The following is a 72,089-nucleotide window of genomic DNA, read 5'->3' on the forward strand; positions in this document are numbered from 1 at the left end:
GGGCCGTTTCAAGGTCGTCATGCACATAACTTAAATACACATTATATCTTATCACGTTGCCCGCTTTCATCATTAATTTTGCATTGCAATCGCTTTTTTCACTTTATGTTCATAAGTCCCAAGACAGCTTGACACATTTTACAGTCATGTTAACTTCAGTATCCGTAGGAGAGGAAAGGGAAGCCTCCCACAGCAGCTGAGGTGAGCCACAAAAATGATACGCAATATTTCAAGAAGCCCTGTTTTGGTGAAGTCGGTTAAACTGTATACATATATTTGTGGACTTTAAGGGATGGGGTGGGACAGGAGTGGGGGGGTCTTAAGAAAAATGTGTGCATCTTCCTGCATCTGTTTCCTTTCTACACCCCTCTTGCCATCCTATGCTCTGTCCATTTGTGCTGCATGTTTTGTTTCCGTCGGTTTTCTAGCGCTTTTCAGCCACCATTCACAGCATTTCCAATGCTATTTTGTCAGTTGTGCAACTGTGTGCGCGTGTGGGAAGTGGTTTGACATTTTTTTCACCCAGCTATGGGGAGGGTGATTGGGTTGACAGTGGTTTCGCTGCCATCGTCAGTTGGCTCTTTCTTCACCTCCCTTCTCCCCGTGACTCCGTCCTCCTCCCAGAAGAGCTTTATTTTTATTGCTTCCTCTCCCAGCAGATCTGTGCTTGCCACCCTCTATGTATTACCCTTTGCTTGGACTCAGAGACCAAACTGCTATTTCCCCATACTCGCCTTTTTTTTAAATAACCAAAGCTAACACATTTATAATGTTTACTCTTTAGAATGTCGGCAAATTCCAAATTACACACTGTCTTCTGGTAGAGACTGCTTATAAAGGGTCCTAACTGTTCAGGTTTAGCATTCCCAGTTCAATTTCCTGCTTCAACCATCAACTATAAAACATTTGCTATAAAAATGCTGGTGCCCAGCGGTCTTCTTTCCTGGCCACAGATATTGGGGAGGGGGGGTGAGTTGTTTTAATGTGCATTGTAAACAAGCCTTAAATACCTCTTTTAACTCCCTGCCTTCTAACCAGCTACAAGGTCACCTCTCCACATCACTCTCCCTCTCTCTCTCTCTCACAACACGCACACCCACAGACAGTTTTAAAACAGATGCATTATTTGCTTATATGGTAACCTTGCCTCTGAAGTCTTTTCTGTTATGAGAGATGTGTGTTTTTTACGTACCTCCTCCTCAGGTTTCTCCTGCAAGTTTCCCTATTTTTTTTTCTTGTTCCACCTTTTGTGATTTATTGCTGGTGTAGAGTTTTGTTTTAGCACAGAACTCACATTTATGTTTAAAAAGGCAATAGTTTTAAGTCTCACAAATGCGAGACCTATTGCATTGCAAATGCTTGGTAATGCATGAAAGTAACCTCTAGGGAAGGCCCTAGACAACCCAGACAGCAAGGTGCAATAAATTAAAAAAGTAAGACATGTACTTTTAAGTTTTACAGGTCCTGGTACTGGAAAACTCCTACATTTGTTTGTCACTAGTGCAAAGTCCACCTCTCCCTTAGGATAACATTGGAGTTACCTTGTTATACTTTGTAAGTGTAATTTCCAAGTGGAAACAGGTACCCAGTTCATGTTTGGTGTCTCTGGGATTTAAATGATAAATTCTTACTTATGGTGAAAGTTAGATTTTAAATTACCATTGTTAAAAACTTGCCATTTTCTTGCTTTAGCCATTTGGTGGCTGCAGCCTTGGTATAGCTGACAGTTGGGCATTGTGTATTCCTCCTAGACAGCCACATGCAATGGGGAGCTTAGGCGTGACTGGTTGGGCCCCACTTAAACTTAAATAGACAATGTCCTATCTCCACACAAAGGGCTACGTACCCCTTCTAGTTACTCTGGAGCCAGGGCCAGGAAAGCAAGGCATCTGCCCACTTCAAAGCACACCTCTAGAAACTTCCCACCACTTCAAAGGCACAACTGGGTATAAATACTGACCTGAGACATCAACTCTTTATTACACTTCTGGATCTTTGGATGTCCCGCTAGGATGTATGCTGTGTTACTGAATGGACTGCCTCTCTGCTGGACTGCTTCTCTGAAGGAACTTCTGCCTCACTGTGCTGACCTGCTGTCCTCTTGCCTGGATGAGAAAAGATCTGTAACTGCAACTTCACCACTAAACCCAGGATATCAGAGTGTCTCCAAGGGCTAGTTTGCTGGCCTCCTAATCTTAGCCTCAGGGTCATTAAAGCCTCTCCAACAAGCCCCTGGGCCCAGCAGCAGTGAGTTCCTGACCCCCAAGTGGTACCCCTTAGGTCTTGGACCCATGATGTGGATCAAAGGAGCTAAATTCAAGCATTTTGGGCACTTCACCTCCATTTCACACTGAGACCTTGCCACTCACACCACGATGTAATGCAAAGATCTGGCAGCCACCTCTTTATACTAAAGCATCGACCGCTAGTGGGGGACCAACAACGTGAAACTCCAGCAATGCACACCTACCATGCCGGCCTGCTCTTCGCACTACACCGACAGCCGCCTATGATGCTGTCCCTGCTCCAATGCAAACATGACTATTGGCACAAACTCGAGAAGGTAGACCTCAGTGGTCCTAAGCTGGAGACTGTAGCTCCATCTGAAAGTGTGATTCTGACCGTGTCCGGCGCAACAAGATATCTCTAGTAGGCACTTAGTGAGTTTTGGCATTATTTTCACTAAAACTTTAAAAAATCTATAACTCTGGTTCTACTCATTGGACTATTGTCATCTTGGTTTGTTTTTTATTTTCTAGATTTGGCTCTATGTTTCTAACTTGGTGTGGGATCCATTGGGTGTGGACAAATACTTTATACATTGCCTCTATTTTAAGCCTGACTGCTTTCAGAGAAGCTGCCAGGGGGTGAGTACATGGAACTTTGGGTTTGCCGGTGCCTTACTCTGACAAAGATTGTGGTTAATGCGCGACCAGGGCTCATACCTAGTCAACCAGTAACCTAATTTCCTACAGAATGCATTTTGCAAACCATACATCAGATATTAATTACAATTTCTCATGTTTTTAATGGGGATACCAAATTGGAGGCTCAAAAAGAACTGTTCTTTCTGTGGAATGCAGAGTGAATAAAGTTCTGTTTCTCGCAGATTGTATCACAGCAATCCCTTCACCAGCAAAGCAGAAGAAGATAATTATAGCTTCTTCCTAATTGGATACAGCTTGAAACTTTAGGATTAGGAATTTCTCTTTACGGGGGCGTGGCTTACGCGCCGTCGAGGTCGGACAGCTTTCCCGTGAGCTCCGCTGAGCTACGGGCTTCCATGCTGCAATTTCACCTCTACCTTGCCGACGGCTGCCTGAATTGACAAGGCACCCATGGCGGATTATGCCCTGAGGCTCCTGGGTGCTGTTTCGGCGATTTTGATGCCGTTTTTCGCTTCTACTGCATCACGGACTTTCTCCTCACCGTAGGGTCGTGGGCGGCCGCCATTTTGAGCCGCTGAGCCCGCGACTTTCAGTCTGCTCTCAGGATGCTTCCTGCAGTTTACTAATTCTTCTTCACGTGCCTGCTTTACGATGCTTGCCTCCATGTGTCCTTTACAAGGTATGCTTCAGCATTTCTCCTCATAGCAGTGCTTTCAGTGACTTATCTCCTCTAACTGCTCGTTTTCATGGTTATGGTGGCCATTTTAAGTGCTCGTTTCCACAGGCATTTCTTTCTGCGACATCTATGGCAATGACTGTGTTTTATTCTCCTGACTGCCTTCCACCTCCTTTTTTCTCACATTTCCTTTGGTTTTTGACAAAGTCCATGGTTTTGTGAGTATTTTGGACGTCAGGTGCGGGTATTTTTACCCTTATCGTGAATTTTCAGCTTTTTATGTAATTCTACATTGCAGCTGCCAATCCTTTTCTGCTTGGTGTGTCATTCAATTTTGGCTGCAGAGTCACTTTACCTGTATACCTGGAGAATATACCACCACTCCCGCCAGCAGTCTTACTATTTCTTTGTCTTTTCCACTGCAATTCAACCGTCGCAATGTCTCATGACGCAAATGGCATCAAATCTACTCCTACAGGCACAAAACCTAGGAGACCCAAAAAGGACCCCCCTCTCCTATTCATACATCTCATAACCCCGTATTGGATACCATTCTTGAAGAGGTACGGGGTCTTCATCCTTTCATGTCTACTACCAATGAGAGACTTAAACAAATTGAGGAGAGATGGGTCACTATGGAGGGTAAAGTCCTCAACCTTGAACAACGCGTCAGTGATGTGCAGGATCTCTCCTCTAAGATTCCCCAACTGGAAAAAGAGATTAAAATGCTGCAACTCCATGCAGAGGACCTTGAAAATCACAGTCGAAGAAATAACCTGCGCTTATATGGTGTTCCGGAAAATGTTGAGGGGTCTGATATGGTCTCATTTATTCGCAACTTCCTTCACGAAATTTTGGACCTCCAACCTGCGTCTCACCCCCTTAATAGCCAACGAGCACACCGTCTAGGGCGCCTCACTTCAAATGCCTCTACGCCTTGTGGTATTATTGTTCTATTTCTTGAATTTACTGAACTAATGACTGTGCTGAAATCTGCCAGGCTTAAGCGTCGTCTTGTATGGTCGGGGCATAATATTTTTATTTCACAAGACCTTTCCAATGCAACTAATGCCCGACGAAAAGAGTTTTTGAATCTTCGTCCTCTGATGCGACAGCTGAATATACAGTATGGTATTCTTCATCCCTGCTTCTGCAAGATCACACATAATGGTCACACTTGCTCCTTTGACGACCCCCAGAAGCTACACGCCTACCTACAATCTGCTTCTTCTCCTGACATGGACACTAATGTTTAATATTTTCTCTTGCAGGCCTGAATGTGTTGTATTGGTGATGATTTATTGTTTACTTTAAGTTTGCCATGATTCTTGCCTTGTGTCTTCCTCTCCTTTGAGGTTTCATACTTTTCTTCATTTTATGCCCGTTCTTGCTCTTCTTCTGCTCAATGGGATCCGTCTCCTCTCCGGCGTTTCCTACCCCCAATGTCTCGGCTGTTTCTGTCCTCACAGACCTGGCTTTTAAGCCTTGATCTGTCTTCTTTTCTCTTTCGTGTTCCTCCTTTCTTTTTTTTTTCTTTTCCTTCTTGCTCTCTGAAAAGATGTAAATAAATGTAAAAGAATGATGTAGGTTTAAGCAAGGTTTATTCTTAACACCCTAACCATCAGCTACAAGGCAGCAACTGAATACTGCAGGAATATTCATCATCTTAACATTCTAGATTCCAAGGTACAGACATACAATTGATATAAAGAGAATACTACACATCCTCTTTCTTATAACAAGATAGAACATGCAAATGAATACAAACATAACAGCTTCACGGGGAAAGCATCAGTATAACAGAATAAAACAGAATGCAGTACAAAGAATCATAGCATAAGAAAATAAAGAAACTTTCAAGTAGTGTAATCCTTGAGATAAGTTGGAACCTTCTTAACACGAGTGCTAAATCTAATTGGAGGGACCACAGAGCTATTAGAAGAAACAGAATGATGTACACTAGTATCCATATCAGAATTGCATCTTTTAACAATAGCAACACGATTCAAATTCCATATCTTACCATTTTCCAATTTCACAGAATTACTAAAACATTTGATAACCTTCATGGGAGAAGAGTATTTAGACCAGGTCAAAGAACCAACTGGAGCTCTGACCTTTACTACATCCCCAACCGCAACTTTTCCTTCTTTTACCCTTTTTCTTTCATCAAAACACAACTTATTTTTTAAACGCAGTTTAATCTCCCTTAGTCTCCAATCACCAAACCATTTTCCTTTACCCCTTTGCCCCAGAACATCCATGCCGGACTCAAACTAGTATTAGGTGTTCTACCTTTAAATAATTCAAATGGAGTTTTCATGGTAGACATCTGAGGAGAAAACCTATGTGCCAGAATACACTTTTGTAATTCTTCCTTCCAATCTAACGCATTAACCCTAGAAAGTTGAATATTTTCCTTTATCACCCTATTAAACCTTTCAACGGTTCCATTGGTCTCTGGGTGATAAACAGATGATCTTTTATGTTGAACGCCACATGATAACAAAAAATCTGACATCATACCTGAGCAAAACTGAGGACCATTATCTGTCAACAGCGATTTCGGAAAACCTTCTCTTTTAAAAATGTCCTTAAAAAAATCTATGACACATGAAGATGTTACCTCTGAAACAGAAGAGATCTCCACCCACCTTGAATAAAGATCAATCACAACAATTAAATAAGGAGTTCGATGTTCACCTGAAAGTGGACCCACAATATCCATAGCTATGTCTTCCCAAGGTCCATTAGGAAGATTACGACAAATCATAGGAGCAGTACGAGAAACTAAGATTTTATCACTTACTTTACATTGCAAACATTCCCTCACCTCCCTTTCAATTTCCAAATCAATCCCTGGCCACCAAAAAGAACAACAAATCCTTTCCTTAGTTTTTACAATTCCCATATGACCTTGATGTGCCTCTTCAATCAGTCTTTTCCTCAAAGAGCTTGGTGGACCCAACTTAGAACCCCTTAAAAGGATACCATTCTCCACAGACAACTCATTTTTAATCAAATGCCACACCTTAGATAAGACTTTGTCAAAATCAGAATTGCTTGTAACTGAAGAAATTACACATTTAATCTCACAATCTTTGCTACACTCCTCCAACCATTCCTCTTCAAGTATTGTTGTATAGCTCCTATATATCCTTATATCGTGTTAAGTTAGCATAGGTACATTTGAGATTTAAACGCCATTTTTCCTTTCTTGCAACTTCTGCACACGACCCTCATTTGTTGACTTAGCTTTCAACCTAGTAGTTTGCCGTGGTGAATGTGAGAATAATATGTTATTGCTCTGATATCTGCTTTGTTTAATAAAACATGTCTGCACAGAGAGTGCTGAAGTTTCAGGAGCAACACGATATGGAATTGTTATGAGGTCTGATCTTCACGCCTTCATAGTCATAACACAAGTGCAGCCTTTGCCAACTTGGGCTTGAGGCGGGATTGATATTGCTTTGCACGAGAATTGTTAACACACTTGATGCGGTGCACATGCAGAGAGAGCTGGTGTATGCTGATGTGATTCCTTCATGCTAGGACACTAAGGTATGGGCCCGCCCTAAAACAACCCAAAGAGACCTTCTTAGATAATAATATAATATATGTGTTAGGGAGGGTGAGATATAAGTGTTGTTAACTCTTATTCATTACAGCATGTTAACATGCTGTCACCATTCGCTTTTTATGTCTTAGTAACTATGCTGATAATTTTGCTACTGATAATAAGTATACTTGTATTATCAAAGATACTGCGCCTGAGAAGACGGCATTAGTAAATAAACATTTCAAATGCACATGTGTCTTCTTTACTCCATGTTCTGGTTTGTAATGATAATATAACGAAAGAGTGTTCATGAGTCCCACGTACCCTGAGGTACTGTAAGTTCATGTTCTGGTTTGTCTAAACATTGGGTGTTTGATATGTCCAATGAGACACTGTAGCTAGCTAGGTAAGGGGTGAGTTGGTTGCTAAGGTAAGTTTTGGGACATCCTAATTTGCCGAGGTTCCACTCCTCTGTGCACAGTTCTGTGTGAGTACAGAAACCCTGCAACATGGCGCCCAACGGTTTCGGTGGTCTTATATCATGACACTCGAGTAGTTTATCATTCATGCCTTAACCCCTTCACATCCGTTTCCGGAAAACGGGGTGTTGGTGAAACCTACCTATTTTTTGAAATAGGTCTTTATTCAAGCTTGATTCTTACTTAAACGGTTTCTTTGAATTACTACCCAGTTGTGCTACAAAGTATTCTTTGTGTTTTCTTGTTTCCAATTCTGTGATGGCGGCTGCGGTGGCTATTGCACAGCATAGTCGCGTAGCGATACGCAACCATCTTCAGACGTACCAAGTCCCAGTAGATGGGATGGCTGTGATTTTCGTGGTAAGTGCAGATCCGGCGTTTCCTTACGAGTTGTTTTACTCTTGGGTTACGTTTCCGGCTGTGGACGCTAATTCTGGTTTGTACCACTCCTACACCGCCTCGGATGTCCCGGCTGAATATACGCCATACAGGGCATTGGAAATACCTATTGATCATTGGCAGCATCGAGTTTGGTTTGATGGCGCCCTCCCCCACTCTATGTCCCGTGCGAGGTTAGGTCCACTCTCAATTCCAGGTACTAATTGGCCTGCGTTGGGTGGCTTTACCCCGCACCCGAATCACGGGGCTTGCACCCTGGCTGAAATTCGCAGGCTGCATGTAGTTTCCATTTCCGTGATTCGTGCTTTAGTGCAATACATCGGTCGACATCTTCCTGGTGGTCCCCAGGGGGGTGCGGCCGCCCCCATGGAACGAGGCGGAATGCGTCTCAATCCTGTTATGGTAAATTCGGTTTTTGGTGCGCGTCCTGTTGACAACGATGACTTCCCATTCTGGCTAGCAGAGAAGTTTGATCAACTGGAAGCGGTTTTTCCGAATTCTACTCCTGCTGATAAACATAGAATGTTGACGATTACTCTACCGAAGGATATTACTCCTGAACTTGCTGACTGTGACAGCTGGGGAAAAACATTTGCGGCAGTTTATACAAGGTGCTTCGGCACCCCGTCTATGACTGCCCTGCCTGAAATCGTTAGACGTGTTCAGAATGATCACGGTCCAGAGGCAGCGGTTGAATTGGGTATGCGCCTGTGTGGTTCTTTTGAGATTGTAAGTGATCTCATTCTCTCCAATGTTGAAGGAGATGCAGTTAACTTTCAGGTGTCGAATGCTTTGGCTGCTCTGCCCGATGCCGACAAACCCCGCCAGTTAGCAAAGATTGTGGTGGCCGCTTATAAAACGATTGGCCGCACAAGTAGAGGTCTGAAATATTTTCCAGTGAAGGAGAAAAAACAACCACAGGGACAATCTGCAGTGACAGATGCCCAGCCCAAGTCCAAGAAACAAAATTGGCCTAAAAAACAGACACAGGGGAAGCAGACAATGCAGACTCAGAGTACTTTTCCTGCAATAGAAGCTCCTGCGCCATCCGAAAAAGTTTATGATTTGCGCGACCGCGCGATGATTAAATCACCTGATCGTTTTCAGGGTTCTGATCAACGCTCTCCTCGTTCCTTTCAGGACACATCGGCCCCGAAGACCGGTGGAGGAGGAGGGGGTGGACGTGGACGTGGTGGCCAACAAGGACGTGGTCAGTCCCGCCAGACGGACGGCGCAGTGAAGCAGGAGGATTCTACGCCTAGGCGTCCGCAGTTTGCGAAAAAGAAAGTCGCAGCCTTAACAGCGCATCGATATGCCACAGATAGTGAGAACGCGGCTTCGGAATCTGACTTGGGCTCTGACGTTGCTGGACAGCGCGGCGGAGATAACCATAGTCAGAGAGGCGCTGCGTCCACTACTGAGGGTGACAGCGACTGATGTCTACGTTGTGATAGAAACAGCGGATACGAGACTTGCTCCCCCTGAAAGACTATATGAAATTGTCCTGTTAATTGAAGGTGACATACAGCGTACCGTTAAAGGTGTATTTTGGGAGAATCTGTCTTCCACATATGATATTTTACTTTCGGAGGCTGACTGGCCCCCACCTTTTGTGCTCGCAGCGCCGCGAGGGGAGGAGGTAATCCTACCCAGTTTCGCGAACACTGTCTCGAAAGAGCATGCGCAGCATTTTGCAGAAGAGTGGGCTCGGGCTCTCGCGCCGGCTCTGTACCGTAACCAATGTGGTTGGGATAAATTGTCGCCTTGCCACGAAATTCCGTTGCGGTCTCAGCCGCAGCCTCAACCTCAATATCCCATTCGGCGTGAAGCAAAATCTTCCGTCGCGGAAATCCTTGAACAATTGGAATATCAGGGAGTTATTGAAACGTGTGTGTCACCGATGAATAATCCCCTTTTTACTGTGAATAAACCTGACGGATCATATCGTTTGGTTTTGGATTACCGGCATTTAAACTCGCATTGCCGTAACTGTGCAGTACAGAATACCCACGGCTCTGCCCTAGTGGATAGTCTCGTGCGTAAGCGTTTCAAGACAACGCTTGACATATCCAATGGTTTTTATGCCCACAGATTGGACAGCTTTAACTCCCGATGGACCAGTTTTACAAGCGCTGGAGTCCAAAAGCAATTCCGGCGTCTTCCAATGGGCTACAAGAATAGTCCTGGTGTATTTACCGCTCGAATTGTCTCTATTCTGGAGGCACTCGACCCTGATGCTTTTTCGTATGTGGATGACATATATCTCACAGACGACGATATTTGGGAGCATCTGTGTCGTGTAAATTCTCTTGTTTGCAACTTCGCAGACATGGGTTACAAATTCAACTTTGCAAAATCGCACATTGCTGAACACACAGTGTTGTTTTTGGGCTATGAGCTCAACAATGAAGGTAGAGGTTTGGCTCCTCACTTCTTGGAGAAGTGCGCACAATTGCGCGCACCAACAACACTGAAGAAATTACAATCCTTACTGGGCTTTTTGAATTTCGGCAGAACTTACATTCCGGAATATGCCCAGCGTGTCAAGCCTCTGTATGCTTTGATACAACCAACTTTCTCAAAATCATGCTGGCTGCCTGAGCATTCAGCCATTTTGCAATCCTTGCAGGCTGATCTGCTCGCTTCTAAATATTTACTGACTCGTGATAACCACACCAACCTGGTAATAAGAATAATTCCTGGGACGGTGGGTTTCACCTACCTCACTTTTAATGAAGGTGACACAGTACCTATTGCTTACAAGTCACACTTGTACACCTCGGCTGAGATGCGGTTTCCCACCATAGAAAAGGTTTTAACTGCTGTACAGATGGCAATTCTAAAAGAACGTGCTCTGTCACAGGGGAAACGCATGCTAGTGGTAACACCCTGTCCTCATTTAGAGGCAGTCACGAAAGCCAGTGTACCAAATTCAAAGGCTTTGCACCCTCGGTGGATTCAGTGGGCTGCGTCATTGTCATCCGCAGATGTCATGTTTATTTTTGACGCCTCCTTACGGTCACAGGAGTACTTGCAGTATGAATTCGTTCATCCTGCTCCTCTGGCGATGCGACCTTTGGAGGACTTCCATTGCATCATTTACACTGATGGGTCGGCGCAGGTTGCGCATGGCTCTAAACATGCCTACGTTTCCGCATGCGCCATTGTGGTCGGTGCTATGTTGAATGACGAGTTCATTTCCAGGGAGGTACACACGTTGCCCCTGGGCGATTGCACTGCACAATTGGCAGAGCTTCGTGCTCTATTACTAGCTTTGGAGTACGCAGATCCAAGTGTTACTACTCTAATTGTAAGTGATTCTTATTACTGTGTCCAGTCTTACAATGAAAACTTGTTCTTTTGGATTCAAAATGACTTTCGTGATTCCAAGGGTAGCACAATAAAACATAAAATGATCTGGGTTCGAGTGGCAGAGCTTAAGGCTATGTTGCCACTCGTTTATGTGATTCATACTCTCGGTCATCAGCGCGTAGGAGTACACGCTCTTGGCAACTCGCTTGCTGATGAAGCGGCGAAATCAGCAGTATCTACATACTTAGTTGCAGCAGTTACTAGGTCTAAAACCAAGATTGATAGCGACATCTTGGCAGCGGTTGCTGCCTCTGAGAAGGGAAGTAAACATCCTTCGGGATTCCCTTCGAAATATAAGTACCACTTAAGTCCCGAAAAGGTTCCTTTTGTGACAATTCCTGATGTTGGGGAACGGCTGATTCCCAACACGGATCGCAGAGCAGGCTTGATTGCAGCGGCTCATGAAGGTGTGGCGTCTGCGCATGCGGGCGTCTCAGCCACTGTAACGCAACTACAACAACGTTTCTGGTGGCGGGGACTGTACAAACAGACGCGTGATTATGTCCTTCTTTGTGACATATGCCAGCAGATTAAACCTTCAACTGCTACGCGTCCGCCTCAGACTCAGTTGTACATTTCTAATAAACCACTAGGCTGTGTTTATTTAGATCACTGCGGTCCATTTTCATCTGATACTGCGTATAAATACATCTTAGTAGCAGTTGACTCATGCACACGCTTTGTGTGGTTATGGCCACATCGCAGCGCTGATTCCCGGACTGTCATCAGAGATTTGCGTATCTTTATAGGGATTTTTGCCTGTGGTACCTTCCATTCGGATCAGGGTCCGGCTTTCGCCTCTAAGGCGTATAAGGATGCCATGACTTCGATGGGGGTCCAAGTCAAGTTTTCGTCACCCTACAGACCTGAGGGTAATTCTGTAGTTGAACGAATGAACCGTGATTTAAAGCAATCTTTGACAGCCCGAGTTATAGGCACTGGCAGAAACTGGCTGGCTCACCTCTATGGCGTGCAGCGTGCTCTTAATAATCTCCCTAGAAGGTCTCTGGGTGGGCGGACCCCATACGAAATGCTCTTTGGCATCAAGATGTTCGTCCCTGACCTTGACGGTCTAGACTCGGTGGTTCGCGCCACTTCCTTTGACGCAGATGAACATTGCAATGTTTTACAGAATCTACAAAAGACGAGAGACGCTCTTGCAAAGGAACATTTGCCCTCCACATCGGATGATGCGTTGCAGATCCCGGTAGTTGGCTGGCTACCCCAAGTTGGAGAACTGGTTCGAGAGAAGATCGACAACAAGAAAGAGTTTGGTCCCTCCTATCGAGCTCCGGTCCCAGTGCTTGGAGTGAAGGGCACAAGGACAGTCATTTTACCACCACTTCCAGGTCGTAAGGAAAACAGGTTTATTTCTATTGACAATGTCAAGATACACAGAGTGGCCGATTCTTCTTAGCATGACGCCGGCTGTTTCCTGTCCTTCCATTGTGAGAAATTCAATTATGCCCACTGCTTCTAATAATGAACCTGAGGTGGCCATCGAATTACCTGCTGTTTCCACTCCATTATTGAATAATTTACCAGGAACTAACCTTGATGAGACAGACTATACATACCCCACTGATTTGTCCATGCCTGACCTGCAGGCTCGTTTAGCCACGGAATCCAGATTTTCATTTGACTCTGCTTCCCTTGCCTCGAAAAAACCCTCTAAAATTGCATTATATGCTAGCCTGTTTAAAAAACATTTTTTGATACCTCCTTGGATATACATTTGGCTGGTCCTTTTTTCAGTTTACCTTTTTATGTCAATTGGTTTTGTGTTTTATTTTTTTCGGATTATGAATGGACACTATGTCGAGGAGAGAACTTGCATTACTCATTTGAATGGAACTTTGGCCCCACTTTCCTCTTCACATTCTACACACAGATTAAAAAGAGACTTGACTTTGGTTAACATCACAGCGTGGCCTGTTCTGGATGGAATCGCGTGGGATGCAGTTCGTTTTCAGATTCATGGCCCAACGGAAGTCGTTAATGTCCCTAACGTACTAAGAGTTAATATGGGGGATGTGGTGAAACAAAACATTCGTTCTGATGATTGGGATGTTAATGCTGTGGAAAATTTGTTTTCTGATTTGAAATACTATGCTGCCTTTGATGCTGAGGATTTATATTTAGAATCTGCTAATTATGGTGAATTGTTCTGTTACCAACATTATGGCAATCACTTCTTACACAAGACATCTTCCCGAAGGGATGCGGTTAATTTTACTCAGTGGGAACATTGCCCAGCACCTACACAAGGGAGTTCAGAAACGTTTCTTAAAAAGTATACTTATTTCACTGACTTTAATCAGTCCAATCCCGAGTCCTTTTATTTTAAATTTCAGAAACAGCCACTGTCCAAGGTTCGACTTACAAATACAAAATTGTTATATTCAAAGGCCTTCCTGGATCAATTAGTTACTGGGGGGTATGAGTTATGGAAGGATACCATAGACCTTAAATCAGTTTGGGGCTCAAGGGCCTGGCAGGTACAAGGCACTGAGGCTTTGCACCGTGCATGTCTCATCCCAAATCATATGTGGTTTTTAAATGAAACCATTTCCCAGACCACATGCTTTGGATTGGCTACATCTAAAAGGTTAAACACCCCGTCTTTCCCGGAGTTGGAAGAATATGAGAATTGGAGTAATTTTACTAAATTGTCCATTAGTGAAATACAGGCTCTGCTTCTGAATTCCTCCTTTAACATTTCCAGTATGAATCCCAAGGGTTGGCTGCTTTGGCACCGTAGTGCTGATTCTTGCCAAAAAAGATTTTTAAATATAACTGACGGTTTTAAGACTGTTAGATCTGATCCCCGTTTTGATTTGAGTCATACTGTCACTTCTTACTCTGTTGGCAAGTTGTGTCAAGCTTGGCTGAAACATTCAACTTTACCTGCGGTTAAGTATCACCTTTCCAAACTGAATGCAGACGTGGATTTGAATGATTTCATTAAGGGCCCAGCTAGTGGCAGGTCGAAAAGGTGGTTATATGGTGTTTACAATGAAATTTGGAAACTCTCACAGATTGAGGCTGCTTCACGCCTTAGGGCTATTGATCAGGCAAATCTTGAGAAAGTGCTTGCAGTGGTTGACAATAGCATTAACGTGCTTTCCTCTAGAATTTACACATTAGATAATATTGTGTCGTCTGTTGTTGATATTGTGCATGATGAAGTGTCTGTATTATACCATGGTCAAAATCAATTACGTTCAATCATGCAGTTTGCATGGACACTACAGACTCTAAAAATGGGTAAAGTTCCCTGGGGATACATGAACGTTTCTTCTTTATTTGCACCGTTTAATTTGACAGACAAACAACGCTTGCTTTCAATGCGTGATGCTTCCTTTTCTATGCTACATATTGAAAGGTTGGAATCTTTACCTTTTTCTGTGGCAGAATCCACTGCTGCTACGTGGCTTATCCACGGTTTAATAACACTGCCTTTTGCTTTATATAAGTTTTCAAATTGTATGAAATATGTGCCAATAGGTCGTTTTGAACCCTTAGGTAGCGGTTTTCTTCATGAGGTCTGGTCACTCCCATACACATACAGATGTTTCAAGGATGACCAAGAGGTTTATCTAACAGGGGATGAGTGTACTGAGACTCCAGATCATTCTTTAATGTGCAGACACATACAATTACACGGTTCATGTAACAAGGACCGCCCGAATATGGCTTGCGTTTTACAGGGCACGCCAGTTCCTGCTATCATCCCCACGTTTAAATTGTTAGAGAATGGTAGTTATTTAATGCTCAATAATGAAAACTGCTGTGGTTTAATTAAAGGTATAGCTTTCATAGTAACGGTTAGTGAGCGAGTTATTTGCTGCAGAAATGTTCTTTATCCTCCCACACGTGAACATAGGGAGTCTTCCATTTGGCCACAGATACCGACCTTGGGAGCAGAATTCAGCGGCATGGCTAGAATAAGAGCTCTATTGTCCCAGAAAGAGGTGGCCTTGAGCTCGGCCCGTGAAACTTTCGTGCTTCACATTGCTAACACCCGCACGGAGGTTCAGGCTCTTTTAAACACTGATTTGCCCTTGCATTTCGGAGCCATGGTGCGTTCTATCTTTAACGCGTCCTCCACGACGGGCCTAGCACATTTTTTTAAAGTTGTTAGCGGTGGTCTCGTGACTTCCTTTGAGAAGATTTTTGGAGTCATCCCTGCTTTCTTCCATTCTATTTTTTCATCCTTGTTTGGAGGATTTCCGTTTTTGCTTGCATTAGCGGCTGGCGCATTGGTGGTTTTCTGCCTTTTTAAATATGGATGCCCTTCCTGTGCAAGGCCACGCACAGCTACTACTGACGCGGTTTCGCAACCGCATGCTTGATTACTATGGCACACTGCCGTTAGCGACTCTAAGCACGGCGTTTGGATTATCTTTTCGGTTCTCCTATTTCACCTGTGTCCAGCCTGTATTTCACTGCCTGACCTGTGATTTCCTTTGGGCCATTGATTTGTGTCTCTGCGGACCAATATCTTCTGACGTCGATTTTGATCAACTGATGAGTCCTATCATTGCTCACGAGTTGGTTTGTTCTGACGAAAGGATTATGGCCTTGGCGGTGGCACATGGACTAATGGGTCCCTGGGATGTGTTGTCGGCAGCGCAAAATTTCTTGGAACGAAGTTTTCTTGAAAACCCACCGAGCTGTCCTCTGATGGTTATAGAGGATGCGGTGCTGGAAGATCACGTATGTTCCTTTCATCTTTTAAATTGGATGGCTGAACTGTTTTCGGATGAGGACAGTGACTTCCTCCTGGAGGCTGTTGCAGCTTACTTTTCATATACAGTCTTATCATAGACACTGCCTCAAATTGACATGCTGATTGATCGCATTTCCTTGATTTTATTGACTTTTGGTCAAGACATTTTATTTTTTTGCTTGCCTATTGGCTTGAGCCACATTATACTTGTGGGCTATTTTTTAGCATTAGTTTTTATAATTGAATTTTTATTCATGCTCGTTTATAAATGGATTCTGCTCTCATGTGATGGCACTTCTGTTATCTTATTTAGTCCGTTCTCGGATCATGGGGGGGTGTTGTATAGCTCCTATATATCCTTATATCGTGTTAAGTTAGCATAGGTACATTTGAGATTTAAACGCCATTTTTCCTTTCTTGCAACTTCTGCACACGACCCTCATTTGTTGACTTAGCTTTCAACCTAGTAGTTTGCCGTGGTGAATGTGAGAATAATATGTTATTGCTCTGATATCTGCTTTGTTTAATAAAACATGTCTGCACGGAGAGTGCTGAAGTTTCAGGAGCAACACGATATGGAATTGTTATGAGGTCTGATCTTCACGCCTTCATAGTCATAACACAAGTGCAGCCTTTGCCAACTTGGGCTTGAGGCGGGATTGATATTGCTTTGCACGAGAATTGTTAACACACTTGATGCGGTGCACATGCAGAGAGAGCTGGTGTATGCTGATGTGATTCCTTCATGCTAGGACACTAAGGTATGGGCCCGCCCTAAAACAACCCAAAGAGACCTTCTTAGATAATAATATAATATATGTGTTAGGGAGGGTGAGATATAAGTGTTGTTAACTCTTATTCATTACAGCATGTTAACATGCTGTCACCATTCGCTTTTTATGTCTTAGTAACTATGCTGATAATTTTGCTACTGATAATAAGTATACTTGTATTATCAAAGATACTGCGCCTGAGAAGACGGCATTAGTAAATAAACATTTCAAATGCACATGTGTCTTCTTTACTCCATGTTCTGGTTTGTAATGATAATATAACGAAAGAGTGTTCATGAGTCCCACGTACCCTGAGGTACTGTAAGTTCATGTTCTGGTTTGTCTAAACATTGGGTGTTTGATATGTCCAATGAGACACTGTAGCTAGCTAGGTAAGGGGTGAGTTGGTTGCTAAGGTAAGTTTTGGGACATCCTAATTTGCCGAGGTTCCACTCCTCTGTGCACAGTTCTGTGTGAGTACAGAAACCCTGCAACAGTATGACACCTGAGGTAATTTCACAAACATTTACCTCACTTTCACAGTCAACTTCCTCATATACAACTCCTTGAGAGACATCAACAAGACGTGAAAGACAATCCGCAGATACATTCTCCACACCTGGTATATAGTCAATCACAAAACAAAATTCTTGACGACCAATCACCCATTTTCTGATTCTTGAAGAAACATTATCCAAACCTTTCACCATGAAAATCTCTCTTAGAGGTTTATGATCGGTACAAACTTAAAATTTCTGACCCCACAGAAAATTTTTGAACTTCCTTAAAGCCCAAAATATAGCAAAGGCTTCTTTCTCAATAACCGAATAATTCAGTTCTGCACCTCTCAAACTCCTTGAAGCACAGGCAATAAGCTTCTCTTGACCATTCCTTCTTTGCTTCAAAATTGCTCCCAAACCCTTTGAACTTGCATCCGTAATTACATATGTCTCTTCAAAAGGAACAAATGCTTGCAAATCTGGAGCAGCAACTAAATCTTCCTTGATATCCTCAAACTCCCTTTGACATTCATCCGACCACTTAAACTCCTTGTTTTGTCCTAAAAGATCTCTTAATCCACCAGATTTACCTGCTAAATTTTTGATGAACTTTCCATAATATTCCACCATACCAAGAAAACCTCCTCCTTATTCTTTGGTGATACCAAATTTTTAATAGTATCAACCAATTCTTTCTTAGGTGAAATACCAACCGCTGATATACAATGACCTAAATAATTCACCTCAGTAACAGAAAATGTACATTTCTCAAATTTTAAAGTCAAACCAGCATTTTCTAATCTTTTAAGAACTGTCCTTAAAATTCTATCATGTTCTTCTTGATTCACACCATAAATCAACAAATCATCTTGATAGCATTTTACAGATTTTATACCTTTCAAAATGGATGCCATGACACGCTGAAAAACCGACGCAGCAGACACAAGACCAAACGGCATTCTCCTATACTTGAAAGCACCCATCGGAGTGATAAACGCTGTAAGGTCTTGTGAATCCTGCGTCAACTCAATTTGATGATATGCCTGAGTTAGATCAAGCGTTGTAAAAATTCTAGCATCACCTAAAGATGATAATAATTCATCTATATTAGGCAAAGGACATTCATCCACAACAAATTCCTTATTAAGTGACCTCAAATCACAACATAATCTTATATCGCCATTAGGTTTGTTGGCGACAACAATTGGAGCCAACCATTCAGTTGCCTCAACAGAAGTAATTATATCTTGCTCTTGCAATTCCTCAATTCTTGTTCAACTTTTTCCTGAATAGCTATAGGAATCCACCTAACCTTAGCAACCACAGGAACAGCATCCTTTCTTAACTTTATACAATGTTTATAGCCTTTAAGACAACCCAATTCTGATCGAAAGAGTTTGGGAAACTCTTCCATTAAAGAGTTATTTTTTGATACAATCTCCTGAATTTGAATTTGAGGATTAGAATTTGGATTCAGTATGACCCCCAACAAACGTTGATGTGGCCACCCAATTAAACAATCACCAACTTTGGAAACATAAACTTTTCCTACAATAATTCTTTCCTTGAATTCAATGCAAGCATTGAAATAACCCATCATGCTTATAGGGGCACCACCGTAACCTCCTGCACTTACATCCATTTTGATAAGTTTGTTTTTCATCTTTAAACATTTTTCATAAAACTCTTTTGATACAATTGTTATGCGTGCACAAGAGTCAAATTTCATTTCAAGTTCAATACCTTCAATTTTAACTATTCCAGTTGGATAATCCTTTTCATCTTTGTCCTTCACTTGACATATTATTTCTTTTATTTCTGTACAACCATTTTTTTTCCTTAGATTTGCAAAATTTTACAAAATGACCTTTTTTTCCCACACCCATGACAGAAAAAACTCATTGCCGGACAGAACTTTGAATTTGCCTTATGAACAGATTTTCCACATCTAAAACATGTTACAGCTGACAAGGAAGCCTCCTCTTTACTTTTATCATTTACCAAGGCCTTACTTTCTTTTACCTCCTTTATCTGTGAAACATCTTCCTTCACTTCCAACTTTTCTACTTTTTCCTCAGTCCTCCCTTTGTCATGCTTTAATTCATCAACACATTTGATCATGTGTTCAACCCTCTTGGCTATACTTACAACTTCCTCAGAGGTGGTTCATCCTTGAACCACAATTCTTCTCTAATTGTATCCTCTCTACATTTCAACACAAGCTGATCCCTTAAAAGTTCCTCGTTGGCAGGACCAAACATGCAAGTAGAAGATAATTTTCTCAACGCAGTTAAATATTCCTCAACTGACTCATCTTTACCTTGTTCCCTTCTGCCAAAATGATATCTTTCCATTATAGTACTTACACGTGGTAAATAATGCTTGTCAAGTTGTAACAAACATACCTCATATTCATCCAAACCTCTCTGTTCCTGATGAGACAAAGCAGGCAAATTTTCTAAAACTTCTTGCCCTCCCCCACCAAGACATTGCATTAACAAAGAATATTTTCTTTCCGCACTTAAATTTGCGCCACAAACTCTTGCATAATGCGCAAACATTTTTTTCCATTTACTCCATTTTACCTTTGGTTCTCCAGGATCACTCAAAAAAAAACTGAGGTGTTGTTACATTCTGCATTTTTATTAATTAAAATTGGATAACAAGTAAATTCGCAGTACTAGATATCTAATAACTACTTGTCTCAAAATGCCTATAAACTAAATTACATTGATATCCTCCTTTGCTAAATATACAATATTACACACTAATTCGCATTACATAAACATATTCCTTCACTTTTGAATGAAAAGAAAACAATCAAACTTACTGGGAGAAGAAAACAAAAATAAAATAAAGTAATTATCTTTTTCTCGAGTTGTCACAACAATTTTCCTTCGTGGTTTGCTCACATCCGTTAGTATTCGTCACATTTAAATGAAAGACTGCCACCCAATTGAAAATGGACACGCATAAATGACACGAAAAAGGTCCAGGCAGTTCAAAGGTGACGTTTCCTTGAAAGCGCGAAGAGAAACAGCCGCTTCAGATCTCACGATGTCTCATGCGTGCCCTTCGCCAACTCCCGTTTCACGTTCCACCACGTCATCATTCCTGAAGAAACGCCGACGAAGGAAGAGCTCGTCCCGCAGATTTACAGTTCAAATCAACAAGTAAACGGTAACGGAAACTAAAGTTTCTGCTTCTTTAACCCAACAGCATTTTCTTCTTCACTTTAACGCTGCAAAATTACACCTTCGCTTCCATTCCTTCCCAACACGAACATTCAAACTGCCGCAGGAGAAGTCACTATTACGATATCTTAATTAAATAAATAAAAACTTCTCTTTGTACCATACCGCAGCTGGGGAAGGATTAATATTGAGTTGGCCACAAGAAAATTACCGTTATCTCTCCTTCAACCTTCAGAATGCTTCCTCTGATTAACCAACTGCCGCTGGGGAAGATCTTTATTCTCCCATTCAAAATTTCAGCCACTGGGGAAGCTCAAAGTCGATATAGATAATGATAGTAATAATTGTAATTCACCAACTCTACATGTAAATATAATAAATGTTAATTTACATTCCGATTTCTCACAAAGTCTTAAAATAGCTCAACAAACGTGTCAAACTACTTAGCTTGATGTTAAGGTGTTCTTCTTCTCTTCTTTTCTTTTCTTTCATTCCATCCCGTCCTCGTCACCAATGAAAAGATGTAAATAAATGTAAAAGAATGATGTAGGTTTAAGCAAGGTTTATTCTTAACACCCTAACCATCAGCTACAAGGCAGCAACTGAATACTGCAGGAATATTCATCATCTTAACATTCTAGATTCCAAGGTACAGACATACAATAGATATAAAGAGAATACTACACTCTCCCCTCTTCTTAATTTTCCCTCTGACTTGGGCTCTCTTCCGTTTTTTTTATCTCTGGACAGTCTACATTTCTTCTTTTAAGTCTTAAAATAGCTCAACAAACGTGTCAAACTACTTAGCTTGATGTTAAGGTGTTCTTCTTCTCTTCTTTTCTTTTCTTTCATTCCATCCCGTCCTCGTCACCAATGAAAAGATGTAAATAAATGTAAAAGAATGATGTAGGTTTAAGCAAGGTTTATTCTTAACACCCTAACCATCAGCTACAAGGCAGCAACTGAATACTGCAGGAATATTCATCATCTTAACATTCTAGATTCCAAGGTACAGACATACAATAGATATAAAGAGAATACTACACTCTCCCCTCTTCTTAATTTTCCCTCTGACTTGGGCTCTCTTCCGTTTTTTTTATCTCTGGACAGTCTACATTTCTTCTTTTATGGCTTCTTAGGTTTTTGTTCTCACTCACGGTGATTTTATTCCTGACTTTCTCCTCCTTCTTTTTCCGCGCACAATCTCTGTTATTTGTCCTTTGGCTACTTTGGTGCTTGTTGTCTCACAAAATGTGTTTGGTCATATTGTGTTTTCATCTCTTATATTTATTGCTTATTTTATCCTGGTGTAACAAGTCTTTTTGTTTTGTCCCCTCTTGTAGATGTTTTTCCTGCAGTGTATCCACCCCACATGTATGCCCCATCCTTCCCTCACATCATGTGTAATTTTGTGACATGGAATGTTCGAGGTCTTGGTCATCCTGTCAAGCGTCAGAAGGTATTGTCTCACTTGTCCAAAATTAATTCTCAAGTAGTTTTTCTCCAAGAAACTAATTGCACAGACGTTGAATCTTCTAAGTTAAAACGTAACTGGGTGAGTCAAGTGGTGTTTTCTCCTGCGGTTAACAAGAAAGGAGGTGTTGCAATTCTATTCCATAAAGGGTTGTCAGTTCAAATTTTATCGTCTCAAAATGATGAGGAAGGACGCTGGGTAATGGCAAAGGTTGTGATACAACATAAAACTTTAATTCTATTAAACATTTATGGTCCAGTTCGGCCGGATCCCACATTTTGGAACAATATCAAAATTCTTATCTCTACTATGGATTGTCCCAATATTGTAATTGCTGGAGACTTTATTCAATGGTTGGACCCATTTGCTGACAGACTTTCTTCTCATAAATTTCAACCTGATAAAACCCATAAATGTTTCCAATCTGCCATTGCCTCTCGTCCTCTTTACGATGTATGGAAATCATGTAATCCTGACTCCCTTGAGTATAATTTTTTTTCCAATGTGCATCATACCCGTTCTTGGATAGACTATATTATGGTTAGTAAGTCACTCCTTCCCTCACTCCAAAAGTCAGATATTGGTTCTATTTTTTTATCTGACCATGCCCCTGTCCATGCGTCCATTGATCTCACCGTAACTTCCTCCAAATTCAGTCGATGGAAATTCAATACATTCCTACTGTCTGATGCTACTTTTCTCAAGGAAGCTACGGTCTTTATTAATGAATTTTTTCTCATCAATATCCCTTCTGACACCTCTATTCCTAATAATTGGGACGCTTTCAAAGCTGCTTTCCGAGCATTTACCATTTCATATGTTACAAAAAAGAAGAAACTTAATAGACTCAAATATGATGACCAACTTAAGAATATTAAATCTCTCGAACACTCGTATTTTTCCTCGAAATCTAAGGATGCTCTTCAGAATCTAATCAAGGCTAAATCTGAGTTAAATAAGATTGCCACGGTTGAAGCATGTAACACCCTTTTGAAAATTAAATCCAAATACCATGGGGGCCAAAACAAGGCGGGTAAAATGCTGGCCAACTATCTCAAAATCAAATCTGAACGTAAAACGATTGGTCCTATTCTTAATGACCAAACTAATAAGTTGGTTTCCTCGGATGAAGACATTGCAGAAGTTTTTCATACTTATTATCACAGTCTTTATACTGATGACACTCATCCCTCTGATTCTAACCTAACATCTTTTTTTGAGGGTCTCCCTTCTCCACCTTCCCTCCCTGATGAATTTGCCCAACTAGAGAAAGATATCTCTCTCCAAGAAATTCTCCAGGCCATCTCTTCCCTTAAAAAATCTAAGGACCCAGGTCCCGATGGATTACCTGTTGAATTTTACTCTGCATTTCATACCATATTTGCACCCCAATTACACCACCTCTTTAATTCTTTTATTTCCTCTGCTAAAGCTTCTGGATCCTTCCTGGAAGCCCTCATTATCATAATTCCCAAACCAGACAAAGATCACTCCCAATGTAAACATTTTCGCCCTATTTCCCTGATTAATTATGACTGTAAATTTTTTGCAAAAATTCTTGCTTCCTTCCTAGATGTCCTCTTCCCTCTCTTGATTAAAACTGACCAGGTTGGCTTTGTCAAAGGTAGGTTGGCCTCTGATAATGCTCGTATGTTCGCTAATATTATTTCCCACAGTAAATCACTTAAATCTCCACTTGCAGCCCTGTCCTTGGATGCGGAGAAAGCCTTTGATCGGATCAACTGGCAATTTATGTTTCAGTCTTTGCAATGGTTTGGTTTTGGCCCCTTTTTTATTTCCTTAGTTAAACTCCTTTATTCCTTTCCTCGTGCTAGTATCTTTGTCAATAACCATTTTTCTAGATTTTTTTCTTTGAATAGGGGTACACGACAGGGTTGTCCTCTTTCCCCATTATTGTTTATCCTATGTCTCAAACCTTTTTTAGAACGTATTCGAACTAACTCCAATATCCAAGGTTTCAAATCAGATACTATTGAAACAAAGTTATCTGCATATGCAGATGATATTCTTGTTTATTTGGCTGACCCAGTTTCCTCTTTACCACATTTCATGGATGAAGTTTGTTTATATTCTTCCATCTCTGGTTACAAACTTAATCTCTCCAAAACAGAAGTCCTGCCTCTCAATTCCATTTGCTACCAATACATGTTTCACTCCACTGACTTTGCCTGGTGCCCTTCCAAAATAAAATACCTTGGCATTTGGTTTTCCTCCTCCCTCGCTGATACCCTTAAGTACACTTTTGATTCCCTTGTCAATAAACTCCAGTCCCTTCTCCAAAGTTGGTCTCCCTTATTCTTGTCCTGGTGGGGTAGACTGGATACCATTAAAATGATGATTACGCCTCATATTCTTTATACTGTATCTATGCTCCGCATAAAAATTCCGTGCTCATTTTTTGCTCGTTTGAATTCTATATGCACAAAATTTTTGTGGAATGGCAAACATCCTCGCATTGCTCTACAAACACTCATTCGTCCTAAAAATGAAGGTGGTGTACGGTTCCCCAATTTTAAATTATATCACTGCTTGTGTTATAAAACAATCCTTCTCATTAGCATATGATTTTTTGACTTCACCTGTACCCAAATGGGTGTTGTTTGAACGCTCCTTATTGAGAGACTTTTCGTTTCAACATGCTGTTTTTATGTCCAATTGTTCCTTTTTGTCTCAACACCCAGTTCTGAAATACTCTAAGACACTGTTGCTTGACACTTTCACCAAAGACTTATCTCCCCTTCAATGTTTTTTATCGTCCACTGTGTGGTATAATAAGTTCCTCAAATATAAGGGCAAGTCTTTATACTACAAATATTGGAAGGAAAAGGGAATCTCTTTTGTATATCAATTCCTTTTCAATAATTCTATTCTCTCTTTCCCAGAATTGCAAACTTTGTATCAACTGCCTATTTCATGTTTACAGGAATATAACAACATAACTGATGCTATTCGTTCTCACTTAACGCTCCTTTCTCCGCCCGCTGTTTTGCCCTCCTTTTCCCCCACTTCCCCACTCTTCCCTTTGTTCTCTTTACAACAACCGAAAGCTGTCCATGTATATAGTTTACTGGTTTCTAATGTTTCGGATCGTCCTAAATCCCGTGTTGAGACAGCCTGGGAAGCTGATGTGAACATTTTGCTACCAGTTGATGTTTGGGATCGCTTATGGTCCAAATTATTCAAGGTTTCTATTGCTGCTCGCATTACTCAATCCCTTTTTTTCATTTATCATAGAGTTGTTCATACACCTGTAAGTATTTCCAAGTTTTCTCCTGCTTCACCCTCTGTATGCTGGTCTTGTTCTACCGTACCAGGTACACTTAAACATCAACTGTTTGACTGCCCTTCTGTCTTCTCATTTTGGAACTCTACCTGGGATATATGCATGCGTATTCGTAAATGTTCTACACCGTTCTCATTAGCAAATGTATTTTTAGGTTCTTTATCAGATGATATAGATATGGTCTCATCTAATGTTCGATTACTTGATTTGTTTATTGCTATTGCATTTAAAGTGATTCTATCTTGCTGGAAAGATAATTCTAAAATTTCTGTTATAACTTGGTGTAATTTCATATGTGATGAACATAGGATTTCTGTTGCTTCTTCTTCTTCTGTCCCTCTAAAAATTAAATCCGATCTCCTATGGCTCCCATTTGTTTCTTACCTCTCTTCTACCAATCCCATATAAGTTCATCTCCTGCTCTTCTTCTTGCATATTCCCAACTTTCATCTTGCTTCTTCCTTTCCCCCTCCTCCTTCCTTTTCTTTCTTCTCCTTGTTTCTCTTTTTCTTTTCCTTTCTTCTTTCTTCTCTCTTCTTCTTTTCTTCACTTTTCTTTCTCCTCCTCATTGATGTTTCTGAAATTTTTCTTTTCTTAGCCCTAGTGCCTCCTGTTTTCCCTTATTATATTTACTTGCAATATTGTATGGCTTGTTTGTGTCTTTGCTAAAACTCAATAAAAATTTCTTAAACAAAAAAAAGGTATTTCTCTTTACTCTTCTGTTGCACGTGAAGAATGCTAAAGGTTAGATGACTAGCAAAATCATGCACAGTAATGTCTCATATGAAATCTGGGGGGTTTGATGGACTTAGGTTTCTCTGTCTAACTAAACTGCAGCTGTGTCCCAAGCTTACACTTATCTTCTTTGGGCACTGAAACAAGCATCTGACTTTTTAAATCTTTCTCAAAATTACAAGGTTCATAAATGTCTTCATTCACACCCTTCTTGACTTAGAATTCAGTTTTGTTGGGGATATCACAAAATTCAGTCTATTGACTGCAGTACATTCAGAATTAAACCACAAGTATTTTTTGGAGGGTGGTAAATCATATTTGATTAGGGTGGATTCCCTCCTTGGTTTTCGCTGCTGCTACACTGTTGGCTGGGTGGAACTAAGCCCCCCCTAGCATTCCTGCCCACAGGAGGGGATGACTCAGCCTGAACGCAGCTGACTACTGTTATCATCAAGCACTTAAAAGCGCCAAGACATTCCGCAGTGCGGGGATTCACTCCTTGGTTTTCGCCCCTGCTACAACTTTGGCTGGGGTGGGACTATGTCCCATAGCATTCCTGCCCACAGGAGATGATTAATATGCCTGAACACAGCTGGCTGCTGTTATCATTAAGTGCTTAACAGCGCTAAGACACTCCAGCAGCACGGGTATTCACTCCTTGATGCTCCTCACTGCTACACCATTGGCTTGAGTGAGACTATTTCCCCTAGCATTCCTGCCTGCAGGAGGTGCTGCATCTGCCTGAATGCAGCTGCCTGCTGTGATCATAAATCGCTCAATAGCGCTGAAACACTCCCAAAGCATGGCATACCAGGCTCTGGTGTTTGCCCGGGAGAAGAATGGGCAAATATAGGCGTGTCTAAGCCCATCGTAGCCAGGAAAAAACTGGGCTGGGTCCTCCCCCTTGATTTCCAGCTTAAAGGTACTGTCGATTTCCCTCTACTCCTTTTTGGGAATCTTAAAAAAAAAGAGTTTTAACTGTTTGCTACGCGTGTTTTGGGGTCTGACTATATATACCTCTGCTTGAGGATGGGTAAAAGGAAACCTACATTGAATAACCCTGTTCTTCTTATCCCACCTGTTAAATGCACTTCCATTGACCGCATTTTGGAAAGAGCTATGTGGCCCATAAGATCAGAGACTGAACCAACCAAGAGAAGATTATTACTGAATCTGGTGCTATTTCTCCTGGCTTGACCCCGGCGAGGAACGCTCCCACGTTTTAGTGACAACATCACATATCCTCTCCTCCTCTGTTCCTGTACCTATCACCTCTTCAGAGGTCAATAATCCAACACTCCAGGCGAGAGATGGTCATGATAGCTCCAATCATGATGCTATTAAGAAGAATAAAAGGGCTGCTAGTACCAAGCAAAGTGGTAATATCCTATAAACAAATCACATGCCAAACCACCACATGCTCTAGGACTGGATGTTCAGGATCCAAATACCTCTCCTTGCACTCCTGTCGGGGAAGTAGAGACCTTTTGCTCATTTTCAAACATACAAAGCCTGAATTAATTTTGAAGGGCTGTTTTCAGAGGTTTAGGAAAGTATTAAACATCAAGCTCTCTCCCGTAATGTTGCACCTTGAACCAATTGAAGCCTAACTTGCGACTTTGCCAAGCTTTCTGATTGTATCTCACAATTTAGAGGCACATTACAGGCACCCATTATGTAAAACCCTCAGGTATCCAAGGCTTCAAAGGAGTCACAACATTCCACAGCCAGTACAATGGTGGTATCTTGGGAAGGACGCACAACTCACCAAGAGGGTACAAATGATAGAAGCAAGAACAAATGCCTCGGTTGGCATTTCTATGTCCTGTAATCATGGCTGGTCCAGAATTGTTTACCCACAATTACCACCCTATGTAATGGTTCTGAAGGGCATCCCACTATTACCTTCACAAGGAGCCGAGGATCACACATCCCTGAAAAACAAATCCATCTTCTGGTAGAAAATTAACTTAGGCTGGCCATACAACCTAGCCAAGGAATGCTTTTCCATGAGCAGGACAACCTGGCTGGGCATTCATCCCAAAGATACAGCAGGGGACTGTGTGATTATTAATTTTAAGATCCCCAAGTTATTGATATGCTGTTCAAGTGCCTTAATCAGAGGATAATTGTGCAGAAGAAATGTAAGGATTTTCCACTAGGATATTTCTATTGACCTGGTAGGCCAAGTAGTGATGTGAACCCGAAGGTAGGGCCTTCTGCTAATATGGGACAATTACTTTTGAACTAAACTGCAGCCCTCGTCCTACTGGACCTCTCGGCTACCTTTGTACACAATCTCCCACCGCACCCTAATCACATGACTTCCCGACATCTGTGACAAGGCACTGAACTGGATATACTCTTCCTTACCAGCCAAACACAGCAAGTCAGTCTACTCCCTTTCCACTCAGAACCTACATAGATCAGTTGTGGGGTGCCCCAGGGCTTCTCCCTGAGCCCCACCCTCTTCAACGTCTACTTGGCCCCTCTCATGGAAAACGGCAGAAACCAGAGACTCAACATCCTCTCCTACATCAGTAACTCCCAGCTGATCCTCTCCCTCACCAATGAAACCACAGCCGCCAGAATCCACTTTCACTGCAGAATGCAGGTTTTTGCCCCCTGGATGAAAGACAGCTGCCTCAAGATCAACTCAGACAAGACTGAAGTACTCATCCTGGGACCGGCCCCCTCAGCCTGGGATGACTGCTAGTGGCCCACCACACTAGGAACCTCTCCCACCCCTATGGACCACGCACACAATCTCTACATCATACTGGAATCCTTGCTCACAATGAACCACCAAATCAAAGCAGTACCCACATCCTGTTTCCACATGCTCCACCTGCTTCGAAATACATTCATATGGATCCCCACAGAATCCAAAAATACAGATACCCGTGCACTTACCACCAGCAGACTTAATCACGGCAATGCCGTCTACGTCGGCATCACCCAGAAACAACTCAGGGAACTACAGAAAGTCCAAAAAGCCACAGCCAGACTGGTCCTCGACATCTCCCGTTGCAGTCACATAACACAACACCTCCGACAACTCTACTAGCTCCCAATCAACAAAGAATAGCACATGCCTACAAAGCTCTCCATGATGTAAGACCAGCATATCTGAACCACCAACTCGCATTACATGTACCCGCCAGACAACTTTGCTCTTCACAACTTGTCCTGGCCACCGTCCTAGAGATTCAGCCAAGGACCTGGAACACCCTGCACCACCACCTCAGGCAATCCCAGTCACTGACCCAATTTAGGAAGGACCTCAAGCCCTGACTCATCGACTGAACCTGCATGCCCAGATGGATCAGCAGCCGCACCCCCCTCAGTACCTTCAGAAACTCACAGGTGAGTAGCCACAGTATAAAAACTCCTGATTGAACATGCCTACCAAGAACAGCTTTGAAGCTTTGTCATCTCTAGATGGCCAGGAATGACTTGCTCAGGATAATGTGGGTGAACAAGGGGGAAACCACAATACACATGAGTCACAAGAACCTTGTCACTGAGACTTTTCTCACCTTCCCCCTGAGCCACCTGTGTCGCTGATTATAATATCCTGAATATTATCTCTAATGATGCCAATCAAAGGGCCTCTAGATTTCCTACGTCTTTACAAATAGGGTTGGATGATAAATGTACAGCCAGTGTCACTAGTAATGTTGGCAATTTTTTTTGTCATTGAATGCTGTGGGGATCGGGAAAGCTCACAAATCCTGATTGGGTGCTTTTTTATCAAAGATCATGATATAATCTGTTTGCCGGAAAACTGGGCCCTGGAGGAGTCTCATTTGAATGGTTTGAACTGCATACATTTCCTAGCAGTCCTTCGACGGCAGGAAGACCAAAGGGTAGTATGTCTATATGTTTTGCTAGTTCGGGATGGAGGTAGTCTCTTATGCAGACGACACCCAAATACTCGTCTCTCTCCCCCATTCTGATGTGCTTACCGCCTCCAAGTTTAGATCCTGTATGGAGGCGGTTGGCCACTGGATGATTCAGAACTCTCTTAAGCTGAATGGGGAGAAGACTGAGATATTGGTGTTTGGGGGAAAAGAAAACATCTGGTCAGCCCTTTGGTGGCCTGACTCACTAGGAATATGTCCCTCCCCCACCACGTCTGCTAAGAACCTTGGGGTGATGTTAGATCCAGCCCTTGACATGGGCGCTCAGGTGAGCAGAACTGTCTCTACCTGCTGGGGCCTGATCCACACCCTGCGAAGGATCAGGAAATATCTTTCCCTGCAGGCAAGAAAGCAAATTGCTGTTGCATTGATTGGCTCTCGTTTGGATTACTGCAATGCGCTGTATGCTGGGCTAAACCGGAGCCACTTACAGCGCTTGCATGTGGTCCAAAACGCTATAGCCAGATTTGTTCTGGACATTCCCAGGCGCTCCTCAGCCACTGCGGCCAGGAAATCGCTGCATTGGTTACCGGTGGAATCTCGAATCCGGTTCAAAGTGCTATGTATGACCTACAGAGCCATCGCAAAAAATAGCGACACAGGTCTCGGCTCTATCATTTCCCACTATACCCCTGGTAGGAGCCTGCGTTCCTCCGGGAAATTGCTCCTTAAAGCCCCGCGTGTACGAAGAGCCAAATGGGGTGGCAGGGCTTTTTCGACGCTAGCCCCCAAATGGTGGAATGACCTTCCGCTTGATTTGAGATCTCTTCCATCTCTACAGAATTTCCGCAATGTTTTAAAAACTCACCTCTTTCGAGAAGCCTATGTGTAAGGACATCTGTTTCAATTTGATCGTATTGTTAGGCGCCTTGATACCTGCGGGTTATTGTTTATGCGCATTATAAATTTTTATCAATCAATCAATCAGTGCTGACTATACTTCAAATAACGTAAATTTTAGTGATAATGCTGGATTCCTTAGATATTCTTTGAATTCATTTTTACTGTAATGTTTTTGAGGGCAAATCAACTAAGTTTATCGGTCACTTTGAAGAGGAAATGGCAAATGTACAACAGGGGCATAGGAAGGAAGTCCTCATTAGGTCGGCTGGAGTTTTTAACTTATACTTATGTAAGGAGGGTATCACAGTCCTGTGTGGGCTGAGAGACCCGGAACGGACAGAAGTATCACATTTTAAGGATGCACCAAATAGGGATGCAGCTAATAGAGTTTTATTTGCAAGGGATTTGAGCTTTGCTGAGGAATTTAGATGCTCAAATCTAGTTCGTCCCCCAATATTTAGTAACAAAGAGAAGGGAAGTAACAATGATCATGTTATCAACTTGTGTGATCTATCCCCACTGGTGCAAGGTTTTGATGCAGTGCCTACTGTTCGAAGTCTATCTTTAAAAACACGAGACTTGCCTTGCTGAAAATTGATAAACTCTTGGACAATAGCATAAGACGCTCTGACTGGGAGTCGCTATGGTGCAACCCCTCTATACTCTACAAAGGAAAGCCACTACACAATGAACAATAGATCAGTAAGGGTATATTCTTCCCACATCAACTACTTAGAGACTCTTACCCTCTCTCCTTTAATGGACTCCAAGCCAAATATAACCTTGATCCAGTGGAGTTTTACTATTTCTTGAACATTATGACAGCGATCACCAAAGCAAAATTATCTACAAAGTCTCCCTCTCACCCAAACGTTCTTGCTTATCTCAACAAATTAGGCCACCAGGTCTCCAGACACTACAAACTTCTACGGCCACAGCACTCCAATCTTAATAAAGATCTAATTCAGTTCTGGGAATCTCACTCCTCACTTCCGATTTCAGATTTGGATTGGTCCAAAACCTAGGAGTTGACAGCGAGACACAAAATAAGCCCTACACTCTCCCAGACGAAGTTTTGGCTTCTCCATGAAGCTTTCTGGACACAGGCACATCTCTTCTTACATAATATTAAAGACAATGCCACTTGTTGGAACTGTAACGAGAAAGATGGGGACCTAGAACACCTCCTACTCCATTGTGTATGGGTTACTTCTTTCTGGGACAACATCTTCGTCTTCCTTACCAAGTTTTCTCGTTCTCCCCTGCCAGAGAGCTATCCAACCTGGTTTTCGGCTTCCTAAGAGCCGACTTTTTAACAGATAACGATAAGGCCCTAGTTGACCTTCTCATCACTGCCAAAGATGGTTTTGAATAATTGGAAAGACACTCGTAAAGTCTCCTTCAAATGTTGGATAAATTGGGCAACCAATCTGAGAGGTGCTGACAACATCTCACTCCAAAACACCCCATGGCGCCCTTCTCATAGACAATTGTGGGTCTCGCTTGACAATTACTTTAGTGCACAGAAACCTCCTTGAACTCACCACACTCCCTCATCCTCAGGCCCATGCAATCTCACATTCCAGCTTCTGGGCCTGTCTTGTACATACGCACTTGCTCCCTGTACGCTAATCCAGCTAACCCGGTTACTTCCGGCTCTGGTCTACCTGTGGGGCACTCGTCTTGTGATGATGCTTCATATATGATGTTTATGTTCGAGGTTACACTGATTATCACCTTCGTCTTTTTTGTATACCTTTATACTTATAACTTATTTTAACCTGTTCCCCCTTGATTGGCATCACCCATGCAGATTTTGTGCTCTGTTATGTTCTGTAATGGCTCCTCATTCTGTTGTTATCCATCAATGTTGCTTATATCCTTATTGTATGTTTCTTTTTTGTTCTCTGGAAACAATCAATAAAAAGTTTTCAACACAAAAAATAAATCAGCCCATTACATTTATGGGTAACAATTTGGTTGACCCCTGAAGCTTACGGGGGAGATCATTCTAGACTGCCTTCGCTTGGATAACGCTGGGGCTATCATACTGAAATATGTAAAATCCATTTTTTGTATTTTGGGAATCGAGGGGGATTATTTAAAACCAGACAGTATTTCTAGTGGCACCAAAATACTGGTGAAAGAGCTGTTTTATAAATGGAAATAAACAGGTCATCAGAGAGTTTTTTATCAATCGCAGACAGTTCTAAACTACCTCCCAATTAAACCCTCATGGGGGTAGGCGTTTTGTCTGTCACTTCCTGGACAGGGTACTGGTTTTCTCATCTCCCTCACTGTCCCTGCAACCTAGCACTTTGCACTTTATGCTGTTTTGCAGTGTGTGCTCTTCTCATAGGAAGCACTTCCTTGTTTCAGTTCTCCATGCAGCAAATTGTAGACAACATAGGCAGCTTTTAACATATTGCAAAAACTGGATTCCTCACAAACTTTCTTTTTGCGATGATTAATTTCATTAAATGTGCCTCAGCTACAAGAAAAAGATTTGGGCAAGCACAAGATACATAATTTTGGGAAGCAGCGTTTACATTGCATGCGATACAACGCATGTGATTACAAAGCGGCCGTTACCATGACCGCGTTGTTACAATGCTAACCATTAGAATGCAAGTCATTTCTACGACTTGCTGTAGGGGCGCTCTAAACCAAGGAATAGTATAATCTATTTTAAATATGTTCAATGTATTTTATGCTCCGTGCTTTTATGACTGAAAGTTCAGTCGAGTAAAGTTTTTGATGATGATGATTAGGTGTTTTGTAGCCTGGATGCATCGCATGTGCTGCATGTGCATAAAAGAGTATGCTTCAAGGTAGCTATGGTGTGATTTTCTTTCAATATCATGCTCTCTTAGCAAGTACGTATAAAAAGTATTTTCCAAGGAGACAACTCTAATTTGTTCATACTTAATGTTTCAAATTCCCTGGTCACCAAGGTGCGGCAATATGGAATGTGTTGCATCTCTAATAAATTAGCTGAAAGTATATTTATTGTAGAAGTTATCTTATCTGGCTTGTTAGCCTTTACTGTTTGTAGAAGGTTAGCTATGACATCAAGAAACCCTACAGGTAAAGTGTACATCTATGATCTAGAAATATCCATAGAGAATAGAATAGAATAGAATAGAATAGAATGTAATAGAATAGAATAGAATAGAACAGAAGATATTTGAAATAGAAATATTTTTTATAACTCCTAGACCCAAATGTTTTTAACTTTGCCTTTATGTGAAATATTGTGTTGTGTTCATTTATTCAGGATGAAGGAAGTCAGAGAAAGATTGTGGCATGTTCTTGCTATGTGATTTAAAGCTAGGCTGCTTCCACTTTGCCACCATATCCCCACCAAAAGTTCCAAATTTACAGGCCATTCATGATGTGTCTATGATCAGGCAAATCAGCTAATCTTCTAGAGCATGCTTCTAGTGCTTCATAAAACCCCTAAACCAAAATTTCTCCAGCCCTATCCTCTAGCACTGTGGCTTGTGTAGTAAAAAGCTGGACAGTAAAGGCATAGTCATTCTATTAACCACTACCAAGGCAGCCTTGATATAGAAATCTTTGACGCCAAATGTTTGCAAGTCCCACATTCAATGTTGCAGTTTGTCATCTTAACACAATTTGTAGCAATTTTCTTCACCTGTGGCCAGACATGATCAGCTTAGGTGGCCTGACTGCTATCAGGAAAGAGTTTTAGGATCAAAACCGCTCATATGATTGTTTGTGCACAGGTAAATCCAGAAAACATTTTACAGGGTGAACTATGACTAGAGGCGACAGAGATTTTAAAACTTGGGGAAGGAAACATTTCTTCGTCCTTCTTTTTGTAGAGCTACATTTTGAGCTACCACATTTCTCTAGTATCATGAACCCAACGCATTGCAATGTAATTCAGTTTTATAGGAGAATAAGAAAATCCACATAACTCCTAGTTCAACACTATCCACTGTAGAGAAGAAAACACCCCAGTAGCAAGTTGAGGATCAGCATTCTGCTCAAGAAAATGAAGTTTCTCGTGAGAATTCCAAGATGGCCGCCGTCATTTTAAAGAAGAGACGTGAGCTGTCTAGTCTGTTTAAAACAATTTAGAATGAAGCGTGCGCTTGTACAGAGCACGGCGCACTTCAACTGAACCTCCGAGGAGAGCAGTGGTCTGACTGGGTGCTCCTTTGAGAAGAGAAATAGTGTCTCGTCAGCGCACCGGTTAAAGCAGTTCATAGATCAGAAGAAAAGTCTGAATTCAGCACAAGTGTTCCAGAGAGTATTTTGAGAGGGAGACTAGTGTTCAGAGTTACCCTGGTGACAGCTGCTCATGAGTAGTATCTTCGGACACAGAAATAATCTACAATAACAGAATTGGATTTCCAAACCGCTTTTGTGTCAAAATAAATGATGAAGAGAGTTCTGTAAAAGCTGGTCAGTGAATATCAGAAAAAATAATTGGAGAATTCAAGCAGTGCATGTACATTCCTATTTATCAAGAAAGAAACACAGAGAGAAAAGTATAGAGATACAATAAGTAGTGGACATTGCTAGATATAAGGAGACAAGAAACCAAATGTACCAATCATTATTTAAAGGATTCTGATAAGATTGGAACATAAAGATTCACAAAGAGAACTACCTAGCAAAAACTCTAAAAGACTGAGACATAAATCTGAAGTGCAAAATTCAAATAAATAAAATATTGTGTCAATCTAAATCTCACAAGAGCACCACTTAACAGCAGAGACTGGGTTTAAACTGAGGTAGTTTCAGTATGTACCAACAATTATTTATAAGAGAACTTCAATGAGAGAATACATTCCTCAATAGCTTGCAGGTAAATAGAATTGCTGGCATTTAAATAGAAGTCATAGAGAATAAAATGTAATAAGTGGTGTAAGGAATAAACCTTGTATGTCCCTAATAATTGTCCCTACCTGTCTTATAGACAAAACATATTGAGGAGTATCTCTTTAATCCCATTCCCCTTATCCCCTCACTGAAATTGGAGATAGATATACATAAATTGTCTGTCTCTGATAGTAGTGCCTGGAATAGAGGACATCTCTTCTGCTCCTGTGGAATATATCGCTGGATCCTGACACCTAGCCAAACTAGAACTTCAGCATAATAAAGATAATGGTTGTTTATGCTCACAGAAAAAGGGTTTCCACAGTGGTGTTCATTAAAACAAATGGTTAATGGTCTAAATATCGATTCCAAAATATCGAGTAACCTAAATATCGAGTCCAAAATATAGAATGGACAAAATATCGACTGGACAGAATATAGACATCCAAAATATTGTTTTGAAGGTAAGTACTTTACTATCGAATTTAAAAATATAGACAGTCAAAATATCGAAGTACATAATATAGTTGATTAAAAATATCGATTTTTTAATAATATCCAATTTTTTAAAGTGTTTTATATGTTAGTTTATGTGTGAAAAGTGTATACTTATTTGTAATTTATTGTAAGTAATTTATTTTATGTTATTTAATTTTTGCGTAATTTAATTCTGTAGCGGGTTGTGGGTTTATAGGGGAATAGGTTGGGAAGTAATTTAATTATAATTAATTAAATATGTTAATTAATTATTTGGTATTTATTTTGACTTAATTGTCAATTAATTTTTAATTGGTAATTAATTAATTTGTAATTGATAATTAATGTTTATTAATTGATTAATTGATAATTATGTGAATTATATTATTTTATTTTTAGTAGCGGGTTGTGGGTTTATAGGGGAATAGGGTGGGAAGTAATTTAATTATAATTAATTAAATATGTTAATAATTAATTGGTATTTATTTTGAATTAATTGACAATTAATTTTTAATTGGTAATTAATTAATTGGTAATTGATAATTAATTTTTATTAATGGATTAATGGATAATTATGTGAATAATATTTTATTTTTAGTAGCGGGTTGTGGGTTTATAGGGGAATAGGGTGAGAAGTAATTTAATATAATTAATTAAACATGTTAATTAATTGGTATTTATATAAAAAAATTGTTAATTAATTTTTAATTGCTAATGACTTAATTCTTATTTGGTAATTAAAATGTATTAATTGATTAATTTATAATTATGTCATTTATATTAATTTATTTTCAATAGAGTGGGGATATTAAAATTTACCCCTATGCTATCCAACGCTTTCCCTACTGTTGCACTCTTTGTAGTGGGAATAGTCATTTTTACCCCTACGCTATCCAACGCTTTTCCTACTGTTGCACTCACTGGAGTGGGAATAGTAATTTTTACCCTTACGCTATCCAACGCTTTCCCTACTGTTGCACTCACTGGAGTGGGAATAGTAATTTTTACCCCTATGCTATCCAACGCTTTCCCTACTGTTGCACTCTCTGGAGTGGGAAAAGTAATTTTTACCCCTACGCTATCCAACGCTTTCCCTACTGTTGCACTCTCTGGAGTGGGAATAGTAATTTTTACCCCTACGCTATCCAACGCTTTCCCTACTGTTGCACTCTCTGGAGTGGGAATAGTCATTTTTACCCCTATGCTATCCAACGCTTTCCCAACTGTTGCACGTACTGGAGTGGGAATAGTAATTTTTACCCCTACGATATCCAACGCCTTCCCTACTGTTGCACTCTCTGGAGTGGGAATAGTAATTTTTACCCCTACGCTATCCAACGCTTTCCCTACTGTTGCACTCGCTGGAGTGGGAATAGTAATTTTTACCCCTACGCTATCCAACGCTTTCCCTACTGTTGCACTCGCTGGAGTGGGAATAGTAATTTTTACCCCTACGCTATCCAACGCTTTCCCTACTGTTGCACTCTCTGGAGTTGGAATAGTCATTTTTACCCCTACGCTATCCAACGCTTTCCCTACTGTTGCACTCGCTGGAGTGGGAATACTAATTTTTACCCCATACGCTATCCAACGCTTTCCCTACTGTTGCACTCTCTGGAGTGGGAATAGTAATTTTTACCCCTACGCTATCCAACGCTTTCCCTACTGTTGCACTCTCTGGAGTGGGAATAGTAATTTTTACCCCTACGCTATCCAACGCCTTCCCTACTGTTGCACTCTCTGGAGTGGGAATAGTAAATTTTACCCCTACGCTATCCAACGTTTTCCCTACTGTTACACTCACTGGAGTGGGAATAGTAATTTTTACCCCTACGCTATCCAACGCTTTCCCTAATGTTGCACTCTCTGGAGTTGGAATAGTAATTTTTGCCCCTACGCTATCCAACGCTTTCCCTACTGTTGCACTTCCAGGAGTGTGAATAGTAATTTTTACCCCTACGCTATCCTACGGTAATAATATTGTGTATTTTGTATTAATATTATGCGTACATATATATATATATATGTTTTAACAGATATGATTGTATTTTTTTTATAGGTTAAATTAATTATTTAATAATTCTAAGGTAATTTAAGTATTTTTAAGTATATTTTAGCTATTTATTTGTAATAATTTTTTTATTTAACATTATTTTTAACAAATTCGATATTTTTACAATGTATATATATATAAACGATATTTTGGACTCGATATTTTGGTACTTACCTGTTTGTAGATAGGAATTCGATATTTTGTCCGTCGATATTTTGGCGTCGATATTTTGGGTGGTCTATATTGTGTCAGTCGATATTTAGTCAGTGATCCAAACAAATATATATCCCTTTTGCCTCTTCTAAATGTTGTAAATAACAAGTAGTGTTATTACCCAGTTCACTAATACCAGATGGCTGGCAGTGTGAGTTTGCTTTGCCCCACCCCCCCACCCCTGTATTTGTCGGCAACCAGAAGTCAGCTTACTGAGCTATTCTATCGACTGTGCACCCACATAAAGGCATCGATTCCGATCCGGTAAAATATTCCGCCGTACGATTCGCATTCGTATCCGAATCCGTACGAATGGGAACTTTACGTCCGACCTGCGAATTCCGATCCATTCCCGTCGAATTCCATACGAATATCATCGAACCGTCCGAATCACAGTCGATGATCCGTACGAATATGCATCGGGAATCCTACCTTACGAATCGTAACCAGCCCATACAAACACACAAGTACGATCCTGTACGAGAAGCCTGACAGCGATTTGTATGGAACAAAGTTATCGCACTTCAATAATGAATCGTACGGCAATATTCGGCTCGCATAAAGCAGCGTCAACACATACCACACGTGTACCCCTCGCTCAAGCACAAGTACGACACGCACACCCCCCCAACAAGCCTACGCGAACACCCCCACCCGCCAACGGCCCGTGCCAGTCAATCGCACGCACAAGTACGACACGCACACCCCCCCAACAAGCCCACGCGAACACCCCCACCCGCCAACGGCCCGTACCAGTCAATCGCACGCACAAGTACGACACGCACCCCCCCAACAAGCCCACGTGAACACCCCCACCCGCCAACGGCCCGTACCAGTAAATCGCACGCACAAGTACGACACGCACACCCCCCTACACGAACACCCCCACCCGCCAACGGCCCGTACCAGCCAATCGCACACACAAGTACGGCACGCACCCCCCCCAACAAGCCCACGCGAACACCCCCACCCGCCAACGGCCTGTACCAGTCAATCGCACGCACAAGTACGACACGCACACCCCCCTACGCGAACACCCCAACCCGCCAACGGCACGTACCAGTCAATCGCACGCACAAGTTTTTTTAAATTGAAAAACATGCCATATGACTTGAATTCTTAGTATGATCTTGTCTATTGGTGTATCCTCTAGTCAATTTTAATTTAATTTGATATGTTATGTACTTTATTGTCATGACCATTTAAACACAAGGCAAAAAAATGCTTATGCATGTCAAAATCTTTTGCAGCCCTGACGAAATTCCCAAGGCACTAAAGGGAATGAAACGCGTTGGCTGTGCCTGTGTATTTTAAAAAGAGAAAATAAAGAACCCATTAAAGAAAGAACAAAAGACTGACAAAATCTATGAACTCTTTGTATTATTGACTTCACTGAGTGCACCTCTCAATTCTCTTGTAAAACTATTTCTGACGGACATCCTTGGAGGTGGATGGTGAGAGTGGTTGCACCATTAGAAATTTGGAAACAGAAGAAGTTGATGTGCTAAACCTTGGTCTGCTGCTGTGTGCTTTGGTTTTTTGTATAATCGCACGCACAAGTACGACACGCACACCCCCCCAACAAGCCCACGCGAACACCCCCACCCGCCAACGGCCCGTACCACTCAATCGCACAAACAAGTACGACACGCACACCCCCCCAACAAGCCCACGCGAACACCCCCACCCACCAACGGCCCGTACAAGTCAATCGCACGCACAAGTACGACACGCACACCCCCCAACAAGCCCACGCGAACACCCCCACCCGCCAACGGCCCGTACCAGTCAATCGCACGCACAAGTACGACACGCACACCCCCCCAACAAGCCCACGCGAACACCCCCACCCGCCAACGGCCCGTACCAGTCAATCGCACGCACAGGTACGACACGCACACCCCCCAACAAGCCCACGCGAACACCCCCACCCGCCAACGGCCCCTACCACTCAATCGCATGCACAAGTACGACACGCACACCCCCCCAACAAGCCCACGCAAACACCCCCACCCGCCAACGGCCCGTACCAGTCAATCGCAGCACAAGTACGACACGCACACACCCCAACAAGCCCACGCGAAAACCCCCACCCGCCAACGGCCCGTACCAGTCAATTGCATGCGCAAGTATGACACGCACACCCCCCCAACAAGCCCACGCAAACACCCCCACCCGCCAACGGCCCGTACCAGTCAATCGCACGCACAAGAACGACACCCACACCCCCCTATGCGAACACCCCCACCCGCCAAAGGCCCGTACCAGTCAATCGCACGCACAAGTACGACACGCACACCCCCCAACAAGCCCACGCGAACACCCCCACCCGCCAATGGCCCGTACCAGTCAATTGCACGCACAAGTACGACACGCACACCCCCCAACAAGCCCACGTGAACACCCCCACCCGCCAACGGCCCGTACCAGTCAATCGTACGCACAAGTACGACACGCACGCCCCCAACAAGCCCACGCGAACACCCCCACCCGCCAATGGCCCGTACCAGTCAATCGCAAGCACAAGTACGACACGCACACCCCCTCAACAAACCCACGCAAACACCCCCACCCGCCAACGACCCGTACCAGTCAATCGCACGCACAAGTACAACACGCACACCCCCCCATCAAGCCCACGCGAACACCCCCACCCGCCAACGGCCCGTACCAGTCAATCGCACGCATAGGGTACAACACGCACACCCCCCCAACAAGCCCACGCCAACACCCCCACCCACCAACGGCCCGTACCAGTCAATCGCATGCACAAGTACGACACGCACACCCCCCCAACAAGCCCACGTGAACACCTCCACCCGCCAACGGCCCGTACCAGTCAATCGCATGCACAAGTACGACACGCACACCCCTTTACGCGAACACCCCCACCCGCCAACGGCCCGTACCAGTCAATCGCACGCACAAGTACGACACGCACACCCCCCCAACAAGCCCACGCGAACACCCCCACCCACCAACGGCCCCTACCACTCAATCGCACGCACAAGTACGACACGCACATCCCCCCAACAAGCCCACGTGAACACCCCCACCCGCCAACGGCCCGTACCAGTCAATCACACGCACAAGTACGACACACACACCCCCCCAACAAGCCCACGCGAACACCCCCACCCACCAACGGCCCGTACCAGTCAATCGCACGCACAAGTACGACACGCACACATAACGCCAACACCCAAACCAGCACAAGGACTTTGCAAACAAGTCGCACAACAACACTGAACATGTCTCCTGTGTACACACCATAGAGAACCAATGTCCTGGTCACAGCCAAACAGAGGTCAACACTAACACCCACCCCATATAACACACACACAACCAATTCAAATTAAGCCACACCCACTATTTGACCAAAAAAAGGGTCCACACATACAACCCATAATCCTTTGCAACATACCCATTCTTGCGAAGAAACAGAGAGCACACCAACAATTACAGCCACATACCTTCACACATACACCCTATCACATCTACACCCACACCACCCCCTTCACAATCACAACCACACACCCTCATCCATACACACCATCACCCCCTCAATCACATACACCCCACACCATGACCACACCCAAGAATCCAAAGTTCACTAACCCGGAGAATGAGATACTTACAGATGAAGTCATCAGAGTCGAGCCACAGCTGTTTGGCGCATTGGTCACACAGACCAGCCTGGCCGAAAAAACACGCCTGTGGGAGAGGATCGTAGACCGGGTCAATGCTGTTGCACCCATCAGGCGCACCAGGGGGGAATGCCAGTCCAGGTGGTATGAGCTGCGGAGGATGGTCAAGAAGAAAATGGACCAGGACTACGCCTCTGCACACCACACTGGAGGTGGTGGTCCCCGCAGACCTCCTGTATACCATCCCTGGGAGGAGAGAGTCATGGCCCTGCTGCCACCGGTGGGAGTACATGGAATAGAAGGAGCCGTTGAGTCTGGTGAGTGTACAAAAAATACATGTCACATGGGTGGACTTACAACAGTGCCCAGCAGCATGGGGTGGGTGGCCATGAGTCCTAGCAGGACACAACTAAAAGTGGTTTGTTGCAAGTGGGAGCCACAAAGGGTGGAAGGTGGAGGGTAGGAGGCTGCTCTCATCCCATATGTCCCAGGGCCTCACCCAAGCACCATGCCCAATGTACAGGGATAGGGAAATATCACACAAGATAGTAGACCACAGCTCCTAAACAATTTCATGTTACGGACACACCTTCCAGAGATGCAATATTTTGTGACACAGTAAGCCAGTGTAGCAAGCGAGCAAGCACAAACAACCTGTCTCCATCCCTGTCTCCTTCTTCCTCTGTGGCCCTCTTCCTCTGTGGCCCTCTCCCTCTGTCGCCCTCTCCCACTGTCGCCCTCTCCCTCTGTCACCCTCTCCCACTCTCGCACTCTCCCTCTGTCGCCCTCTCCCACTGTTGCCCTCTCCCACTGTCGCCCTCTCCCACTTTCGCACTCTCCCACTGTCGCACTCTCCCTCTGTGGCCCTCTCCCTCTGTCGCCCTCTCCCACTGTCGCCCTCTCCCACTGTTGCCCTCTCCCACTGTCGCCCTCTCCCACTGTCGCACTCTCCCACTGTCACACTCTCCCTCTGTGGCCCTCTCCCTCTGTGGCCCTCTCCCTCTGTGGCCCTCTCCCACAGTCGCCCTCTCCCACTGTCGCCCTCTCCCACTGTCGCCCTCTCCCACTGTCGCCCTCTCCCTCTGTCGCCCTCTCCCTCTGTCGCCCTCTCCCACTGTCGCCCTCTCTCTCTGTCGCCCTCTCCCACAGTCGCCCTCTCCCACTGTCGACCTCTCCCACTGTTGCCCTCTCCCACTGTCGCACTCTCCCACTGTCGCCCTCTCCCTCTGTTGCACTCTCCCACTGTCGCACTCTCCCACTGTCGCCCTCTCCCTCTGTCGCCCTCTCCCACTGTCGCCCTCTCCCACTGTCGCCCTCTCCCACTGTCGCACTCTCCCTCTCTCGCCCTCTCCCTCTCTCGCCCTCTCCCTCTCTCGCCCTCTCCCTCTCTCGCCCTCTCCCTCTCTCGCCCTCTCCCTCTCTCGCCCTCTCCCACTGTCGCCCTCTCCCACAGTCGCCCTCTCCCACAGTCGCCCTCTCCCACTGTCGCCCTCTCCCACTGTCGCCCTCTCCCACTGTCGCCCTCTCCCACTGTCGCCCTCTCCCACTGTCGCACTCTCCCTCTGTCGCCCTTTCCCTCTGTCGCCCTTTCCCTCTGTCGCCCTCTCCCTCTGTCGCCCTCTCCCTCTGTCGCCCTCTCCCACTGTCGCCCTCTCCCTCTGTCACCCTCTCCCACAGTCGCCCTCTCCCACTGTCGCCCTCTCCCACTGTCGCCCTCTCCCACAGTCGCCCTTTCGCACTGTCGCACTCTCCCACTGTGGCTCTCTCTCCCTCTGTCTGCCTGCCTCCCTCTGTATCCATCCCTCAGTGTTCCTCCCTCTGTCACCTCAACGCAGCTCCCTGGGCACACACACAGTTGCACACAAGCACTGCACAGGCCTTACAAACACCATAGAGCAGAATGTTTAGGTATGTCTCCTAAGTACCAGCAGTCATCTACTAAGTGCCTGCAACACACCCACCATTTGCAGTCAACACTGTACTGTGTCAGGACACACATCTCGGAAAGCTCTGTAGTACACAATGGGCACAGGTGTAGGCAGCACAAGTCCCTCCTGTGATCACTGCAAACACAAACACCAGGACAAGGTCACACATCCTGTGCATGAACACAAAACCACGAATATGCCAGCATGCTACATCAGGGGGCAGCCAAATCATGAACGATGGACGCTTGCAATTCACACGCAAACTACCAGCATGGCCTAGCATACACCCCCCTTACAGAAACGCATCCCCTGGGGATAGGCATTGGAGTGCAACACTGTCCCAATTGTCATGTACCACAACAAAACACTCACTCATATGAATACGCATACAACTCATACATGCACATTGCAGATGCTCCAGTATATTGTGCCTCTCAAACAATGCACGTGCCCCATCTCATTAACGTTGTGGATGCACTTAAGTATCAACATGGACATGGGTATTGACAAGGTGATGCGTCTCTGAGAAGTGCCAAGTTCAAAAGCCATGATCGATAACTGTGTGTGTACAGGTCCAGGGGTGTTGGCATTGTTTGGCCATCACGGAACAGCAAAAGCCATCCAGAGTAGTAGATGACATGCAAATTAATGATGCTCTGTGTCTTACATCAACATGCTGCATCTGAACTCTGTGCATGCTTGACGCAGACATAAGGATTTACACCGTATCCTGGATGTTGCGTGAACCTGAGCAATGCTTTACACGTGTTGTGCCGGCAAGACAAGACACAGCAATGGCTGTGTCAGTCATTGTCAAGAGAATGGAAGAATGAAAATACCCCAGAGTACATGTCGATTTACTACCACTACATACACAACTGAACAATGTCAACAATGTAAAGCTTGTGGAAGTGTGATGCTCATAATGGATAACTAAACAAGATGTCACTTGATAGTGCCTTAACAGTGTCTGTCTCTCCCACACACAGGGGAACGTGCGGAGCCCCCCCCCAACCAGGGGGGAGAAGGATCCCAGTCCCAGGCTCAGCAGGACCCAGACCCCACCGACAGCGCCGCTCCTCAACGCACTGTGGATGACCCCAACCAACCTGGCTCCTCTGGATCCCAAACCCCTGCAGCAACTGTACCAGCTACATCTCAGCCAACCACCGGACCCATTCCCACCACATCCCAGCAGACAGGTCACAGCCCTGCCCATGATCCACAAGAGAGCCAGTCTGAAAATGAGGGACACCCTTTGTCGGGCGCCCCTGATGTTGCTGACGACCTCCACTCTGGCAGCACTCGGGGGCCCGTCGATCGGATGTGCCCACAAGCGCAGCCGTGTTCATGTGGGTCAGGGTGGTGGGAGTGGCGGAAGGCGGAGGCGAGATTCTGGCCAGTCAGCTGCAGCACCCGTTATGCCTGAACTCGCTAACATCCTGGAGGCATACCGGCGGGACACCAGGGAGGTACGCCAGCTTGTGGAGGCCCTCAACCAGGTGAAAGAACAGCAGGCAGAGCAAATAGCCAGGCAAGACCTACATTATGGACGGGTGGAGGCAAGTCTGGCTCAGCTCTTGATGGTGCATCGGGAAATGAGCCAATCGCTACGTCAGATAGCTGCCAACATGCAGCAACCTCCCTGTGTCACAAGGCCAGCAACATCACGGCAAAGTGTGACACCAGCCACAGGGAGGGAGGAGGAGGAGGAGGAACTCTCTGACGTAGCATCCCATGCATCGTCCAGGCCTGCACCTGAGGGTCCCCCAAGGAAGGTGGGTCGTCCACGGCTAAGACGTTGAGGGGCAGTGGGCCATGCACATCTCCCAGGACCTGGCATATTGCCCCTGGGTGCAACAGCATCCCCTATGAGACTCTCCCACATGGACTTGCTGGTCACTGTCTGCCCAATGATGCCAAGCACTGTGGCCAGGACTCTGTTGACTGAAACTGTAAGGCATCTCATCTCCATCAGTGAACTTTGGATTCCACCCCTTTCTGTACAGCACCTATTCACGTTTCCTGCATAAGATCACCCAATAAATATACTAAACCTCATACGCATTTGGTGAGTTATCTTTGAACCACAGCATAAATTGGTATGTGTGTGCAAATGTATAAAATGCAAGGGTATCCAACAAACAGCAGCCAACCACACACTTGGATCAGAATCTGAGTGCGGACACACATCGGTCAGAAATTCCTAACAACTAGATACATGAATGGAAAGACACACCTGTGTGGGATAGTAAATGCTGGAGGGGGGTTTGGATCCCAAAACTGCTATCACAGGCAGGCCCAGGAGAGTCACTTTGAGGTGTACAGATCAGTGTGACAAAACTAGTTGTCCACATAGGGAGTACCTACAACTGTGTCCTCAGGTATGTGAACTATCATCTGCATGATGCAGTACTGTGGATGTGATGAATGGCACACAGGACAAGGGTGGCAGGACAGACTGTGGGCAATGGGCTGTAGCACTCTACACAAGCACACCTGAATAGGTGACCTACCCCTATGTAGCTACAAGTACTATACTACTGTAATGGGAGCAACGCATACAGAACAACTACCCACATCTGACAAATACCTACACCAGAACGGGGAAATCACACCACACCCAAGAGACGTGGTCATGGTGTGTGTCCCCTGTGGCTACTTGACTGACTGTGACAGCTATGTTTATGCTGCTGTGGCGTTGACAAGGTAACACTGTACAATATTGTGCCTATGGAAGGTGTGTGTGTGCTGTACACGGCACATGACCTGGTGGTACATAGACCCAATGTCATGTGAATCTGCCATAGTCGTGCCAGTATGTGTTGCACACACAGGCATAGCAGCTGCAATGGCTGAGTTTGAAGCATTGTGATAGCAGGAGGGTGAATGTCTGGTGTTGTCTGTGTGTAGGGTGGCAGGAGCATGCTCTATAAATGGATGCAAGGAGGGTCATCCTGTAGGTCTCTGTGTTCCTGGATAGTGTGCGCTGCATGGTGGCTGTGTATGCAGCAGCAGCAATGAGTGAAGACATGACGGCAGGAGGGGTGTGACAACTTGCAAAACAAGCACATACCACAAGGGCATTGGCAAGCCACAAAGTGACATGTGTATGTGAAGGCAGGAGTGTCTGCCTCACTCAGGGTCACTGCAAATAAAATGGCACAGTAATCACCAAAGATCACAGTCACTGGATCAGGGCCCTTACGGACAAGTGGGGCACAAGACACACAGCGTCAGCAGGTGTAGACTACAGCTAGTGTGTTCAAAGCTAAACAGCAGCTACAAAGCCATCTACCTCACACACAACATAGTATTCTAGCCTTCCCCAACACCATGCGTGTGGTCACTTTACAGGTAAACACATAACAAGCATAAGCTAACTTCATGCCAAATAGGATACATGCACATTAGAAGGACATGTGCGTTGACATCAAGGCGGCACAATATTCTGTAGAAGTCAGACGTCATGCACAACATGATTATTTACATTGTGAGCCCATAGAGCATTATCAAACATACATGTGCATTGGCAAGAACTCCAAATAACACTATTAATGATGTCACCTGTAATACAGCAGTACTATTGGCTACAAGCCTGTCAAGGACTGGCCGTACCTTTCTTCATCAGAGTGGTGTGATGCTCAAAGGGTTCCACCTCCAAATAGCCCCTTGGTCTGAGTACAAACGACAGACACAAAAGGGTGATCAGGCGAGGGAAGGAGAGGATGGGAACTTCTGGGAGGGAGACCTGAAACAGAGGCAAATAACCATTAGGAGTACATTCTCATGTCACCGACACTTCAAAAACCTCATTTGCTACACCGTACCAGTCACACCTGTGAAGTGTACTGACTGGAGACAATTTTAGATGAGTAATCATGCTATCACACGAGATCCGATGCTATGACACGGACACATAAAACCTAGGACAGTCTGTCATCCATTAGAGTCATGTGTAACACTCACAAGTGAGCTACCATGCAATGAGATCTATGTTGTTAAAACTCATTCACTGGCTCAGATGAGGTGGACCTTACAAACAAATGGAAACATATGGCAATGCTACTTATGCTAACTGTAATGTCTGTATGTGATTATGGGTACCCATAAGGGCCATGTAGGCAAACTTGACTTCACCCACAACAGCTCTAAGTATCACATATGATGATGAAGCTAATGACCTACATGCAATGAAGGCACTCTGTAGCTAGTCTTTTGATCTGTCAAGTTTGCATTACTATGCTAAACATGATATGCAGGTAGAAGAAATATAAAGTGCAAGTGATGTTGATCCAAGCCACATAATGAGACCCTAGCATTGCACAGTAATGCTGCACGGGACTAGAGATTCATGTGAATGACCGCACTCCACTGGTGCAACACAATAAATCACATATGCATCATCCCAACATTTTCATTTCTCATGCTAAACATTCATGGCATCATGTGAATCAAAACAGAACTGCTACTCACTGTGAAGGCTGGCGTTGCAGTATTTTCAACCTGCACTGAGGTAACGACATGATAGTGACATGATATACTGAAACAAGGGGCAATGCATCCATGTAAACAGAATCACAGGACAGTTATCATGTGGAACATAGACTGGGCCACACCTACACCACATGGTTTGATGGTAATCAAACTGGACTGGCCCACAAGCTGGAGGTGAGGATCCAGTCACATTCTAATGCACACAGTGAGGCTGCAATCCCCCACAGAGTCCGTGGTTTTGACCTCTGACACAATGTCAAGCCATGGTATATGCAATGTTCCAGTGTCAATGTCTACACACATTGATGCATTCACCAGAGTCTCAAACTACAACAGATGACAGTCAGATGGGGTGACTCTCCTGTCATGGGAGTGGGCATACATGTAATAAGTAACATAATGTTGTTGCATGTATGCATGGTCTCACTACATGGACATGAACATGTACCACACATTTCAGAACATACCAACGCTAAACAGCCTCATATGAGTCCTTACCCAAATTGACTTCTCCACATGTCCATGCATGCTCCGTTGATTTGGCTGACGTTGCAATCATTATGAGCAATAGCAGGATGACCACGATGACCCCAACGGACAACAGGCAGGGCGAGCTGGGGATGAGAGGCACACAAGGGGTCAAGTTCCGTATAATGTAATTCTGACATTGTCCTGTTGAATAGCCTGATGTTGTAGTACACCTGTACATTCCAAGTACACACATAGCACGTATGTGTGTTGCATTACATCTGCACCTGTGTGACACTGCACAACAAACATCCAAGTGACCTTGCATACAGTCTGTTGCATACACAGCATGCTACCCATGCAACTCTATAGTACATGTTTCACATTACAGCTGCAATGACTCACCATTATGAAAAGAAGTTGCGGATGAGGTGACTCCGGATATCATCTTCACCCTCCTCGTCGCTGGCATCCTGGGCAAGGCCTTCATCCTCAACGGGCGGATGTTCCAGCTCATCAGGATCAAGGTAGAGTGGCACGGCCTTCTCCACTGCCATGTTGTGTTGCATGCAGAACACGGTGAAGATGTCACACACCTTGCGTGGGCTGTATTGGAGGGCTCCGCCTGTCTTGTCCAGGCACCTGAACCGGCTCTTCAGGAGTCCAAATGTTCGCTCGATCACCCGCCTGGTCTTCCCATGAGCATTGTTGTACCGCTGGTCTGCAGCTGTCCTGGAGTTCTGTAGTGGAGTCATTAACCACGACATGTTTGGATATCCAGCGTCTCCTGCAAATTGACATCATGGAAATGAGTGTGTAATATGATGCCGATCATGAAGTTGTGACATACTGACATACATAGCTGACAGGGTATACTCACCAACAAGACATGCCCGGTGGTTGTGCAGCTGCAGCATCATCTGTGGTACCCTGCTAAGCCTCATGATGAAAGCATCGTGGCATGATCCTGGAAAACGTGCACAAACATGTGAGATAATCATGTTGGCAAGACACACCACCAGGGCATTTATCGAGTGGTAGTGTTTCCTGTTGCAATACGCTTGCTCCTGAGCCAGTGGTGGCACCAGAGTAACATGTGTACCATCAATTGCACCAATTACATGTGGCATGCGGCCCAGGGCATAGAATTCCCCCTTGACATCTGTCAACTCTTCTGGAGTAGGGAATGTAATGAATTCATCTATGTGCAGCAACATAGCTGCCAATACATCGCCCAATACCCGGCTAAACATTGTCTGAGACACCCTTCCCACATCAGCTATGATAAATTGGAACGTACCTGTGGCAAAAAAATGGAGGGCTGCCATCACCTTTACCTTGGGTGTCAGCGCAGTTGGATACCTGTGGCGTGGTTGAAGGTGAGCCTCCAGCCTGTCCGTCAGGTCCTTGATCATCTGTCTGTTGAAGCGAAACCGACGGATGCAATTGCTCTCCCTCATGGCTTCCAAGTCAGGCAACGGCCTTTCCAGAGGGGGTGCCCTGCAATACACAATTTATAGAAAATGTGTTCAACTGTCTGACTAAGACAATAACAATGTACATGGCACAAGCAACACTGCTTCAAATAATCTAGACAATTTGGAGTGTGGCGTGGGATACACACTGATGTAACATGTGCCAGCTCCCAGCCACTCCTCCGTGAAAAGTAAAAGACCTGTGGTGTGTGGAATGGATATGACATGAATACAAATGATCTGATGGAAAGGTCTTAGTGAGCATGACAATGTATCATGTCAGTGACCCACGTCATGTGAATGTCAGTAGGAGGTTGTCTGCACATCCAGACAGCTGACAGCAATACACACACACCACATGTGCCATCATTTGCGCAGTTCTGCCTTAGTCTTGTTGCGGTGTGTACTTTCCCCAACTATTACATGACCATCATCATACAACATAAATGTTTGATTTGTGACAAATGGTCTGTGATGCCATCACACATATGAGCGGGTCATTAACACACATGGCATGGTGTGCGTACATTAGAAACCCGGTCATCACGCCAAGGACACAACATAGATGCTCCTACAGCAGATGTACTGAACTGTATGGACTAGTTACTTACCTTTTGTAACAAAATATCAGTAAGGAATAGTAGTTAGTAGCATATTCCCGACTTTGAATACATAACAAGCTTTTGACAAATTTGCCTCCCTGGATGCCATCAATCTGCCCAGTGAGTCGGGGCTATCCAGGCCACACCGGAAAAAAGACAGTGTCGCTGATTGGCATCCTACAAGGGCGTGGCCAAGTATTGCCCGTACCTAAAATGCACACTCTGCCAGCAGTTACACAACCATGTCCCACAGAGAGTGTGGGTAGCGGACAAAGAGGCATGTGATGTTGGAAGACCTCACTCCCAGACTCAGGGAGGATGAGGACATGTTTCCGTAGTGCTCATACCTCTTGGATACCCTCTACAGTGGAGCTAACGGGAATGTGGTCTGTGATTTGGAGGCCTGGATGCCCATGCTCTCTGGGGTGGGGTGGGAGGACGGGGAACATGGTCAGTCCGGGGAGGGGTGTGGGCGTCTGACAACGTGCCTATCTACAGCCAAACATGCTGCGTGCCTGTACATGCTGGCCAATATAGATACAGTACATTCCTCAAGATAGGCCTGCAGAGGCTCAGCGGAGCGTGAGTGGAGTTGAAGTACCTCAGTGAGGAGGTTGGTCCTCACGGTGGCAACGGGGAGATGAAGGGGCAAGGCTCCGGCTGGCCACGTAAACACAACACTGTACGTTGCCCGCTCATCCAAAAACACGTTTGGAGTAGAGACATCGCCAGTGTCTGGCTAGGTGTCCAGACCACTCGCATCCCCCAGTCCACCTGTCTTGTCGTCTTGGGACTGACACTCACGTGCCAGTGGGTCTTCATGACCCTCCCAATACTCATTAACACCCATTGTAATGAGCTGTGCCCGGCTCATTGAAGTTTAACTCCCCATGCAGCATTAATAGCGGTGTTCTGCCGCACAGTTTCCATGCTGGAGCCGTACAGTGTGTGGTATCGGGGACAGCACCACCCAAGAACGGCGCCAAGGCTGACACCTGGGGGACAGTTGCCAGTGAGGTTGTGAGGTGAACCAGCGAGGACCAAGATGACCATTCAGATCCTGTCTGTCCCAGCGGTTCCGGGACGCATGCGCCGCCTGCGTCAGGGGCAAAGCGAGTGATGGCGTCAGGGGCAATTCACCAGATGCGCTCGTGCCCCCAGACGGGTCCGCTGGGCCAGAAGCCGCCGCGTAGGCCGTTGGTGGGGTGAGGGACATCATGGACATGAGGAAGTGCACTTACTCCTCCTGCGTCACATGCAGGGCAGGGCCTGGAGGTCGTGGTGCAGGCTACGACGGCTGCAAATCTGACGGAGCCACGTGGGCGGTGTCACCCGAATCCCATGCAGCATTGCACATGCATTGTGGTGATTTGGAAGTGCGATGACATATCTTTGACTTATTTGGGTTACCTGACAACTCAGCCCTGGAGGACTGATGTCAGATTCAGGGGCTCTGATGTCTCAACACCCACGCCCAGGCACTCGTCCTACGTCCAGACCATGAGCTATAGTGGTGCAGGGCCAACTGCTGGAGTCTGAGCGGCTTGTGGGTCCAATCACACCTGGATTCATATGTCTGGTCCCGCAATCGGAGCAGCTCTTGTTGTTGTGCTTGACGTGAAAACAGAGGAGACACCGACGGTGAGGGTCAGTCACCAACATGAGTCGTTTGCATTCCTCACAGGCTTTGAAACGGACATCCATATTGGCACTGTCCGTAGTCAGACAATCCAAGTGAAATGGTCAGAAGTGAACGTACTATGATTTTGGGGCAAAAATGAGTAAGCTTACACTTATACGGGACCAGCGCTTGTGTTGTGAAAAAAGAGTACCTGACGTGTGCACACAGAGGTGACGTCTGAGTACTCAGACAACTTCATCACGGCACACACAACGCCAACTACACATGCTGAGCCGCAGGACATGCCTACCGACACACAAGTGTACTGCTGAGCGGAAATTGCCATTTCCAGGATGACACGTGGGGATATTCAAAGGTGAGTAATATGATACTGACCTGTTAATTTCATATGCAAACAGCATGCACAATGTCGCACATGGCACACACATGACGTGGTCACACAGGGTCACGCTGTGCGGCTATTACACCTCTGTGACAGTGGGCATGTTGCTGTCATCATGTGCCAGTTCCCTGTACTGAATGGTGTGCCATTCCAGTGTTGATGTGCATCACAATATGTTGCAGACGTTACTCCGGTGTGAAGTATTGAATGCATGTGATGCACATGTGCAATTTGGTTGATGACATGTCTCGCCAGCTCTTCACACATCAACTGAGGCACAAGGTCACAGTCCCTGTGCTTCTTCTATGTCTGCCACACCTGGGGCATGCTGATGTATGGATGCCATGCTGATGTATGCATCCACATCCTCGACATGAGTGTAGACTACATCCCTGCTATGTGATTTCCTGGAGTCACTCTCCCAATGGTGACATGAAGGAGGACAGGGACGCAGCCTATACAATCGTTCACTTGAGCATGTCTGAGGCATTCTACCCCAATGGTACGTGCGTGTGTACGCCTCATTTCCCTATTGCATTTCAGCCATACGCAAGCCAAGCATACCCCAATGGTACGTGCGTGTGTACACCTCGTTTCCCTATTGCATTTCAGCCATACGTGAGCCAAGCGTACCCCAATGGTACGTGCGTGTGTATGCCTCGTTTCCCTATTGAATTTCAGCCATACGCGAGCCAAGCGTACCCCAATGGTACATGCGTGTGTACGCCTCGTTTCCCTATTGCATTTCAGCCATACACGAGCCAAGCGTACCCCAATGGTACGTGCGTGTGTATGCCTTGTTTCCCTATTGCATTTCAGCCATACGCGAGCCAAGCGTACCCCAATGGTACGTGCGTGTGTACGCCTCATTTCCCTATTGCATTTCAGCCATACGCAAGCCAAGCGTACCCCAATGGTACGTGCGTGTGTACGCCTCGTTTCCCTATTGCATTTCAGCCATACGCGAGCCAAGCGTACCCCAATGGTACGTGCATGTGTAGGCCTCGTTTCCCTATAGCATTTCAGCCATACGCGAGCAAAGCGTACCCCAATGGTACGTGCGTGTGTACAACTCGTTTCCCTATTGCATTTCAGCCATACGCGAGCCAAGCGTACCCCAATGGTACGTGCGTGTGTACGCCTCGTTTCCCTATTGCATTTCAGCCATACGCGAGCCAAGCGTACCCCAATGGTACGTGCATGTGTAGGCCTCGTTTCCCTATAGCATTTCAGCCATACGCGAGCAAAGCGTACCCCAATGGTACGTGCGTGTGTACGCCTCGTTTCCCTATTGCATTTCAGCCATACGCGAGCCAAGCGTACCCCAATGGTACGTGCATGTGTAGGCCTCGTTTCCCTATAGCATTTCAGCCATACGCAAGCAAAGCATACCCCAATGGTACGTGCATGTGTACGCCTCATTTCCCTATAGCATTTCAGCCATACGCGAGCAAAGCGTACCCCAATGGTACGTGCGTGTGTACGTCTTGTTTCCCTATTGCATTTCAGCCATACGTGAGCAAAGCGTACCCCAATAGTACGTGCGTGTGTACGCCTCGTTTCCCTATAGCATTTCAACCATACGCGAGCCAAGCGTACCCCAATGGTACGTGCGTGTGTACGCCTCGTTTCCCTATTGCATTTCAGCCATACGCACGCCAAGCGTACCTCAATGGTACGTGCGTGTGTACGCCTCGTTACACCATTGAATGGGTTGCATAAGCAACGGCAATGTCACCGTACTTGTGTGGGTATTTGAATAAATACATAGGCAACATCTAGGGGAACAGTGTACTGATCAAAATGCAACCAAGTTGTCATGGATACAGAGTTTTTTGAGCCTCCTACAGGTGTTCTAGTAAATTCAGTTGGGCAAAAGTATACAATGTTGCAAATGTTGTTGTTCAGCTCAGGCTCAGTTTTCAAACCATGCATATGTGTGTAATGGCCTTATGTGTGATGTGATTGGATGGAACATAGGATGCTAACTATGGTGGCCTATCACCCACTACTCCTTGGACTCACAGACCCTCTGCAGCACAGATATAAGGCAGCATGTGGCTGTGGGAGGGCACTTGCCTGCACAACATTGGTGTGGTAACCACAGCTGCTGTCTCTGAATCCTCTGGACCCTGATTAGCTGAGCATGGAGAGGGCACCTGCATTCACTGATGCTGAGAACAAGGCCCTGCTGGATGCCCTCCTGCCCAACTACAGCAAGCTGTATGGGAGACCAGGGGATCAGGTGAGTGATGTGTGAAATACCTTGGAGTGCGCACCTGTTGTGTGTGTGACATTTTAGCCACTGTGTATGTATAGTGTATAGATGCAATGTTGTTAGGAGTGAGTGCCAGGGTGTACAGTGTTGTTTCAAGAGGGTTCTTTGTTGTAGTGGGTTGTGTGACAGCGTGTCACGTGCTGCAGTGCACCCAGATGTAGCATACATTGCTCTGTGAGTGCCATGCTCTAAGAGTGTTTAGCACCCGTCATGTCATCTGTAGCCTTTCAATGGCATGTAATGCAGTAGTGTTTGCTCACAGGCCACATACTCCTGGACAATGATGCAAATGTGTGGAGCCTACGATGCCCTGTTGTCATCAAGCATTTTGTGCACATATGTGTGTCTTTAGAACATGGACCAGGTGTACTGATGCTCTTTTACTTTACATTTGTGACAGGTATCTGCCTATGAGAAGGGTGAAATCTGGGTTGACATCGCCAGGGCTGTCAGGAGTGAGAGGGGGCCTCGCAGGAGGCTCAGAAACATCAAGAAGAGGTGGCAGGACATCCGGTGCTGGACCCGCTGCATCGCCAGAGTACAGCTGGGGCTGGAAGCTCCATGCCGGCATGGCGGCACCCGCCACCTCACCCCCCACTTGCTCCGGGTCCTGGAAGTGGTGTTCCCAGACCTCCATAGGCAGTTGCAGGAGGGACAGAAGCAAGATGGGGGTAGGTACATGTCTGTTTGTTGTCATGTGTGTCACATGCTCCCTGCAGTGCTCCAAGGCATGGTAACACTCCCATAGTTTGAGTGGTGTGGTCAGACAGGCACTCCATGCATTGGCATTAGAATGTCCCAGTTTCTGCAGCTGCTTGTCCTTTACATGCCTTGCCCTACTCCACATTAGGCCTGCGCTTTGGCTGATGTTTGTTTTTCACATGTACTCCTATGGTGCAATGTCTCAGTATGCATATTCCTTTGCACATCATCATGTTGGAGGGGGGTCTGTGTTAGACGGGGACCTGGAGGGTCGGCCGAGCAGAGTGATCGCACAGACAGGCAACTTCCCCCCCACAGATGGACACCACACAAAGCTTATGGTAACACCTTTTATAGGCACTTCGGGTAGTAGCGTGGTACGATACAGGGCGATCAGGACACGATGATCCTCTCAATTCTAGTCTCTAGTAAGGGAAGGGGGTAGCGGGACAGTCTTGGTACCCACGGGTACGGGTGTGTAACGGTGATAGCTCACAATCCTCGAGCTCGGTGTTCGGATGGGTCAGACCGCGGCAGCGCCAGCAGGTCCCGAAGAGGTCGTAGGTGGCACGGGCCGCGGCAGCGCCAGCAGGTCCCAACGAGGATGAAGGTTACAACGGGCCGCGGCAGCGCCAGCAGGTCCCACGAGAATGCAGGTTGCAACGGGCCGCGGCAGCGCCAGCAGGTCCCACGAGGATGAAGGTTACAACGGGCCGCGGCAGCGCCAGCAGGTCCCACGAGAATGCAGGTTGCAGAGGGCCGCGGCAGCGCCAGCAGGTCCCACGAGGATGAAGGTTGCAGAGGGCCGCGGCAGCGCCAGCAGGCAGGACAATAGTTCACAAGGCAGGGCTGTGGCAGCGCCAACAGTCCGTCAAGTATGAGTTCGTCGCGGTGTCTCTCGACTCCAGGATACAACTGCCTTCCTGTCCTGGGGCTGCCTCAGTTATAGGTCTGGCGCCCTTTGATGTCCGGACCCTCGCTCTTGGAGGTCGGGAGGTCTGGGATGAGGGAGTCCAGACACCCAGCAGGGGGGTGGAGCCAGCGCCCAAGGAGGCTGGGGGTGCTCGGCACCTGGCGGGGGAGAGCCGTCGACACTTCGTACTCCCATTGACCTGCCAAGTGGGCCGTTCACCTCCTGGGTGGAGGGTGGTGCCGGGATGTCGGGGCCTGGCCAGGCCCAGGGTTGGGGTCGGGCTGAGGCCGCGCGGCCGCGTGGTGCCGTGTCCAAGATGGCGGCTGGGCCGGGCAATGGTGCTGACGGTGGCCCGGGCCCTGTCCTGCGGGGAGGGAGCGAGCCCTTCATGTGGCCTGTCCAACATGCGTCCCCCCCAGCTGAAGGCGGGGAGAGTCACCCATCTTCTTGGGGACTCTCCTCGTCGAGGCGGAAAAAGCGGGACAGGCCATCCGCGTTGGCGTGGTCCTGGCCGGGTCGATGTTCCACAGTGAAGTCCATCCCCTGCAGGGAGATGGACCAACGTAGTAGTTTCGGGTTTTCCCCCCGCATCTGCATGAGCCATTGCAGGGGTCGATGATCGGTCTGGACCCGGAAGTGGGTGCCGAAGAGATAAGGCCGGAGCTTTTTGAGGGCCCACACCACGGCGAAGGCCTCCCTCTCGATGGTGCTCCAGCGTCGTTCTCGGGCCAGGAGCCGTCTGCTGATGAAAGCCACTGGCTGGTCAAGTCCTTCGGGGTTCAGCTGGGAAAGGACTGCCCCAACGCCATGGTCGGAGGCATCTGTTTGGACGATAAATTCCCGACTGTAGTCGGGGGCCTGGAGCACCGGGGCGGAGCACATGGCGGCCTTCAGCTTCTCGAAGGCCGCTTGACAGTCTGGGGTCCAGTTGACCTTCTTTGGTTGGTTTTTGGAGGTGAGTTCCGTGAGGGGCCCTACGATGCTGCCATAGTCCCTCACGAACCGTCGGTAGTAGCCCGTGAGTCCCAAGAAGGCGCGGACCTCGGTCTGGGTGATGGGGGACTGCCACGACTGGATGGCCGCGATCTTGAGTTGCAGAGGGGCCACCAGACCGCTTCCCACCTGGTGCCCGAGATAGGTCACGGACCCCTGGCCAATTTGGCATTTGCTGGCCTTGATCGTGAGGCCAGCTCGTTGGAGGGCCTGTAGCACCTCTCGGAGGTGGTGGAGGTGGTCGGACCAGTGGTGGCTGTACACAGCGATATCGTCCAGGTAGGCGGCGCTGAATCCTTCGAGTCCTGCCAGGACCTGGTTTACTAGCCGCTGAAAGGTTGCTGGGGCATTCTTCATGCCGAATGGCATGACCTTGAAGTGATAGTGGCCATCCGGGGTAGAGAATGCAGATCGTTCTTGGGCCCGGGGTGTGAGACCGATCTGCCAGTAGCCCGCTGTCAGGTCGAAGATGCTGAGGTAGCGGGCAGCTCCCATGCGGTCGATTAGTTCATCTGCTCGGGGGATGGGGTGTGCGTCTGTTCTGGTGACCGCATTCAAGCCCCGGTAGTCGACGCAGAACCGGAGCTCCGGCGTGGTGCCGGGGGCGGCCGCTTTGGGGACCAGTACCACTGGGCTGGCCCAGGGGCTGTCTGAGGGCTCGATGATCCCGAGGGTGAGCATCTTGGCCACCTCCTCTTGGATGCAGGCCCGTACCCGATCTGGTACGCGGTAGGGCCGATGGCGGATAGGGGGACTGTCTCCCGTGTCCACGTCGTGTGAGCACCAGGGGGTGACCCCTGGGGTGAGGGAGAACAGGGTGGAGAACTGTAGCAGGAGGACTCGGCAGCCTTGGCGCTGTTCCAGGGTGAGGGCCTCCGAGAGTCGGACCCCGTCCATGGAGCCGTCCTTCTCCCGTGACCGTAGGAGGTCAGGGAGGGGTTCGGAGTCCTCCTCGGTTCCATTGTCGGTTGCCATCATGAGGCTGAGTTCGGAGCGTACAAAGTGGGGTTTCAGTCTATTAGCGTGGAGGACCCGGAGAGGGTTTCGGGAAGATTCCATATCGATGAGATAGGTGACAGGGCTCTTGCGCTCGATTACTTTGAAGGGCCCCGTCCATTTGTCTTGCAGGGCGCATGGTTCGGTGGGAGACATTACCCACACTTGTTGACCGGGTTCAAATTCGATGGAGGATGCATTTCTATCGTACCACCTTTTCATGTCCTCCTGACTGGCCTCCAGGTTTGCTTTTGCCATCTCTCTGAACCTTCTGGTCTGGTTGCGGAGGGTTAGGAGGTACTTGAAAACATCTGGAGGGTTCTTTAGAGGGGGCATTTCCCAGCCTTCTTTGGCTAGGCTGAGCGGGCCTCGCACCGGGTGTCCATACAAGAGTTCGAAAGGGCTGAAGCCGAGGGACTTCTGGGGGACTTCTCGGTAGGCAAAGAGAAGGCACGGTAGTAGCACATCCCACTGGCGACGGAGGGGCTCTTCCAACCCCCCAATCATCCCTTTGAGCGTGCGGTTGAACCGCTCAACCAGTCCGTTCCCTTGAGGGTGATAGGGGGTCGTGAATCGGTAGGTGACCCCACACTGTTGCCAGAGGGACTTCATGTATTTTGAGATAAAGTTCGTACCCCTGTCGCTGACGACTTCTCGGGGGAAGCCCACTCGAGAGAAGATCCCCATCAAGGCTCGACCCACTACTGGGGCTGTTATCGTACGAAGGGGGACCGCCTCAGGATAGCGGGTAGCGTGATCCACCAGGACCAGGATGAAGCGATGTCCCTGTGCTGTTCGGGGGTCCAGGGGCCCCACAATGTCTATTCCCACCCTTTCGAACGGGGTGGTCACCACGGGGAATGGTTGTAGGGGTGCCTTGAGTTTGCGGCCGCTCTTCCCACTGGCCTGGCAGGTCGGGCAGGACCGGCAATGGTTGGATACATCGTTCCTCATTTTGGGCCAAAAAAAGTGAGTCACCAGGCGGTGGTAGGTCTTGTCTTGGCCCAGGTGCCCGGCCAGGGGGACATCGTGGGCTAGGTTCAACAGGAAGTCTCTGAAGTGGAGGGGCACCACCAGCACTCGCCCGGCCCCCAGTTCTGCGATTTTCTGTTCGCTGTACAAGAGATCATTGTCCCAATAAACCCAGTGGGCCCCGGTGGTGTCTCCTTGGCTCTGGGCGAGCGCTTGCTGTCGCAATCCCTCGAGGGAGGGGCAGGTCTTTTGCTCCTGCCGGAATTGTTCCTGGGTGGGCCCCCCTTCTTGACGCCACTGAGCCAGGTCGGGAAGCTCGGGGGGCTGTGTGGACCCCTCTGGGGTGGGGTCCGGGTGGTCGGTCTGGGGGAAGTCTTCTTCTGGAGTGATCGAGGGCGGAGGCGCTGCCCATTCTGGTTCTTCTGGTCTAGGGATGGTGCGGGTGGCCATGGACCGGGTGGTTACGCATGCCCAGTCCGGGAGACCCAACATCCCCAGATGCTCTCTTCTTTCCACGGCGGCCCACGGGGAGCTCTCGAGATCGTTCCCCAGGAGGCAGTCTACGGGGGCATCGTCACGGACAGTTACTTTCAGCATGCCGGACACTCCTCCCCATTCGAAGGGGACGCAGGCCATCCGACACAGGCTCTCCGAGTTGTCTGCCGATCGGACGGGGCAAAGTACGTTTGGTAGGATTTGTTCTGGGGTCACCAGGTGACAGCGGACGGCCGTCACACTGGCCCCGGTGTCACGCAGGGCCTCGGCCTTGCGCCCATTGATGCTCACCCATTGGCTGTACTTCCGAGTGTTGGCGGGCAGGGGAGTCCGCGGGACCATGTCTCTTCCTCCCAGGCATGCCAGGGTCATGGCGGCGGGTTCCCACTCGAACTGCTCCGACTCATAGGTCTCCGTGTCTTCGGAGATTTGTTCTTCTCCCAGGGCGGCGGCCGCCATCTGGCGGGGCCTGGGGACCTGGTTCTTCGGGCAGGTCGGGTCACTGGCATAGTGGCCGACTCGCTGGCATCGATGACACGTCACGTTAGCTCGGAACCCCGGGCGCATCGGGGGGTTTCCCCGGCCTGCTGGAGCCGGGGTGGCGTTCGTGGGTGCGGCCGGGGCGGCGTCTCTGCCCCGGCCCGGGCCTCCTCCTCCTCCTCGGGGACGATGGTGACCTTGGTTGGTTCTGTTCTGCTCATTCGGCCCACTCCGGGCCACTCGGGTGCTCTCCCACCGGTCAGCCTCGGTGGCGAGCTGCCGGGGTTCAGTCAATTTACTGTCGAGGAGGTGCTGCCTGAGCTCGACAAAGCAGTTGTTGGAGAGGTGCTCCCACACAATGAGATTGAAGAGTTGTTCGTAGGTGGTTACGTTGTTACCCTTGATCCACCCCTCGAAGGCTCGGCTGAAATAGTTCACGTATTCCAACCACGTCGTACCTGGGATCCGGGTGCAGTTGCGGAACCTCTGGCGGTACATTTCGGGTGTAAGTCCATATCGACTGAGGAGGGCGGCCTTCATATGGTCATAGGACGTCATTTGATGGTCCGGAAGCTGCAGCAGGGCATCACGACCCTCGTTGACGAATCTCCCCCATAGACCGGCTCCCCAGTCACTTCGAGCGACCCGGTGGGCGGTCATGGCAATCTCATAGGCTTTGAACCACTGCTGTATGTCGTCGTTCCGGTGATATTCTCGGACCACATCCTTGGGGATGTGGACCTTCTGCTCGGTAGGACCCGGGGAGTGCGGTTGCTCGGGCACCCCTAGGTTTTTGTTCAGTTTGCGTATTTCTATCTCCGCTAGTTTGCACTCGTGATCGTATGCCAGTCTTTTTTCTTCGAGGTCTCTCTGTCTCTGTTTTTCCTCTCGCTCTTCTCTGAGCCGTAAGTGTTCTAAGTTTATTTTTTGTTCCGCCAGTTTCAACTCTCCGTCTAATCTGAGTCGTGCCAAGTCTAACTCGTGTAATCTATTTTTTTCCCACTCCTGGATCTCTTCATGGGAGGGGCCTGGTCTCCGTTCCTCCGTCCGGGTGGTGTTGACTTCCGGGGCTGCGGGGTCCCGGGGGGTTGCGGTATTTGTCTCTGTCCAGGCCTCTAGGGCGTTTTTGAAGTCTTCTTTTGTGCTTAGCCCGGTGGTAGCAATGCCTAAGTCCATGCAAAATTGTTTGAGCTCTCGGTGGTTGTATTCTTCCAGCTTTTCCATCTGGAACTTCTCCGCCGATCCGCTCTCTTTGGTCGTCATTGTGGTTTTAGTCGTAGGGTGAGTTACTGTCTGTACGGTACGCGTTGGTTCGGATCGCGCCGCTAGCCACCAATGTTAGACGGGGACCTGGAGGGTCGGCCGAGCAGAGTGATCGCACAGACAGGCAACTTCCCCCCCACAGATGGACACCACACAAAGCTTATGGTAACACCTTTTATAGGCACTTCGGGTAGTAGCGTGGTACGATACAGGGCGATCAGGACACGATGATCCTCTCAATTCTAGTCTCTAGTAAGGGAAGGGGGTAGCGGGACAGTCTTGGTACCCACGGGTACGGGTGTGTAACGGTGATAGCTCACAATCCTCGAGCTCGGTGTTCGGATGGGTCAGACCGCGGCAGCGCCAGCAGGTCCCGAAGAGGTCGTAGGTGGCACGGGCCGCGGCAGCGCCAGCAGGTCCCAACGAGGATGAAGGTTACAACGGGCCGCGGCAGCGCCAGCAGGTCCCACGAGAATGCAGGTTGCAACGGGCCGCGGCAGCGCCAGCAGGTCCCACGAGGATGAAGGTTACAACGGGCCGCGGCAGCGCCAGCAGGTCCCACGAGAATGCAGGTTGCAGAGGGCCGCGGCAGCGCCAGCAGGTCCCACAAGGATGAAGGTTGCAGAGGGCCGCGGCAGCGCCAGCAGGCAGGACAATAGTTCACAAGGCAGGGCTGTGGCAGCGCCAACAGTCCGTCAAGGATGAGTTCGTCGCGGTGTCTCTCGACTCCAGGATACAACTGCCTTCCTGTCCTGGGGCTGCCTCAGTTATAGGTCTGGCGCCCTTTGATGTCCGGACCCTCGCTCTTGGAGGTCGGGAGGTCTGGGATGAGGGAGTCCAGACACCCAGCAGGGGGGTGGAGCCAGCGCCCGAGGAGGCTGGGGGTGCTCGGCACCTGGCGGGGGAGAGCCGTCGACACTTCGTACTCCCATTGACCTGCCAAGTGGGCCGTTCACCTCCTGGGTGGAGGGTGGTGCCGGGATGTCGGGGCCTGGCCAGGCCCAGGGTTGGGGTCGGGCTGAGGCCGCGCGGCCGCGTGGTGCCGTGTCCAAGATGGCGGCTGGGCCGGGCAATGGTGCTGACGGTGGCCCGGGCCCTGTCCTGCGAGGAGGGAGCGAGCCCTTCATGTGGCCTGTCCAACAGTCTGTGACACCTGTTGGTACATTACATGTAGCACCACATGTGCACTGTTTCTGCCATTCTTAATTCTTAATATTTTGGCACTGATCTTGAGTGTCAACATGTGTTTTCTGCAGGAGTCAGCCTCAGTGGCCTTTGTCCATGGTACTCTTTCGAATTGTCATGTGTTGGCTACAGGTGCACAATGATCATGTGCAACATTTTGGGCTTATGCATACTCACACTTGGCAGTGTGTGCATATTCGCCAAATAAGTAGAATGTTGTTTCTAACTAATAATGATGGTCAGCCACACAATGAGGCCTTGGGTGTCAACAGCTGTGATGCCAGTGTGAGGTGTTGTTACACTTGGTTCAGGTCCAAGGATGGCATCACATTTCAGTTCAGGAAGGACTTTTCCCATGTGGCACAAGGTCTAAGCAAATCAAACATGTCCAGGTCTGGTTTGGGTGGCAGGGTGGGTAAATGAGCATGTGATGCATCATCAGCTATCCTGTTGTCAGGCAGTGGATCATCATTGTGTCTCTCATACAAGTTTTTGCCTTACCTGTTGCTTGTATCCTAGTATACATTGAGCGTTGTGTCTCTCACAATTGGCCAAAACTAGACTTATCATTGTGCAGAGTTCAGTGTCATGTGACTCATGATGCATGCCATGTTTAGAAATGAGCCCAAATGATTTGTAGCTGATATGTCTGATGTGTACAGGTGACTGATATGTTTTTTTATTCTTCTCCTTTCCCACAGCAGCATAATCTGAATCTGGAGGAGACACAGGCGCGGACCAGGCAGAGGGACCCAGCGACAGTGCCACCTGCTTTGAGGAGTCAAAGGGAGACCCTGTGTCCCCTGCTGCCCTCAGTGCTGAGACTGTGGACCTACTCCGGCAGATAGCAGTAGGTCAGACATCCATGCTGACTGTCCTCCATGGACATACACAACTGATTACACAGTTGGTGTCGTTCATGGAGGGCATGTCATCGGCCATGTCTGATCTACGTCGGAGTGTGGCTGCCATAGAGTCAACACTGACGGCAGCTCTGTACACCCAGCAGCATCTGTCTCCCCCATCCTTCAGACCCATCCACCTCTGCCTCTCACATACCTACACAGCATACACGCACACGCCACAGGTCAGACACACCCAGCACACACACACAGCATAAGAAGCTCAAAGCTCCACGCACCCAATCTCAAGGGGATGTAGGCACACCCACAGGGAGAGGGGAGACACCTCACACAAGCATCCACACACCCAGGGGAAAAGACTCACAGCCCTCTACCTCCACCCCCAATGTGTCCCCGGGTTCAGTTGGTAGTTTTTCCGCACTGGCTGAGGTGTGCAGCCACGTTTTTGAGGCTACTTTCGGCAATGCACCAACCAGTGTGGATGAATCCACTACACCTGCACCCACTCCACCTGTCCTTCCCTCTCCTGTCCATGCAGTGCCGGAGGATTCCACAGATGGTGCCCCCATAGTTTCCACAGCAGATTAAACGCCATGTGCAGGCAAGTTTGGGTGTGATCACACCCATGGAGGCACAAACTGTTGCTCAGACTTTTTTGAACTGCCCATTGGCCTTTAATGAGCAAGGACTCTTATTTGGATTTCTATTTTGAACCAGCTGAATAAAGCTATTCTTTTCATTTTCTGAACTTCAGTTTGTGTGATAATGTCTGTGACTGCTGTGTGCCTGGGAGCTGGTGTGATGTGCAAATATAGTTATGTTGACATGTGTCATTCTCCTGATGGTAATGTGGTTAACAATGGTATGTTCATGATGTAAGGGCTGGGCACTGGTGGGCAGTGGTGGGGGTGTTATCTACACACACACTCTGATGCTGGGCACTGGTGGGCACTGTTGGGCAGTGGTGGGGGTCTCAGCCACACACACACTCTGATGCTGGGCACTGGTGGGCACTGGTGGGGGTGTTGTCCACACACACTCTGATGCTGGGCACTGGTGGGCAGTGGTGGGCAGTGGTGGGGGTGTTGTCCACACACACACTCTGATGCTGGGCACTGGTGGGCACTGGTGGGCAGTGGTGGGGGTGTTGTTCCCACACACACTCTGATGCTGGGCACTGGTGGGCACTGGTGGGCAGTGGTGGGGGTCTCAGCCACACACTCACTCTGATGCTGGGCACTGGTGGGCACCGGTGGGGGTGTTGTCCACACACACACTCTGATGCTGGGCGCTGGTGGGCACTGGTGGGAAGTGGTGGGGGTGTTGTCCACACACACACTCTGATGCTGGGCACTGGTGGGCAGTGGTGGGGGTGATGTACACACACACACTCTGATGCTGGGCACTGGTGGGCACTGGTGGGCAGTGGTGGGGGTGTTGTCCACACACACACTCTTATGCTGGGCACTGGTGGGCACTGGTGGGCAGTGGTGGGGGTGGTGTCCACACACACACTCTGATGCTGGGCACTGGTGGGCACTGGTGGGCAGTGGTGGGGGTCTCAGCCACACACACACTCTGATGCTGGGCACTGGTGGGCAGTGGTGGGCAGTGGTGGGGGTGTTGTCCACACACACACTCTGATGCAGGGCACTGGTGGGCAGTGGTGGGGGTCTCAGCCACACACACACTCTGATGCTGGGTTTTGGTGGGGGTGTTGTCCACACACACACTCTGATGCTGGGCACTGGTGGGCAGTGGTGGGGGTCTCAGCCACACACACACTCTGATGCTGGGCACTGCTGGGCACTGGTGGGGGTGTTGTCCACACACACACTCTGATGCTGGGCACTGGTGGGCAGTGGTGGGGGTCTCAGCCACACACACACTCTGATGCTGGGCACTGGTGGGCACTGGTGGGGGTGTTGTCCACACACACACTCTGATGCTGGGCACTGGTGGGCACTGGTGGGCACTGGTGTGGGTGATATACACACACACACACTGATGCTGGGCACTGGTGTGCACTGGGGGGCAGTGGTGGGGGTGTTGTCCACACACACACTCTGATGCTGGGCACTGGTGGGCAGTGGTGGGGGTCTCAGCCACACACACACTCTGATGCTGGGCACTGGTGGGTACTGGTGGGGGTGTTGTCCACACACACACTCTGATGCTGGGCACTGGTTGGCACAGGTGGGCAGTGGTGGTGGTCTCAGCCACACACACACTCTGATGCTGGACACTGGTGGGCACTGGTGGGGGTGTTGTCCACACACACACTCTGATGCTGGGCACTGGTGGGCACTGGTGGGGGTGTTGTCCACACACACACTCTGATGCTGGGCAATGGTGGGCACTGGTGGGCAGTGGTGGGGGTTATGTACACACACACACTCTGATGCTGGGCACTGGTGGGCACTGGGGGGCAGTGGTGGGGGTGTTGTCCACACACACACTCTGATGCTGGGCACTGGTGGGCACTGGTGGGCAGTGGTGGGGGTCTCAGCCACACACACACTCTGATGGTGGGCACTGGTGGGCACTGGTGGGGGTGTTGTCCACACACACACTCTGATGCTGGGCACTGGTGGGCACAGGTGGGCAGTGGTGGGGGTCTAAGCCACACACACACTCTGATGCTGGGCACTGGTGGGCACTGGTGGGGGTGTTGTCCACACACACACTCTGATGCTGGGCACTGGTGGGCACTGGTGGGGGTGTTGTCCACACAGAGACTCTGATGCTGGGCACTGGTGGGCAGTGGTGGGAGTGATGTACACACACACACTCTGATGCTGGGCACTGGTGGGCACTGGTGGGTAGTGGTGGGGATCTCAGCCACACACACACTCTGATGCTGGGCACTGGTGGGGGTGTTGTCCACACACGCACTCTGATGCTGGGCACTGGTGGGCACTGGTGGGCAGTGGTGGGGGTCTCAGCCACACACACACTCTGATGCTGGGCACTGGTGGGCAGTGGTGGGGGTGTTGTCCACACACACACTCTGATGCTGGGCACTGGTGGGCACTGGTGGGCCCTGGTGGGCAGTGGTGGGGGTCACAGGTGTTGTACACACACACACTCTGATACTTACACTTACAATGACATAGCAGACATATTACCCACACGTCTATTACACTGGTGGGCAGTGCAGTGACGTACTTCGATGACGTAGGTGCGGCACGTCTCCGTATTGCAGTGGTGTTGTGCGGTGACGTACCGTACCCCGAGGTCGATGACGTAGGTGCGGTACGTCTCCGTATTACACTGGTGTTGTGCGGTGACGTACCGTACCCCGAGGTCGAAGACGTAGGTGTGGTACGTCTCCGTATTACACTGGTGTTGTGCGGTGACGTACCGTACCCCGAGGTCGATGACATAGGTGCGGTACGTCTCTGTATTGCACTGGTGTTGTGTGGTGACGTACCGTACCCCGAGCTGGATGACGTACATGCGGCACGTATTACACTGGTGTTGTGCGGTGATGTACCGTACCCCGAGCTGGATGACGTACATGCGGCACGTATTACACTGGTGGAGTGCGGTGACGTACTTCAATGACGTAGGTGCGGCACGTCTCCGTATTGCAGTGGTGTTGTGCGGTGACGTACGGTACCCCGAGGTCAATGACGTAGGTGCGGTACGTCTCCGTATTACACTGGTGTTGTGCGGTGACGTACCGTACCCCGAGCTGGATGATGTACATGCAGCAAGTATTACACTGGTGGAGTGCGGTGACGTACTTCGATGACGTAGGTGCGGTACGTCTCCGTATTACACTGGTGAAGTGCGGGAGTGTGTGGACCAACATACCCAGACATTACAGTCGTGCAATGGAGATGTGCGCGTGTGGCAACACGTACAGGTATGTTGGACTTCGTTGTACTCACCTTCTGCGCCGTACGAGGTGGTAGCCGTACAGGATAGGGATGAGACGGACGATGGCGTTCATGTCCTGCTTGTCGCGTACCAGGCTGCGGTTCGTGCCGGAGTGTGGTTTTACGGTAGTTTTGAGCTCTCGTAGAAAAAGACCCGTACGGAGTGTGTTCTACACAGATCGTACTTCCTGGTTCGGGAGACGCGCTATTTTTACATTCGGACGTAGCGTCGAGCGTCAGCCGACTGCAATTAGTATGGACTTTCGATTCGAACGGCGTTTTTTACAAGCCGTATGGAGTGACGCTTTAGATTGTGATCGTACTTGCTGATTCGTACGGGGACGCCTACGGGTACGATTCGGACGGGGAAAACGCTCCGAACCGCAATCCGGAGCGCTTTTTACCGGATCGGAATCGGCCCCAAAGTGTCAGGAGGCTTTTTATTAGGCATCAAAGACTTTCATTGATGCTGATTGTTTGTTCAGTTTAACGTGGAACTGGTGGCTTCAAAGAATATCATGTAAGAATCGGGTTCAAGGTTAATATAAATACTTTAAATAATTTTTAGCTTTTATTTAATATTATCACAAAAAATGTTTTTAGCGCATGGAGGGACTCAGCAAGGAGCTGTTCCTGGAGGATTGGTTATGATTGAGGTGCGGGGTGCGGGGGGGGGGGAGTCCAAGATGGTTTACGCTAAAAAGCACGGAGAGTTCACAGAAACACCCCGATACCGGGCGCACCGCCTCGGGCTGCGGTGGCCAGGCTACTGAGTTTTAGAGACCGGGAGGCTATACTACAGCAGGAGCAGAAGCACAGACTATGACAGATCGACTGAGCGACTGTTAATATTTATTCAGACTACACTACAATACTGCAGTGACAAAGAAAGGGCATCAGAGGCATAAAATGGCACTTAAAGCAGCTGGAGCTCAGATACTGATTTCCCAGTCAAACTCAGAACTACAACTTCTTCTCATCAGTGGAAGAGGTTTGGGAATGGCTAGTGAGATAGGGTTACCTAACACCCACAGACAAAGGAATGGCTAGAAAATCTGGATGTAAGAAATAGAGGAAATGTCATAGGCCCCGCAGACGCCTACAGGCATCTCCCTTGAGGGACCAAGCTGAATCAGATAGGGTGAGAGTCGTGTCTGCTCTGGCAGCCTGATATTCCGAGGCTCTTCACCTACTTGTGCAGCGGCCGGGCTTGGCTCCGCCACACCGTCTTCGTCATCGACCGGCCGGGCTTGGCTCCGCCGGTCGAACTCCATCTCCCAGCAGCCTCCAGGGGAGGCGACGACGCCAGCTAACAGCGCGCCAGGTGGCACATAAAGCACCGGCGGGGGCCGAGTTCCCCGTTCTTCTCTTTCTGCTCTGGCAGCCTGATATTCCGAGGCTCTTCACCTACTTGTGCAGCGGCCGGGCTTGGCTCCGCCACACCGTCTTCGTCATCGACCGGCCGGGCTTGGCTCCGCCGGTCGAACTCCATCTCCCAGCAGCCTCCAGGGGAGGCGACGACGCCAGCTAACAGCGCGCCAGATGGCGCATAAAGCACCTGCGGGGGCCGAGTTCCCCGTTCTTCTCTTTCTGCTCTGGCAGCCTGATATTCCGAGGCTCTTCACCTACTTGTGCAGCGGCCGGGCTTGGCTCCGCCACACCGTCTTCGTCATTGACCAGCCGGGCTTGGCTCCGCCGGTCGAACTCCATCTCCCAGCAGCCTCCAGGGGAGGCGACGACGCCAGCTAACAGCGCGCCAGGTGGCGCATAAAGCACCGGCGGGGGCCGAGTTCCCCGTTCTTCTCTTTCTGCTCTGGCAGCCTGATATTCCGAGGCTCTTCACCTATTTGTGCAGCGGCCGGGCTTGGCTCCTCCACACCGTCTTCGTCATCGACCGGCCGGGCTTGGCTCTGCCGGTCGAACTCCATCTCCCAGCAGCCTCCAGGGGAGGCGACGACGCCAGCTAACAGCGCGCCAGGTGGCGCATAAAGCACCGGCGGGGGCCGAGTTCCCCGTTCTTCTCTTTCTGCTCTGGCAGCCTGATATTCCGAGGCTCTTCACCTACTTGTGCAGCGGCCGGGCTTGGCTCCGCCACACCGTCTCCGTCATCGACCGGCCGGGCTTGGCTCCGCCGGTCGAACTCCATGTCCCAGCAGCCTCCAGGGGAGGCGACGACGCCAGCTAACAGCGCGCCAGGTGGCGCATAAAGCACCGGCAGGTCCCTCGTCCCGCGAGGATGCGCGCGGGACGCGCCGGACGAAGCCCGGACTAAGGGCGGACAGTCTAAGACAGTCCGAGACTGGCAGAGACTGGGCTGGGCCAGTTACTCTGTCCGTTACCCTCAAGGTGAGACTTTTCCATTGCTCGAGGTCCTACTCGGTCTCTATTGTTTACAGACATTGTTGAACTGCGGTTACGCTGCTCTGGGGGTTTGGGATAAAACGTTGTCAACACATACACATAGGATTCTTGGAAAGATTACTGTACACTGGTGCACTATATCTAGTAAAAAGCTATCTCCGGCTAGAAATACTATGGACAACTACTTAGTCCAGGTAGTTGCTAAAATCAATAGCGAAAGGAGATCTTCACTTGGGTTGGGTGTATCTTCTAAATCATCTACACCCACCTTATTGGCACCAGACCTGGCCCAATCTCCTGAGTTAGCCAACAGTAGTAGCACTGCTGCAATATTTGACCATGTTGACAATGTGTTTTCGGCTCAGATAAGCTGTTTAGTAGAAGAGAGTGACAATGAGGAGGTGGCTGAAGTACATCTAACTGAGAAAAAAGTCCCTACCCCAGTGCCTGCACCGCGTAGTACTAGAGGTGTCAGAAAGAATCAGCCCAAACGTGGAGGGCTTCGATCATGCCGGAAAAACCCCTCTAGTAATATAGTGGTGGAGGAAGATGGATCAATTGATGATAATTCCATGTCCTTAACAAACGAGCAATTTAAAAAACTGTCGGGCATGATAGACTCAAAGGTTAAGGGTATTGTAAAGCCATTGGTAGGCATGATAGAGAAGCTCACTAGCGAGGTGAACCGATTAGGGGATCTACTGAATAAAGCATTAGCTGAAGTAGAAAAGCTGCCAGATGAAGTCGCTAATAGGGCTGGGCTAGTGCTAGGCACCACTACACATGTGGGCGACGGCGGTGCCTTCCCTTTGCTCAACCAACCGGTGGCTCCTCAGGTAGCTACATTAGATGGTGAGCGGGGGGAAGTTGTCCCTCCAGTTGTACCTACTGCCCCGAAACCTATGAAAGGTTCGGTTGAGCTTATAGTTGAGGCTTCTCCTCTAGTCCTGGTCCTAGCTAACGTTCCCACATTGGCTCCTGGACAGGATGAAACTACTTCATCCTTGTTGTCCAAAGCCCTACACTGGCTGACAGATAACATGAAGATAACTCCCTGGGGCAAGCAACAGCTGGCAGAAGAACTAGTTATGGCCAGGAGGGTGAAGTGGATCGGAAACAGTCCAAAAAGATTCAGGGGTGATTGTGTCGTTTTGAATTTCTCAGACCCAGATGTTTTGACCAACATATTTCCCAATATTCTACCGCCACAGCGTACATCTACTGAGATTATTCCACTCACTTTAGACTTCTTTTACTATCAGAGTGGGAGGGTTCCTAACCGGTGTACGTTAAGGACAAGATGGAATGTGGTTTCAACCAAGGGGAGGAGGGCTACCCAACCCACTGAGTGGGGATTAAATCTGGAGAATAGGTATTCAGCTCTTTTCAATCTGAACGATTGCGATTGACTTTCTGCGGGCAAAAGTTTAGCAGTATCCACTACAACCAATCAGAGCTTATGCAGCTTGCCCGTCCAAAAAGTCAATTGTTGTAGAAATGGGATGAAGACTAAACCGGGGGCTGTGTCTGGCAAGAGGGATCCTCAAACAGTTACGGTCCCATCTACTGTTCACTGCAATCTTGTAGATGGTTCTCAGGGGGCAGGTATCAGTGC

General features: G+C 47.4%; 1 long non-coding RNA gene across 1 annotated transcript; it reads right to left on the reverse strand.

Moving 5' to 3' along the window:
* Positions 1 to 3,007: 3,007 nt before the first annotated feature.
* LOC144791129 (uncharacterized) lies at positions 3,008 to 47,769 on the reverse strand. The gene is made up of 2 exons (XR_013602303.1): positions 47,642 to 47,769; positions 3,008 to 5,114 (listed from the first exon to the last, which is right to left on the reverse strand). It is a non-coding gene; the product is annotated as an uncharacterized LOC144791129 (long non-coding RNA).
* Positions 47,770 to 72,089: the final 24,320 nt, after the last annotated feature.

The sequence above is a fragment of the Lissotriton helveticus genome, chromosome 11 (assembly GCF_964261635.1).
Source record: "Lissotriton helveticus chromosome 11, aLisHel1.1, whole genome shotgun sequence".
Lineage (NCBI taxonomy): Eukaryota > Metazoa > Chordata > Amphibia > Caudata > Salamandridae > Lissotriton > Lissotriton helveticus.